At 45.0% G+C, this 71015-nt stretch overlaps 3 protein-coding genes across 5 annotated transcripts in view; all 3 read right to left on the bottom strand.

Annotated features, from left to right (window-relative positions):
- The window catches only part of GNAS (GNAS complex locus), a 132650-nt gene extending 131039 nt beyond the window's left edge, over positions 1-1611 (bottom strand). The window contains exon 1 of the mRNA XM_033074741.2: positions 1317-1611. Coding sequence (XP_032930632.1) covers positions 1317-1560 — 244 coding nt within the window. The 5' untranslated portion in view covers positions 1561-1611. The remainder of the gene's footprint in view (positions 1-1316) is intronic.
- A 21055-nt stretch (positions 1612-22666) lies between these two features.
- On the bottom strand, positions 22667-35430 carry NPEPL1 (aminopeptidase like 1). Its single transcript, XM_033075129.1, has 12 exons — positions 35254-35430; positions 34207-34392; positions 32890-33060; positions 30350-30439; positions 29613-29694; positions 29370-29512; positions 28734-28811; positions 26178-26278; positions 25457-25580; positions 24935-25111; positions 24349-24459; positions 22667-23597 (listed from the first exon to the last, which is right to left on the bottom strand). The coding sequence occupies exons 1-12, from the start codon at positions 35401-35403 to the stop codon at positions 23439-23441; spliced, it is 1572 nt and encodes a 523-aa protein (XP_032931020.1). The 5' UTR covers positions 35404-35430; the 3' UTR covers positions 22667-23438.
- A 2292-nt stretch (positions 35431-37722) lies between these two features.
- On the bottom strand, positions 37723-48088 carry STX16 (syntaxin 16). 3 transcript variants are annotated; one of them, XM_033075099.1, is made up of 9 exons: positions 47761-48058; positions 45399-45410; positions 44282-44389; positions 43214-43354; positions 42535-42697; positions 41560-41651; positions 41263-41406; positions 40666-40746; positions 37723-39679 (listed from the first exon to the last, which is right to left on the bottom strand). In XM_033075099.1, exons 1-9 carry the CDS (start codon positions 47839-47841, stop codon positions 39575-39577), a joined length of 927 nt encoding a protein of 308 aa, XP_032930990.1. In that variant the 5' UTR covers positions 47842-48058; the 3' UTR covers positions 37723-39574. The 3 variants fall into 3 exon arrangements, with proteins under 3 accessions (XP_032930990.1, XP_032930989.1, XP_032930991.1); XM_033075098.1 differs by having other exon boundaries at positions 47707-47879; XM_033075100.1 differs by lacking the exon at positions 45399-45410 and having other exon boundaries at positions 47761-48088.
- Between the last annotated feature and the right edge of the window lie 22927 nt (positions 48089-71015).

Here is a 71015-nt window from a genome sequence, read left to right as displayed (position 1 = left end):
AGTTCTCACGGCTCCTTCTTCACACACTTGTTCACTCCAGAACAAACTAGAAATACATTAAAACCAAACACCAAATGGTAACACACCTACAGGAGCAGTGTGCTTGAAAGGAATGTACGTTGGGTAGAGCTGTGATTCCTTACCAACAGTCACAGCACACGAGCTCTGCTCTTCCCACAAGTGTTGCTCAACCCCCTTCCCATGAGAAGGAGGGACACATTTATGAACAGACTTGCATCACTGTAGCTGCAACCACATCAAAAGAAGCTCTGCTTCTGGAACAGAAACTTTTACCACCAAGATGCAGAAAACTAGGTCCAGTATTGTTTTCTAAAGCCCCTTAAAATTCTGCTCCTCTATTACAGGCTGCAAACACACACCAATAAGATGAAGGCCAAATTTTGCTGCTTATGTCCTGTGGAACCACACTAGCTCCAAGGGGAAGAGGTGCTTAAGTTATTTGTGAAATATTTGAAAACATTCTCTGTTATACCAAGATGCTCAGGGTAACCTGTATTCCACCTGCATTGCACTGGGGGAGGAGGAGGAGAAACATTTCCAGCCTCTGACTTACCTGAAGGCCAATACATGACTTACTAAGCATGTTTGGGTTGGGGTCGTGTGCTACACAAGCTCAGACATCACACAACTGCATAATTAAATGCCTTTACATCGGGCACCCCTCGGGAAGGCAATGCTGTCACCGTGCAGGAGCATCCCTGCGCAGCCCGGGCAGGGACGAGCTGCCCTGCAGGGAACCAGGGACAGCGGCGGATGGAACCGCACAGCCCGAGCGGCTGCATCCCCGCGCTGAGCGTTCGGGAAGGCGGAGCGGACAGCGCCAAATCACCCGGCACACGGAAAACTCGGGTTTCCTTCCCTACGGGAGAGCCGCCCCCGCTGCTGCTGCTGCTGCTGCTGCATGGCTCTGTGTGAGCACAGCGGGGACAGCGTGGGGACAGAGTGGGGACGGGCGGCCGCGGCCCCGTTCTGCGCCGAGCATCACCTTCCCGGGGGTGCGGCTGCTCCTTGCCTGGCCGCCGGCTCCTACCGCACACAGCGGCACGGACCGCACCCGCAGCCCCGGTACCCGCGGCCGGGCACGGCAAACCCCGGGCACGGCAAACCCCGGGCACGGCGAATCCCGGCCCCGCTCCCCGCGCTGCCGCAGCCCCGCCGAGCCCCCGGAGCCCCCGCCCGGCGCCGCCGCCACGTGCGCGCCCGCCCCGCCCCGGTGCCCCCGCGGCCGCCGCCCCCTCCGCCCGCCCGGGCACCGGCAGCGGCCTCGGGCTCCGCACCTGCCGGGCCCCGCTCACCCAGCAGCAGCAGCCGGTGCGTCTGCTTGTACTCGCGCTTCTCCGCCTTCAGCGTCTTGTCGATGCTCTTGCTCCGCTTCTTGTCCGCCCGCTCCTTGGCCACCAGGTCCTGCCGCAGCCGGTGCCGCACCTGCGGGTCCCCGTGCTCGGCCGGCGCGGGGGTGTCCGGCTCGCCGCGGCTGCCGTAGGGCGCGGAGGGGTGCGCGGCGGCCAGGCGGGAGCGCAGGCTGTAGCACAGCCCCATGGTGCCGGAGCCGCCCGCCCTACGGCGCCGCGGGCATCGCTCTCCGCCGGGGCGGGCACGACGAGGCGGCGGAGCCCGGCGGCCTCTTAAAGCGGCCCCGCTCGGCCGGCGGAGCGCGGGTCCCGTCCCGTCCCGCCCTCCCGGCCGGTCCCGCGCCGCGGCCCGCGGGAGCGGCCGCACGTGATGCGGACATGTTTACCGTATTCTCTGGAAAGCGCCGGCCCCGCGGGGGAGCGGCCCCCGCGCCCCCCGCCCGCCTCCCCCCGGCAGCGCCGGCACCCGCGGGATCGCTGCGGGATCGCTGCGGGATCTCCTCCTGCCCTCGGGGACAGCCGGGGGGCAGCGCTTCCCATTCCCCGCACCCCAAACACAGCGCTGCTTTGACGTTTGAGCCCGGGTTTTGCCAGGTCGGGACCTGAGCTGACATCCCATCGTGAGGATGCTGCGGTCCCTGGTCCACGGAGAGCTCGTGTCCGGTTTGGACACTGCGCCTGAGCTCATTGACACAACCCTGAGCCCACTGGAGAGAAGGACACCGAGAACTGTGCCATTTTCATGCCCCATTTTTAATTCACTTCCTGCTACACACAGATTTGTCAGTGACTTCTTGTTATTTTCTACCACTGCCGTCATCCAGTGGAGAAGTTACTGATGAACTTCCCCTGGAGGCACCACATCTGCCTTCTGACAACGGACTTCCCATTCATCTCCTCAGTTCTCTCGATTTGCCTGGCTGGGGTGATGATGCTGATTGTGCTGTACCCCCATCCCTGGCAGCAGGGGCTGTGCACAGCACTGCCAGCCTTGTCATGCTCTATTCTGTACTCATCTCCGGCCAGCTCTGAGCATTCACTTATGAGATGACTAATGCTCTCTGGGGCCTGGCCACACATCCTGCACTCTGGAATTGAAGCTTTCCACAGCTCTCTGTGCTGTAGCCTGTCCTCTGCAAATAGCCCGTGTGGTTCTCACTGAAATCTCCGTTTCTCCTCTCAGTGCTCGCTCACAAGTTAAGTGTCTTCTTGACTCAAATTTCTCTTTCAAAATCTCCTGCAATTGGTACAGCAATTAGTAAGAGTAAGAATGAAACCACTACATGTCAGGGAAGTTCACTTTGCACATCGCTGCTAGCCCAGGACTCCGCAGCAGTTGCTGCCTGTTGCAGGAATAAATCCATCTCACTTCAGGCTCAAGATGCCCACATGACTCATTCTGCTTCCACTGCTGTAATGCCTTTTCCTCTGGGACCCAAAGTTCGTTCTTCTGATGAACACACCCCTGAGAATGTAATATAACAAGAAAATGTAAAGGTCAGCCTAGAAGATTATTAATAGTTTTCTTTCTCTTCCTGTACTTTTTGGAGAGACCCTGAGACAAGACAAATCTTGTACTTACAGACAGGACAGTTCTTTGAAACAGGCAGGTTTGTGGGGATCTGTCCATGTGTCACCTGCCAAAAGGAAAGGGAACTCTCTTGGGGGCTGTGAAGAAAACAAACCCAAAAACTAAAATGACAAACTAGTAGGAACATTCAGCCTATAAATTTGTTCTCCTGGCTCTGGCAGTAGGCAAGCAGAGTTTTCCTGCTGGTGCAATTCACAGCAAGACAAGTTTAAGGTCAGCCTGTCTTGGTTTGGTTACTCTGAAGCTTTGCCAGTGCAGGTGACAAGTTCAGCACAGCACACCAAGCCTACCTTGGCTGTAATGTCCATCCTCTGAAGTAGAAATCTGAAAATGAAGTAGGATTCCAAAGTGGAAAACAGGCTTTCCCTCATCCTATTTTTCCAAACCCTAAAATAACTCATAAAATTTACAAATTACTTGTTTCAGGAAATCAGAAATTTCACATCCTTCTGTGGCCCTGCCCGTGGTTACAGCGTTGATGTAGTTGCTTGAATTCCAACTGTTGACAAGGCCAGGCACAGTTCATCACTTCCTGCTTACACCAGTTTTAGTTAGTGGCAAAAAGTGGCAGCAAGGGTAAAGTCACATTTCACCTGGGTGAGGACTGAATGACACAGACTGACAGCTTTTTGAAATCACACACAGTTTCAAAGATAGAAGAGGAAATTACCTTCAAGATCTGCCTCTCCCCAACTCTCAGGTGGGAGGAAGGGAGTAGAGAGTTGTCTTTTCCTGAGCACTGGGCTGCAGATCTCTGCATTTTTATTCTGTTATTCCTACTATCTGCAACAGGGGGAAAAAGACAGAGAGGTTAAAAAGCAGAATGGGCCATCTGAGAATACAAAAAACATCAAGGAAGAAAAGGAGCAACAACTGTGAGACTGCAACATTAAAAGAAGAGACGTGGACACCTAAGCAAAAAAAACCTTGGATCAACACTAGGAAATATGAGAGCAAGAGAAATGTAGAAGAGTAAAACTTGCATTTATTTGTGTCTTGGGAAGGAAAATAATTGATTGAAGTCAGACTCTCCCTGCTGTTAGAGTAAGGGATCCGTATGTACAAGCCTCACTTGTAGGTGCAAAGCAGCACGTGTCAGCCCTGCTGCTGGCACTGCCCTCCCACAGGCAGCCGCTCTCTGGGCCCAGTTTGCACTCAGCTTTTCCAGTGTAGGTGGCTGTAGCCTGACAGAGTGGTTAAAGACATCTGAGTAAAGGCTTAGCTTTGAAATGAGCCCTGAGAAGGCTGTGCACAGTCTGGCTGGAGCAACAAAGGGGGCTGAGCACCCCTGAAAATAAATCATCCATTTACATAACAAGGCTTTTGGGGTGTAAGGAGGGGAATCTACATTTCTGGGATTTGTTCAGTGTTTATATGACTGAACACCCACCACAGACTGTGACAGTTTTCCATTAATTTTAGCTGAAGCAGATTCTATCTGGTCTTCACTTTTGGTTCTTTCCTTCACTCAATTCTTATTTTGCTGACATTTCTCTGTTTCCTGCTTTGCAGTTTAGGTTGAAAATAGTGACTTGAGTACCTAATTTCAATCATGGATTCCTAAATTATTGTTTAAGTTTCAATCTAAACTGTTAAATTTTTATCTTCTTTCTGAAGAAGTCTGAAAATCAAGAGCTTCTGATACCTGTAACTACAAAGCCACCATCACTGGCTTCATCACATCCCTTAATCTAAAAGGTGGCTCATCTCTAAAGTAAACATCATGATGCACAGATAAGGCACGATAGGTAGAATTAGCTCCATTTGAAATGTATTTCAGATTTAAAATGACATGAGGTATTGATGCTTTCAGCCATGGCAAAGTGACTGCAGACATGGTCAACAAACTGTGTTGCTGTTACTGCACAGCAGCTTTCAGCTTCCACCCGGGCTCACGGGGCATGGGCTGAGCAAAGCCACCTCCATCCAGGGCATTCCAAGTGCAGAAAAGGCAAAGTCTTTATCTGGAGAGACTGGAGTGTGTACATACACCTGGGGAGAGGACAGTATCCTCCAAATGCCAGTTCTGACACCTTTCCAGTCTTGTATCCTGGTTCCCATCACAGGGAGAAGTCCTGGATTCCAGGAGCAAAGCTCTGCACTTCACTGTGTGTGGTGTGGAGCTGAATAAGCACCCAACTTATTAATATCCTGATTAACTTTGTGCAGATGTGAGGTTTCCATGAGATCTTTCATCCTCTGATCCAGCATCTCTCTTCTCTCTGGTCCTGGCACTGCAGAAGATCAGGCACAGAACCATCCACTGCCACCATCCAAGCTCCAAAGTACAAACTTTCCACTCCCAAATACAATAAAACTTGCTACCTTTCCCCTTGGCTATCTTAATGGTTGGTTTTCCCCTGACTATCTCGGTTTGTGGCTTCATGCCCCAGTTTGCCTTCAGGAATATCAAAATACATTCCCTTTTTTCCCCCCAGTAACAGACCATGTGTGAATTTCCCTAGAGAGGCCCTCTCTGTCCTAGAGCTGTCACCTAAAAACATATTAATGGCAAAAAGATTAAATCCCATTCAAATTCCCTCCATTCAGACATCCCTTAACCGGATGACCGAGCCAATTCCACTGATTTTCCTGGGCTTTACACGCATCTCTGACATTCATTTGCACAGAAGAGGTGCCCTGAGCTGGGCTAGAAAGCCACTGGGATTGCACTCGTGAAAACAGCAAAGCAACATTTTGATAAAGCAGCTTATTTCCATTTCTTAACTGCTTTTCTTAGAGCCTGCAGACACTTCCTGCTTCCCCCGTGTCCCTCTCCAGCAGATAAAGGGACACATTTGTTGTTGAGATCATTGCGGCACCCTCAGCGAGCCGAGGTTGTCATGGGACTCCCTGCACAAACACGGCAGGTTTTCAAGGATAATACACAGCATAAAAGAGCAGTCTTGTTCTGTCAACAAAACTCGGTGTGTTTATAAGGACCCTCGAACGTGTTTTTAAAAATACCCGGGCGGTATTTTTAGCTCCCGCACAGCTCCCACCGGGGATGCTCCTGCAGCACCGAGCCCTGCACGGCCCCGTGTTGTTCAGGCTGCACTGACATCTGTTGGCTCTTATCAGCCCGGCTAGGAAGAAAACAAGCCCGTGTGTTTTCTGGCACGGAGATAGCGGCGATGCTGCGATAAGGGACGGGCAGACAGCGGCGGCCGCAGCAAGGGCGAGCGGCGGAAAGCTCGGCTGGCAATGACCGCGTTCCCTGCTCACTGCCCATCCCCTGCCATCGTCCTTCCATCGCTGGCCTCGCATCCCGAAGGAGCAGGGCTTGCCTTGCTGAAGGAGAAGGTTGGAGCCAGCCTATGTTGCTTCACAGCCCGTCTGACTAATGAAAGCAGTGGGACGTGAACACTCATTTCTGAATCAGTGTCTGAAAACACCACACAGCCTTTTGGAAAAGGCAAGCAAGCGTTTCAGTTGGAGTAGCAAACTCTTACTCAGATGTACAATTTGGATAACACAACTGCATGTTTAGTGCAATGAGCAGAGAACAACTGTACGTGCTGGAGTTCAGCCAGCATCCTGCCGGGGTTAAAGCTCCGTGCTGCAAACCCTGGATCGTATGTCAGCGCTCTTATTCACGGAATTAACACCAGGCTGAGCTGCAGTGGGTGACAGGGCTGCTCTGTCAGCCCCAGGCATGCAGCACTTACAGACCTTGGCTTTCAGTGACTAAAACCTGAAGCGTGGCAAGTCCCAAACCTGACTGCAGCCCAAGGGGTTTTCTGAGAAACTCTGCAAACGTGGGGCCCAGCTGATTTGGGCACTGCTGGTCCCCACAGCCCTTTGTGACAAGAGAAAGGGCAAGCAAGCAGCAGGGAGGTGTTGTGGGCATGGGAGGATGTCATGGGGAGGAGGATTTTTAGAGTAGCATGGACTGAAGGCTTGAGAGGAATGGAGACTACCATCAATTTTCTCTTTGAGTGGAAACAATCCCAGAAATCCTTGTCCCTGCTATTCCTCACAAATAGTTGTTAAATGATTGGGTCAACAGCATTTAATTTTGGCCACAATGTATAATCTCATTTTTTAATGTCAAATTTGCCCTTTGATTTTAAAGACAGCTTGTGCTGTTCAGGTTCTGAAATAATTTAAAACAGAATTAGCTGATTTTACAGCTTTATAAATCTCTCCTAGTTGGCTCCAGTGTAAGTAGGTTGTTAAATTCTACCAGCAGAGATTTCATCATTTCTCTGAGCACTGCAGTTTAATATTTGCCATTGAAGAGCTGGGTCAGGCTGACTTTGCCTGCTAGTCTCCACTGTTCTCATGCAGCTTTAAGGGAGAAAATGTCAGAGAAACAAGGGATTTACTTTCTCGGTAAAAAAAGCACAGAACATGAAAGCACCTCTGGCTGTGCAGGACAGGGGATGTGAGGCAGGCTGGTGTCCCCACTGCCAGCACGCCCTGGAGCAGCCTGGCAGCTCTGCCACTGAGCTCTGTGCCAACACACTCCAGAGCCAAGGGACAGCCCGAGCTGCCAGCACCAGGGAGGCTGAGCAAGCCCAGGCTCTCAGGAAGGGACTGCAGTGACATTCCCACAAGAGCTGGAACAGCAGCTCTGCAGAGCACTTGGAGCTCCCTCTTGCACCTTCTCTGTGTATTTTTTCATGTTGCCTGACACCTGCCTCTCATTGGGACTGCAGGAAACAGAGGCATCGATGCACTGTGGCTGCAGCTGTAGTGATAATTGCGATTGTTTGTGCACTGCAAGATACCATCAGTGACTGGGAGGCAGCAGGGGAGATGCTCCAGGGGCACAGCAGCTGCATCTGCTCTGTGTCACACACTGTCACCCCCAGCCTGGGGACAGTGCCAGAGCTTCCCCAGACACAGCTCCCGGTAATCAGTCCCAGCAGGGAAGTGGCAGGTTTTGGTTGATTCCTCGCTTGCAGTAGTGCAGTTTGCACCCCATGTAATGAAATCTGAAACGACAGTGGAGCGTGTCCTCAGGGGCAGTTCGTGCACACGGAGCTCTCTCCGATGTTCCCCTCTGCCACATCGCTGCCAGATGAGCTCAGCTGCAGCAGGAGATGCCCCATGAAGCCCATGCAGCCCATGAAACCCATCCTTCCCCCGAAGCTGTGCTGGTGCCGAGAGCTGGAGTCCTCTAGATGTCACCAGTGCCCCGGGCTGGCTGTGCACCCTGCGGTACCACATCCCTGCAGTGTCCACACAAAAGGGCAGCGCTGCCTTTGGGGTGGCCAGCTCCAGAGCCGTCTGCAGGCTGCTAATGAGGCCCCAGCGTGTTAACACCAGCCTCATTAAAAGTTAAAAAAAGAACGACACTGTTTGGTCTCTTTCTCACCGTTTTTGGCTGTTTTTTCTCTCCATGCTTTCACGCATCTGGTGTCTCATCAATGCAGGGGTCTGCCTTTCCTTCCTCCTTGCTAATGCTGCAGTGCTCAGGGGCAGGCACAAAAGGGAGATCAGGGATTTATCACCTTTCCTCTCCTGGTGCAGCAACAGAAAAACCCCTTGCAAAAACAATGTTCTTTCTCATCCTCCTCCTCGTGTGCTGTATTTTGCTGTTACTCCACTCTCACATTTTTCAGCTTCCCAATGGTTTCTGTAGAGTAAGGATTAACTCTTTGCCTGGACAGAGCCAAAACGCATCAGGTTGGAGTGTCCAAGGAAAAGACTTGTGTTTGTGAGGACAGACAGACAGACAGCTGCCCTTCACCAGGAGGGTCCTGCAGCTTCCACTGAACCAAATGGAAAGATTCAAGTGTTGGAAACAACAGCAGTGCCAAGGAAAAAACACCTTGAAGCCTCTCGTTTATAAAGCCTTCCTGGAAGTGCAAAGCATTTATGATTCCTGTTGCTGTTATTACTACTGAAAAAAGTTACAAGGGAATGGAACAATGAAAGAAATGAAGTCTTTTCATGGTAAGAAGTTCCATGTGGCAAAAATTACATCTTTGCCTACGTGATACAGGATACTTTGATTTCTCTTCCACTTAAAAAGGTTTTTTTCCATATTTCAAGGAGTGTTTCTCGCTGGGCACCAAAGGAAGTTTTGATGACCATTATTAATTTTTGCTGAGGACATTTGTGCTCCCATTATGAAACAGTTCTTCCTGCAGCCAGCACCAGCCAGTCTGCAGTCTTTCCAACAAGATTTGAGGTGCAGAATGCAAAATTGACCGTCACTCAGCCTTCACATGGGCTGAATTAAATTCCACTGAGAGCAGCAATAACCTGGAGTTGGAATAGAGAAACAGATGAGTGTGTGGAGCCTGCAGAGTGTCGCTCCTTGACTGCCTCGCTCACACTGGGGATTTCAGAAGGGCAGCACTGACACTCCACAGAGACAGACTCCCTCTGGACAGGCTGTAATTAAGGCACAGACCCTGGACTAATTCCCATTCCTGTGTGGGAGCTGCCAGGGCTGGGGAAGCCCTGGGAATTGGTGAGATCCAGGGCATGGTCTGACCACCTGCAATGCTTCAACTGAACATTTCCATCCGTGTGCTGAGGGGTGCAAACATATTCCAGCATTCTGACTGAGCTCTGGATGGGAGCTCTGCTTCAGCCTCTGATTAATTCCCTTTAAGCTAACAATAACATAAAAGGAGACTGCACACAAGTACCAGCCTCCAAACAGCTTGTAATTGCTTTTTTGGCAAATAATCCTAGAGGGCTCTGTGTTTTCAGGGCTGCTAAATTCATTCACAGATACATTTGGCAACAAAAATCACAGACCCTGCTGGATTATCTACTACAAAATCCTTAGCCAAAGATTAAAAGGAAAAATCACAGATGCATTTCAGCTTTCACAGCTTAAGTAGCAAATGGCTTCAGTAAATAATTGATATGACAAAAAGAGGATTTGCTGAGTAGGCAACATTACCAATATTACTGAATCAACTTAATTGTGTTCTGCCTTGCTAGTTAATCCTGCCCTGAGAGTTACTAAGGATATAAACCACAAGTCTCGTGCTGTTGTACCTCTGCTGTCCCCAGTCTCCAGCCTGGTTTGCTCCCTGCTGGGTTGGTACAGGATGAACAGGTGGAAATTTGGAATATTTAACACTGCAGCCATTCCTCAAAAGCATTTGAGTTGATTTAGGTGGATCATGCAGGCCCCTGTGATGCTTGGGTTGCTACTCAGAATGTTCTTTGAAGTGTCTTCACTCGGCCCATTAAGCATTTAAGGATACATTGCATAGAGACTCTGTGCATTCATCTTATACTCAAGAACTAATTTAAAAAATGAGGTTCGTTTTTTGTTTGTTTTCAATGTGAAGAACACTTCTGCTCTGACTAGTTAATTGTGTGGGGAAAGAAACCAAGCAGAGAATCTCTAATTTAGAAAGAATGATCCCACAGCCACATTTCAAAGTACTTGTTCAGCAATAAAGAGTCTGGATTAAAGTGAAACCTAAGGGATCAATAGTTCCCATTTCAGAGAAAATGAGGATTATTGGACAGAAAACAAATCCCAGCCTTTGGTTTGATGATTGGAAATGTATACAGCAAATGGACCTGCAAAGCAATCGATGGACACAGTTTGTGCTTTCCATCTGAGAGCTGAAGGGCAGGGGAGCAGGAGCAGCTCCCCGTGAGCCTGTTCCCCCTTTTGAAGCAATGAGAACAATTGCTGTTGGCACAGGGACTCCTTGCACCTCACCCTCACCAGCTGTTGGATTTCTGCTTTCAGAAATGGTTTCTCCTTACTCATAAAATATGCATGGTTTAAATTGTAGTCTATCATGTATAACTTCATTTATCCTGCTGAAACTGTAGCATTTTTACAGCCCTTGTACGTGAGTGCAATTCAGCTCTCCTGGAAAAGGAGAGCTCTTCTATTATGAAAAAAATTTACTTTACTTACTTTAAATTCTATTAGCTGAGTTTTTAATAACTGATATGAACTTGCTTTCCTGTGTTTATTATTTTTGGAAACTTGTTTTGAAGAATAGTCTGTACAATATACCCTTCATTATTCTTTACCCTTAAAGAAAATAACTGAGTAAACTTGGTACATGAAACAACTGGACAACATGAATATATGACCTAATTTATGAGTGTTGCTTTTTTTGGCACAACTTACCCCTCATTGAGAGCAGCACCCTGTAACTGCATTATTAGCTTGGCAATACCCACTGCAATGAAGAGGTAGCTGAAATCTGTGCTTCTCCATCCCATTAACAATCCAAATTTTACAGCCCCACACCTTGAGGAAATAAATTGGCAATAAAAAATTGTTGACTTACAAAACATGACAGTTCTTCTTTTATTTTAAACTGGCATTTGATCAGTTTTGTGTCTGAAGAAACAAAATCAGTATTTCAGGGTTTTTCCATGTGCTATTGATTAATTTAAAATAGAGATTTCGTTCATCAAAGGTTATTAACTCAATTCTGCTTTCATTGGTTATGCAATAACCAGTCTGATTTCAATAAGATATTTTATATTTGGGGCAGAAATCAGGAAAATGTGCTTCTCTGTACTTTAAAAGACAAACCATTCCCTCTCTAATTATCTAAAAGTCAAAGTTTGCCCAGAGTTTCTTGAACAGATTTTATTTGCATTCATATCAACCTCTTGCTACCCCCAAACCTTTCACCTCTTGTTGTCAGAGCATTTCCCTTCAAAATGCACCAACAATCCGCATTCCCAGTTTGCCTTCAAACTGCAGGGAAAGGGTCTAGGACACTCTGATTACACCAATTTTCACAAAGAGATAAAATGCTACAGCCACAACCAAAACCAAGCACAGAGAACTCAAGTTCACACTCAAGGCTGTCTCACAGCAGCCCAGCACAGCTCATGGAATGATGGAGAGGTGCCTTTGAATTAAAAAAAAACTCCTTCCCAATTTCAACAGCACTGCCAAACGCATGTGGGACTTGTTCTAATTGCACCATGGTTGTCAGTGAGAGGCAGCTCCTGTTTCAGATCCATCACCCACACAATGCTCTGTTTCCTCTCCGTCTCCCCGTTTGGAGCCTCGTGACCAGAGGCGTTCATGCCTTGCGTAGTTCCCCATTCCTTCCTGCTCACAGGAACATCCTGCTTGGCCCAAGTTTCTTTGCAGGGCTGAGTACCTCCCCAGAGGAATTCTTCCCTCGAATCACACAATCACTTCTCATCAGCTTTGGCTTCAAACCACAGTGACTGCCCAGCACGCCTCTTGGCACAAGAGAGGAATTCCACGTTTTCTCATTCCCTGCTCAGGTGAGCCAGCCTCTCAGAGAAAAGCAAAATTGTGTTTTCATTCTGGTGCTGTATTGTACTCTCCCTCCACCTGAAACATGTGAGGGACAGACCAGAGTTACTTGGCAAAGGCACTCATGGAATCCCTGCAGTTTGGCGTGTTCACGTCAGCCTCTGAGGGCAGGCACAAGCAAAGCCCAACTCTCTTATTAAATCCTGGGAGCTTGTTCCAGCCCTGCCAGTTTATCACAGCCCAAGAATTTGGCTTTTTAAGAGAGCCTGGAGCAGTGAGTGGCCAGTGCTGGAGGCTGCACAGGAGAGCAGGGGTGTTGGGAACACTTGTCATTTGGTTTGTCCACGGCACTTCAGCGCGGGGCATGGAATCCAGAGGGGAGGGCTCTTTATGGCCAAGTGAAACTTTCTACTTCCTCTACTGACTTAATTAACTGCTGGGGAAAAGAGCCATTTGCTGATACTGAAGGAAAGTGCAGCAATTAGACTTCACCTCCATTTTCTGATAGTGCTCAGACCTCACAGTGTGCTGTGCAATGCCCCGCAAAGCCCCCACACTCCCTGATTTACACCTATAAAACACATGGCCACTGGGACAGACATCCTCTCCAAACTACACAGCCTTTTTCACTTGTGCAGCTTGTAATGTTCTAAATCTCTCTCAATGCCACACCAGGAGAGGTGTTGCTTGTGTACCTCTACAAATTCTGTAGGGAAAATAAAGTGCAAATGTGGTTTAATTGCAGCTCCTCTATGCATTCACAGTCTGACTGTTGCTAAGGCAACTTTTGATTGAGAGACATGAGACAAACAAGAATCTCTCCAAAAAGTGACAGGGAATAGGCACAAAAAGGAAACAACACAAATTCCTCCTGGTGGGGTGCTCAGACCTCTTTAGCAGCACAGTTAACCATTGTGCTAGAATAAGGCTGTGACCTGTTACCAAAATGTCCTTAGGACAGTTTCACTAAATGTCAGTTGTGCAAACACGAGCATTTATCAGTGGGCAGGTACCCAGCTTGGCTGGGAAGCTCCACGTGTGCTCCTGCAAACCCCTCAGCCCTGCTTTGCTTTGGGGCTGGAATGGGAGCAGCTTTTGGGAATCACAAAACAGCACATGGAATAGAGATGGGGAAGGTTTATGCTCACAGACCTTCCAGCCTATCTGGGAGCAGCACAGAGCATTGCAAGGACCACACCTGGCTCCTCAAGCAGAAGTTTCTGCTGCCAAGAATGTCCCTTGGTTTTTACCAGTCGTTCAGCTTTCCCTGGTTGCTGTTCAAGTACTCAAGAAATTCAAGTGATGCCATGGAGGATAGAAGAGAACACATTACATGTGCTCAGGAGCAGCAGCTGCTGTTCAGGACACCAATCTCTGCATTTTCGACCTCAGTTGCTAAGTGACAATGTTCAAGGCGAGACAAGTCACCTACTCAGGGGCGTTTGCAGCCGTACGTGGGGATAATGACAGAAAAGGTGTCAAACCAGTATGCTGAGAGCATCACACCAAACAGATTTGTTTTCTTCTTATTACAGGAGGGGACAAACCACACCTTCTTTTGGAAATCCTTGGCCTGCTGCTCAAGGGAACATTAGTGAAATACTGGAGATATTTCTGTGCTGCCACTTTGTCGGTTCTCAGCTTCAATGGCAGCATTTGGAATAAATACACTCTGCTCTTTTGGTCCTGTGTCGTCACCACCAGGGAAGCAGGAAAACCAGGAGTGTCCATTAGCACAGATTTTCAGAGGGAGGAAAAACTGTCATTTATATATTGAATTTTGTTGGGGAAAAGAGGAAAGAAAGGTTTTGTGAGCTGCAATTCCATTTACACCACTGTGGCAGCCTGCTCTGCTGCTGATCCCCAGGCTGATGCTGGGGCCTCCAGGAGCAGCAGGGCTGTTTGACCCTGCCTGGAGTAGGAGCCTTATTTTAACCACTGAGAGGTTGCTGGAACAATGTCACAGGAGGGCCAAGCACTACCAGGCTCTGCTGTGTATCAGGCTGTGGTGTTCACCAGGAGAAGAAAAGCCCTTTGGTACAAGCAGGGTTTGCACTGAGTGGTTTTAGGGTTTTTCTTTTGCACCAACTTTCATCCTTCTATTTTTGTTTGGCTTTCTCTGTTAAAGAGAGTTGGAATGTATTTGCCAGTTGGCCAGAAATAATTTCTATGACTTCTGCTTCTAGCTTAACTAATCCATTAACCTACATGGGATAAACTGGGTGTAAAAGGTTCTTTAAAACAAAAATCCTGTTGGGATATTTGTGACAGCCAATGGAGAGGAGATGGATGAAGGAAATGGTGAGAGGACCTCCAGCAAGGGGATGCAAAGAGCCCTGCAAGCCTCAGGTCACCCAGGCTGTCCCAGCATGGGGCACATTTTGATTCTGCAGTGGAGCCTTTCCCAGAGCCTCTCTAGGTGAACAAGGATTGATCAAACACTCTGTGTTATCTGCAGCAGAATCTCACAGATGTTTCCTGGCAGAAACCTTAAGCAGAACACCAAATGTTTCAACATCACATACAAAGCTGGGCCAGGGCCAGCCCTTTACGGGGCTGCTTTGTGCTTGCCTATAGTGCTGCATGTGCCTGTCAAATCCGCTTCCTGTTTTGGATATCAGATCTGGGGATGGAGAGCTTCCAAATGCTGGCCAGGTCCAAAGTAAGCTGTGCTCCACAAAAATAAAAACAATAATATCAGAAGAAGTATTAATACTCGGATGAATAATTGTCTCTCTATTATTTCCTGCCTTGCAAGCTTACATGTGTTCTAGGAGGGGGGCAATTTTAAAAGGCATATGCTGAATTCCTGCTGGCCCAAGAGATTAAAGCCTCTTGCTCTCACAGTCTTTACATCTCACATGTCAAAGTGGAATCCAACAAAATACACGTCAAGAACCATCCTCACCCTTCTGATATTCATACAAAGGGCCCTGGGTTAGGTTTGTGGGCTTGACCACTGCTGAGTCTGCTGAAGACAAAGAGAATGATATTTTCCCATCATGGAAGGATTTCAGACAGATGGGAAAAGTGGTGAAGTTCTGTGAAATTTCTTGTGAAGGATGATTCAGGAAGAAAAATGTTGGTGGGCTACCCAGCCTTGGGAGAAAGGATGTGACAGCCAGATGGAACAGAAAATTGTGTGTGAGTGTGGGTGCCCATAACAAACAAATGGCTGGTGTTTTAAACACCAGGCCAACAGCCAGGGTCTCCTTGGCTTGGGTTTAACCTTACGTCTTCAGGAAAAATATTTCCCAATTTGCAATCTGGATTTATTCATTAGGGTTGGTCTGACAGGAAATTAAAAAAAATACAATAGAATAAAATAAAAGTATGTGGCTAGTTGGAAAAAAGTTTAGACTAAAAGAAAAATAAATTAACAATTCTCATTTCATAAGTACTTCCTAAATCAAATCTGGGTTTTCTGGTGGTTTCTGTACCACTGAAGTCACAGGTTTATGTCATGAGGACAGTGTTTGTAAGGCACTGAGTTCAGATAAAGTGCACACCTAATTTAGAGCAGCCATTGCCTTAACCTTGTTTTCAACCAGTTGGATGAAACGAATCGAAAAAAGACAGGGGGAATGTGAGAATTTGAAGCAAACCAAAAACACGTTGGAGGAAGAGCAGCATCTCCAGGATGCAGGTGAAGCAGCAGCGTCACTTTGTGTCTCTGTGCAGAAAAATGCCAGCAAGGGGAGTCAGTGGCAGCCCTGGCTGAGCCACAGCTTGGGGCAGGGGGAAGCCAAGGAGCCATTTCCAGCAGGAAAGGGGATGTGGGGAGGTGAAACTTCAGGAATTAAAATCCCTGCCTTCCAGGAGCTGCACCCAGAGCTGCCCTTGCCCAAAGGGACTGAGTGTATTTCAGCCAGACATGTACAGTTTTCCACTCTGTCCCTCCCAAACACTGCTGTTGCCCAGTACACTTCAATGTACATGGAAAATTATTTTCTTCCAGATGTTCCTACTTAGAGCTCAATAACTGCCTTCAACTACATGAACATCACGTTAGAAACAGTAATAAAGGGTCTAAACCCATGAACTCGTGTTCCATTATGCTATGGTTAACTGGTGCTAAAAATGTGAACATGCGCCAGACCAGCACACACAGCAATTACAGGCACAGTTCCCTCGGATTTTGTCTTTCTAAATCACCCACAGAACTCTGGACCCCACTGGTTTTTAGATTGTTTCAGTGATTTGAACTGGTGGTTACCCCTCTTCGAGGCTGAGCATGAGGAGGAGACCCTGGGCACACAGGGGAAAAATTTGCCACTGGGAAAGAAGCTCAAAATGATCATTGCTATCCATTTTTATTTTCTTTCTTCAATTCTTTCCTTTCTGATAGGCTCAGAGATGTTCAAACCCACACATTTGCACATTTGCTCCCCCTGCTCTGGTTCTCAGCCTGAGCAATCACTCATCAGTGGCAGAGCACATCCCTTCCCCACCAGCCCAGGAGTGAAGCAGGTAGGGTATTAAATGGAGTTCTCACTATGATCACTGCCCAGTGATCTCTTCCTGAACAGGCAATAAAAACCCAAGAGCCAACCCGTCAGTGATCAGAGTGAAAAAAATCGAAAAAATTTAAACATGGTGATACTCCATAGTTTTTTGGTTTTTAAGGATGAGACAGAACGGGTGCAATTTAGGTGATTCAACTCACATCATCCTTTTAGTGCCAATAAATCAGGCTGAGTATCCCAGACTGGGACTGTCAGAAAAGCTTCTGGGAAAGACTTGGTTGATATTCTGTTACCACCTCACACCTGGTTAAAAATTCCATTATCCCATACCCTGCTCTGATTTATTTATTCATCTGAGCTTAAAATGCTCTTTAGCAATCTTACCCTCTTGTTCCTAGAAAACAGAAATGATTCATTTGAACTCTTTTTTTCCTACCACCCCTGTGGTTCAGGGTATTTCATGACAATGAACTGGAGCAGTCAGAGGTGTTTTATCTGTCTGCCTTTGCTTTGCTTTGTGGTGTCCAAGCCAGAAACACTTTTTATTTCGTGATCATTCTGAATCACAGGAATTTCTGCTTCAATTCTTGCTTTGGCTCTGCCCTTTATTCTTTTTTTTGTGTGTCATTTTATCGGTTCCAAGGCCAACAAAATCCTTCTGGATGACAGATTATTTATTCACAGGTAGGTTTTTCTTACTACAGATGAAGTTTTTCTTAGTATTGAAGTGAGTAACTTTACAAATGAGACATTTTTAAAGTACAAAGAACGTCCTTCAGTGCATAGAGTGAATTAGCAAGGATATAAGACTCGAAACATTTAGTTCATGAACTGCACACAATTCATGGACTTGAAAATGAGAACTAAATTGAGTAAAAAGAAAAAAAATATTTATTCATCCTAAAGTTTCACTGGCTTTCAAAGTAAGATTTGCTTCCAGAGTTTCAAGCCATTAAGAATGTCTGTTGGAACCATCCCCTATACTTAAAGATCTGTAGATTCCTCTGGGAATAATTATAGACCAAAATTCCAGCTAATTTGGTTTCTTCCTCCCCTCTAGATAACAGTAGCTGTCAAATATTTTCACAGTTTGGATTTTTTCCCTGGACCACTAAATTACTTTGTGCCTTCAATGCAGGAGAATCATTTGTTCTGCCAAATATTGTTGGGATTGAGGGTGGTTGGCTCTGTGCACTTTGATCTCATCCAGTTGCTGCTTTGTTCCTGCGCAGGTCAATCCTGAAGGTAAAATTCCATTTATGCAGAGAGGAATGCCTTTCCCTCCAACTGTGATGTATGTTTGCAGTTAATTTAAGTGATGCTGAATCTATTTTGTCTTAATTTTTGTTACAAATCCTAAATTTGCTGGTTTGGTTTTTTTTTGTTTTTGTTTTGTTTTTTTTTTTTTTTTTCGCATTAAGGGATATGACCTCAGCATCCAAACTCTGATTTGAAGGTTTCTCTCAGCTCTGTAAAAGGCACAGTCACACAGCTCAGGGCCATTGTCCTGCTTCTCCTGCCACACCACACAGAGACCAGAGTGAGAGAGATTGCCTTAATTCCAAATAATATCATATCATATCATATCATATCATATCATATCATATCATATCATATCATATCAATCATATCATATCAATCATATGGAATTCCCTTCATTCCCTTCAGCTGAGGGCTTTGCCCCACCTCTGCAGACATGAAGGAATTCCCTCTGGTGCACAGACAGGGATCAGCTGGACAAAGTCTAGAGGAGGCCACAGGGATGCTCAGAGGGCTGGGGCTCCTCTCCTGGGGAGGCTGAAAGACCTGGGGCTGTTCAGCCAGGAGAAGAAAAGGCTCCAGAGAGCTCTGAGAGACTCTCCCAGTGCCTAAAGGGGTTCCAAGAGAGCTGGAGAGGGACTGGGGATGAGAGTGTGGAATGACAACACACAGGGAATGGCTTCAAGTTGAAAAAGGACAGATTTGATAAGATTTGGGGAAGAAATTTGGTTGCTCAGAGCAGCTGTGGCTGCCCCATTCTTGGAGTGTCCAAGGCCAGGTTGGACAGGGCTGGAGCAGCCTGGGATAGTGGATTTGTCCCTGCCCATGGCAGGAGGTTTGGAATTAGACAGTCTTTAAAGTCCCTTCCAACCCAAACCATTCCATGATTCCCCCTTCCTGCATGGAGGACTAGTCCAATCCTAAATAATTCCTCCACGAGTATTTCAGACTCATGGTCTCACTGCTGGCAGTCTCCCCTACACTAAATCCTCTCTGGTGCCTGGAACAGCTGCTTATTCCTCCAACTTGGGCCTTTGAGATGTAAATAGTGTAATCCGACTTCAAGAGGCAAGGAAATATTAGCAGAATTTAATGTAAATATTGTATAAATCATCCCAAAATAGCACGGCCACGGGATCAGCCAAAGACACTAACTGAAAGTTAAACAGACTAAGTAAATATAGACTAAATATATTCCCCTCCTGGAATTGCCACTGGAATGGATCCAGACAGGAAATAGGTTAAAACACAGTCTTGTGGCAGTGATATTAAAAAGCCATTGGCCCGTTTGGTGACATTTATAATGAATTTTATGTACTCCATACATTTTTAATACATGCCGAGTTAAATATTATCAAATCTATAAAAAGATTGTGGAAAAAAATGTCTGGTTTCATATGGGTGGATGCTGCCTGGAACTCTCTCTGTGGGTTTTGTGTAAGAGAAGTGTTTGAAAGAAAACATGAAAGGGAAAAATAAAAATCCCTGCACAGCAGTTCTGGAAAACTATTGCTTTCCCATCCAGAGCCCAGAAGACATCACATACCAAGGCAACAGAATTTCCAAGACACAAACCACAATGGGGACAGAGGAGGGAGATGTTCTAATTCCAACCCTTACACATGCAAAATGGAGAAAAATCAATTTAATTGCTTAGTGTGCCTTTTGTGCAGCTCCAGGGTCAGTGCAGTGTAATCCCAAAGGGCCCTTTGCCTCCATGGATGCTTTTCCAGCTGCAGCAAACATGGTTTAGTAGCAGCTTTGTGCACAGGTAGCTAGAAAATAAAACATGCCCTGACTCACCTGGAAGAGCCTTGGTGTTTGTCTTCATGTCCCAAAGATTGTTTTCCAAAAAAACTACTTTGCCCAAAAGTTTGTCCACATTACAAACAGGCTGGGGTTTCTGTGCCTCCCTCTCACACTGCTCCCAAGGAGAGCAGGGGGTGTTGGTCTCTCCACACCCAGCTCCAAACCAGAGGCTACAGGTAAAGTCCAACACACCCAGAGGGAACCCAAATCTCTACTGCACCTCCCCAGGGTCAGAACTGCCCAAGAAGTTAATTCCTAAATATTGTTTTGCCCAATTCCATCTTTCTGGAGCATCAGGTAAAACTCTGGTGGCACATCTGTGGCCAGTTCCCCGTTCAGACAGCACATGGCAGTGCCAAAATGGGATAAAACACACTGTTGGCTGAATTTCCTCAGGCAAAACACAGCTAAGCCAGAAAAGGCCTTTCCTGCAGCAAGGTTTACAAGTGAACGCATCACAGACAGGATTTTCCCTGACTGAGCACCAAGTTCATTTTAACAAGCAAACCAGCAGATCAGCCTTGTCCTCCCAAGTCTGCCACACATTTCCCAGCAAACTGCTGCCCAGAGGGTGGTGCTGCCACAAGATAAAGAGCAAGGATGGTCTGGACCATGGCAGGGGCACTTCTTAACTCACCTGCTGCTGTGTCACAGCAGCACAACCCCAGGGAGGGAATGAGATCTGAAGATGTGAGATCCTGCAGAGGTGCATTAGCTCGTGGTTGCCAACTTTCTCTATAAAGTGTTGGGCTCCCAGCTGCAGAAATTTAAGCTCTAAGACCTGCTCTGGCTCCTGTCCTTGTTCAGGAGGCAGCTGAGGAGGGGGAGACATCAGAGAACCTGGAGTTTGGGGGTCCCTGAGCTGAGATCTTTCCTTTGACACTGAGGTGACCTCAGTACCTTGGAGGATGGTCAGGGCTGAAGACCCAGGGCCAGCGGGTTTGCAAAGCTCTGCAGGTGCTCCCTGCCCAGCGTGGGAGTGTTTGTGTTTAAAGTTGCTTAAGTGGTGCCAGAACACACTTCAAGTGCAGACCTAAACCCAGAGGTCAGAGCTCTGGTGTCTGGAAGTGTTTCCTGTCAACAGCTGCTGCTCAGTCCCACGGAAGGGCCTGGGGAGCTCTTGGTGTCACTGATGCTGGGACACATGGCCAGGGTGGCTTCTGGAACCAATCACCCCAGGGCCTGGCAGTGGGGGCAGCTGCAGGGACAAATTCCAGCTCTGCTGCTCAACATGGGCTTATTTCTTATGTTGGTAATGACCCCACATATTAATTTCTATGTATTTGCTATTTGCAAAGTAGTTTTGGGATCTCCCCTTTTGAAGTTTGTTTCCATCTCACACCAGGACACTTCAGGGCAAAAACAGGAGTTAAAATTGCTCAGCACCCAGAAACAAATGAAAAAACTAAAGGAACTGAAATTCTACTCATTAGAGCTTAAGAAATACTGTGAGCTTAATGGGAATGATCCCAGAGCAAGCTCTGTGAAACACAGAGGAAAGAGAACCATTTATTTGGCAAACACAACTCACAAATCACTGTCTTGTGTAGGTCCAAAGCTTGTGCTCTGGAGAATAGATCTTTTACCAAAACAGAAGGAAATAATAATGTACATGAGGAATAGTAAGAGATTTGAAAGAAAGAGCCTTGATTTTTATTTTGTATCTCTGATACAGAGGACACATCTGACCTTTTTATTATTAGGTGTTGAATTCATTTATTTTACTGTCCTTTAGCAAATTTCAACTGGTTTTTGGGTTTTCATTTCCCAAATATCTCATTTGCTTTTCAGGTTTTTATTAATAGATTTCTTTAATATGAGGTACTTAGTTTTAAAAAATGGCTTCTATTAAGTGCCTTCCAAATTAAATCCAGCAGAATTATATGCCTTGAGACACAGCAAAATTGAAGAATATGATAATCTGGCATCAAAATCAAACTTCTCTGTTATGATTCAGTGAATAACATCAGAATTGAGCTTTGTGCCACAAAGCCACAGGCTACTTTTTATGTAAAAATCTGGCAAACCACTACATTTTAAAATTAGGATTAATTGAAGAATACCTCTACAAAATGGAGATTGAAGATGATCTCAGAGCACTGAAATTAGAACATATTGTTATTTGCTTCAATGCTGAGTCTGTAATAAAAATAACTTCATCAACACATTCTCACAGCAGTTTTTGGTACCAGGTAGTGCTTTATACCAAGTGTTAAGAATGAGCAAAAGGCAGAACTCATTCAGATACAAATTTCTTAAAACTCAAGCGGACAAGGGAACCAGAACAGCAAGGAAGAAACAAATACAGGAAGTATTGAAGTTCTGGGATTGAGGGGTTTTTTTAAGTTAGATTTTGTCTATCAAATAGGGCCACACAATCAGAATGAAACATGTTCCTCTCCCTTCTGCACTGTGCTTTCCAAGAAGCCTGCAATCAAAAAGACTCTTGGTGTCCCTCAGTGCTGGAACTCCAGCTAAAACCAGCAGCAGTTCTCTAGAGATCCCCTCAGCAGAGAAAGGGACAATCCCTCACAGCTCAGCTTGACTTGATCTGCAAAGCAGCCAAGGGGGTGCTGGGGGGGATTTCTCACCACTGACACTGCTGGAGCCAGGAAATGCTTCCAGAGGCTGATGCTGGAGCCCCAGGACAGGGACTTGGTCTCTCTGTTCCCAGCCCTGTCACTGCCATGACATCAGCTGGGACCAGTCACATCCCGTGGGTGTCCCAGCCAAAGCAGCGCCTGGAAGCTCCTGTGGCTTGTACAGAAACTCACCCTGAGCATCCCTGACTGCTGCTGAATCAAATGAGGTGAATCACAAAGTTCTGCACAACAGCCCCAGAGCACTCGCTGCAAGCTGTTCCTCTCTGAGCTCTGAGTGCTGGGAAAAGGAATGTGAACAGGGTAATGATGTTGTACACAAAGTTTTGGAGCACTCAGCGTTCTCAGAAATGTAAATAACACCACAAAACACCACATGGGATATGTAAGCTTCTTTAATAATAATAAATTTATCAAGTGGCAAGAAGCCACTCTGCTTTGTAAACCGATTTTACTCAATCACAGTCCCTATATTGTTTTCCTCATTTAACATGAATACATTCTGCAATTTGTATGTGAAACAATTACACAGAGATATGTTCTGAACCCCTCTTGCTGATTTTACTGGTCAGAAGAACATTAAAACATGCGGAAACAGCACCTTATTAAAACTATAGGCCTCTTCTCATTACATCTCCTTTGCTGCTAAGCTAAATTGTCTCTGAATAAGCCAAGTCTACAGAGTTTTTTTTTCTTTGTCCTGTGTTCTGAGATGTAGTGGGGCCTGCAGAAATGTCTGATAAAACCTCACATATAATTAAGTAATTCAGAAGGCTTTGTAAGCAATAGCTGCAGTTGTTTCTTCAGACTAGAGAGAGCTTCTCATGCATTAATGCACTTAGTTAGGTTTTGTGAGGAGCTCAGAGGAGGACGTGGCCTCTTCCTGATATAGTTAGTTGAGCCTGGACTCTGCACCACTGATATCATTCAGCAACTGTGTGCACCAATAATTTAAAAAAAAAAAACAAACTAAACAATACATCAGGCTGTTTTTATCAGAAACAAGTAATAAATCTTATCATGATAGTAAAAAAAAAAAAAAAAAGAAAACCAACAAACAATGGCAATTTCTGACGTGTGACATTTCATTGCTTGAGGACAGATCAGTGCAAAGTGAGGTAACCCCACACCCCAGCAGGGCTGGGGGTGTCAAACCAGGCGCCGTCTCTTGGAGTCCCTCTCCATCTCTTCAGGGGGAGAGTCCCCATTGCACCCCAGGGGAGACACCAGGTTTAGCAAAGGGTCTTCAGAGGCCCCTCCAAACAAGGACAGCAACAAAGCCACGCCGTAGCCAGTAGCTCGCTCACCCTAGAACAAAACCAAAACCACACAGTTCACACTTGTAGGATTTGGATTAGTTTTAATTTGGCTTCTCATCCAACAAGAGCTGTGGTGGTCAGCAGCCACAGCCAAGCCTGCTCTGTGCTGCTGTATCCTCACTGCCACTGGAATCTGTCCCAGCTGGATTAAACCAACACATGAGAACAGAGCTCCCACTGACTTGTGGGTGGAGAGAGGCCAGCATTGTTCAGGGTAAGGGATCTCCCACCCAGCCTGAGCATGGGTTTGGAATATGAGCTGAATAAACTGGGTTTAAAAAGAAGAAGAAGCAAGTGGAGTGAACTGGCTTGGTTTTTAGGAAAAAAAAATTATATATACAAGTTCCATCAAAGAGAGGAGAGAAAATCTCCAAGAGGGAACATATTTTTGGAAGGATGATCAATTCTGGTCAATCATCTTAAAACAACACAGTTGAAAATGCAAGGCTGGGATTATTGCCATGAACAGAGACCAGGCAAGTTGTCAGTGCTCACAATGATAAAGATGTCACTGATTAAAGTGGCTGTTAAAATATTTTAAAACAAAACTGAAAAATACGAACAGATGAAACTACCAAACCAAGAAACTCGCAACAGAGACCAGTCAGTGCTTTTTTGAAGGACCCTTCAGCACCTCTCTGTGTCCCTCTGAACTGGATGCACACACTGCAGAGCTCCTGCAGGCAGCAGCAGAGCTGTTTCCCCAGCCTGTGTGCCCAGGGAGGGGCAGGAACACTCACGGCATGCACGGGAGCAGCGATGTCGATGTGCACCCACACCCCAGGCCAGTCGAAGCCAATGTGAGAGGCAATGAAGAGCCCAGCACAGGAGCTTGGGGTATTGTCTCTGTCCTGTGGGAGCAATAAAAATAGAGTTGGTCTTGCAAGCAAAGAAAATGTAAACGGTTCATCCTGCCTAGAGGAAAGATAGTTACACAAATCTTGTTCAAAGCTTAAAGAATGGCCCTACAACAGTCCTACAAACCAACTTTACTGAAAATCCTTGGCTTAGTCCCTAGCAGCAGTGTGGCTCTGCTCAATTCCTCTCTGCCCACAGTCCTTTCTGCAGTGCTTTTGGAACCTCACTGCACACTGGAACTCTTAAATGCAGCAAAAGCAGCTGCAGCAATTCCAAGCTCTCCATCCTCAGTTTCCTGGTTTCTGCACTCCCAGCTACTTTCCCTGCTGGTGATGCAGGATCTGAGGAATGCCCATCCTGATTTTCTAAAAGGTGCCCCCACAAAGAGCTTTTAGCAGGCCAGCTCATTGTCTAGAAAACACACAGTTTTATGTAAGAGAGACATATAAAAGAAAAAATAAATCTTACTGCTACAGAGTTCTTCATATCGGCTACAGCAGAGGTAAATTCACTGAAGTGGAGCTCAGGGCAGTACACCAGAGGATGGACCAAGTCTCCACAGTTCCTGCCAGCTTTAACACAAGCCTTTTCCCACTCCTCATTATTTGTAAGGACAGCAGCATGGTATTTTCCTGTAGCAATTCCCTGGTGAGGTAAAGGACAAGATCAGGAAGAAGTCCCCTTCCACCACTGCTCATCAATATAACCTTGTATAAAACAGGAACAGGTGATAGAAAACAATGGTGTTAAATTTGTACCCTTGTACCACTCTGTATGACTTGAAATGGAAGCCATTTCATGGACAAGAAAATCCTGATCACTATTAACAAATCAGTTCTGGTAATTATAAATTGAATTGCAAACATGGAGTACTGTCCCACTTACATCAGTTGCTGATGTCATCAGAACACCACTTTTAATTTAATTATGCAAAAGCAAAAAAAGTTGCATAAAGAACAGAAAAGAAACTGAGTTATAAATGTGTTGTACCTGAGCTCCAGTAAGAGTGGCCATATCCAGAATGATATCAGCTCCAAGGTCTTTGCAGGCGTAAGCGACTCCATCAGCCAGGATCAGGCGACCTTCTGCATCAGTGTTATTGATTTCCACAGTTCTGGGAGCAAGAGAGGCCATGTCAGACTGGAGTGCCTCAGCCCTGAAGTCAGGACTCACCTGTCTGCACTAGAGTACTTCAGAAAGCAGCCTCAGAGCTCATGTGCTTCTCTTATGTGACTCTGCAAGTCTGCAGGGCTGCTACTCCCCAGCTCCAAGCATCCAGACAGAGCACACAGGGAAAAGGGAAATGACAGCACTGCCCTCGTGGCAGGCTCTACTTGTTGCTGGGATTCTACAAATTACTGCCAAAGAATTAACTTCTGTCCTTAAAAGAGATTCTGATCCATTGGTGGCCTGCCTCTGCTGCTTTGCCACACACTGCAGCTGCAGATGCTGGTTCTACTACAAAAACCACCTAAATCTGAGGGCTTTAAGGGAAGTGCAGCTCATGATACACACCTATTTTGATGTATATTTACACACCCCACAGGAAAATCTAAGCACACTTAAAACTCACTACTATGGATGTCTGAAATGCAATTATCAACATTTAGGGAAGCTGATTTAGAGACAGCTTCACAATCTGCATGGCTCTCAGATTAACAGAAAAATGCCCATTGTTCTGTTTCTGGGAAAGGGATAGATACAATCTTACTTTCCAGAGTAAAGAACATGAATGTCATCAGGTCTCGTTGCACGTGGTCCCACTGCATTCTCAGCCAGACAAAAAACAGCATGAAGATTGTCCTTAAACCCCTGTAAGAACCAGAGAGGAGAAATGCCTTTAAATTCACATCAAGCTCATTTATTGGGACTGAAATCAGTGAGGGATTAAGACTTCTTGACAGCAATGCTACAGTTTTCAAATGAAGTCTGGTGGGGTTTTTGGACAGGTGGGTGGATGTTAGTTGGGTTTTTTAAAATGTGTCATTCTTGCTGGGAGGCACACAGTATTTTTAAACTGTTTTGTTGTTTTTCTTTGCCCTCAGCCTCCTCTCTTCTGCTTTATCTCATAATATTTTAATTTTTGTTTAAAGTCAAGTGCTTATGTGGTTATGGATGGTATTTTAAAATGGATGATGATTCTGTTATTTATACAGCAGTTGTATTGTGTGGAGGGATTCTAGGAACAGACAGGGAGTCAGCAGCATTTAACAAATGAAAACATTGTTCCTCCTTAACAATAAGTAACCTTAACAACATCAAATTCTGGGGAGAAACCTAGGCCAGTTTTACTCTTCATCTCTCAATAAAAGTCTGTGGCTGAAGAAATCTGGGCTTGCTGAATCAGCTCATGTTCTGAAGTCTAAAGGGCAAAGGCATCAATCAAAACCTTTCAAAATAACAGGCAGCATTTAGAAGCAGAAAGTAGTTCCAGTTTCTAGTCCAGACCTTCCCTCCATGACCCAACTATTCACAGAGTCTCACTGCACTGCACTGGATCTTTCTCCTCCAAGAGAGACATGCTGTTAATCGACTGTCAAAAAGTGAAAATCTATTTCCAGTATCAATTCCCTTTTCCTGAACCTCATTCTGCCTGCAGCTCTTCAAAAGCAGGATTCACTGTGCTAACATGCAGGATCATGTTAACAAGACAGAAATCAAAATTTAAGTCCATGTTTTTCTCTTCTCCCTTGTGTTGGAAAGCTCACAATGGAGGAAATGTATCTTTCTAGGAAAAATCACTTGGTTAATTTTGTTATCCAAAGCCCTTTAAAATCATGTTGTGTAACTGTTGAACACCATGTAGGCAGATCTTTTATGAAGATGGAAAATAACCTCTGCCTCTCTTCCACTGAGCTTTCTATCCAACACACATTTCCCACTTCAGTCTCTGTGACAAAGCATAGCTCAGTGAAACCTCTTCCACCTTTCTTTTATTCCTAAAAGCATTTTTAAAAAAGCCTTGAAACAGTAACAACAAATTCTTCCCACCGCCTCTCTGAACACATTTTCTGCAGGGATGTCATTTACAGGTCCCCTTACACAAGACTGTAAAATTAAGCAGTGAGTTAATTCTTTTGTTTTTACATATAAAGGCATATAAAGATTTCTCCAGGCTCAGTTTGTCCAAACACATCACTGGCAGTTTATTCACTGCTGCAGTAATTGTGTATGAACTGACAGACCACTTGTGCTCACATCCACTGTGACTGTGAATGGAACTGCTCTCAGTGCAGACAATCACACACAAAACTACTCTGGAAACAAGGACAGAGCCACTGAAAGGATGTCCCCCAAAGTCCCCCAAAGCTCTGCATTCCAGCTCCTGTCCCTTGCAGACCTCTGACATAACTTCCTGAAGGATTTAGTTATGCAAGGTAGTTATTCTGCCTGAGATGCAGCTCACAAATCTGTTTTCAATTTTAATTCTCAGCAGATAACTGTGAAGTTTACAATCTTTCCACATCAAATATGCTGTTAGGGCCAAGGCACAGAGCTAGACTATTGAGAAATGGGAATTTGGCACTGATCAGTCCCTGGACAAAGCATCCATCAGATCTATGCATTAAAAATGCAGTAAATATTTTTTGAACTTTGGATACTCCTTGGAGGCAATAGCTGCTCTGTCAGCAAGACTCAGTCACTGGATTTGTGGAGAGGGCAGAGTTTTATTGGCAGCAGCCACTTTCCCCCAGTTTGCATTGTTAAAGTGCAACAGGAATATTTGTAATTCTTCATATTTCAATACCTGGCTTCTTCTCAGCTCTCCCACTACTTTCTGACCACAGAAGCAAACCAACAAGCAGCTCCTGATGACACTAGAGCTGCTATTTCCCCACTAGGTTAATATTAGACCTGGCACAGGATTTGGAATATAGAAAGATTTCATATCCCAGAGTCACTCATCCCTTTCTCTGCTAAGGTGACAACAGCTGCCCCAAATCCCACAGCTTAAACAAAATCAGCACTGGATAACTCAAGTATAGACCTGATTCAAGGAACTAGAAACCACTCAGCCCACAGAACAAACCCTGCAATTCAAGGAAGACCCTTCAAAAAAAAAATCAGCACTCAAGGAATTTCTCACAATTCTCAAGATCCCAGTAAAGATGTGAAATATTTTCCTGAAAGAGCAGAGTGGTTCAAGCTCACTAAGAGCAGTGGCAGGGCAGAACTGCAGGATTAGACAGGCCTCTGTCTCTGGGAATATATCCAAGCTCCTTGGCAGGGCTGGGATACACGATATCAATTAACACATTTTACTTACTTGCTTTACAGTGGCTTTGAAGGCACCCAAAATAGCAGCTGCTCCACCACAGTCTCGTTTCATTCCAGGCATAGTAGTCTGTTTAAACAGAACCATAGGATATTTTTTGTCTTTGAAAGAGAATTTCACAGCAACGCCTGCTAGAACCAGTGTTTCTGATGCTGCTGAGACTCTGGTTTTGACAGTGCTCAGCTGTCAACAACACTAACAAGGAACATGTGCCTCTGCTTATTGGTGGATCTGGTTTTGGAACTGAAAAATACTAAACCTGGGCTGCTAAACTATAAGGAAAATAAAAAGAAAAATGTTGTTTATAAGTTTCACACTGAGGCCAACTCCAGTGGGTTTTGGTTCTATCTTTGAAACCAGAAATTAAACATCTTTGTTCCTACTTTCTGCCTTTCAGCAGGCAATATGTAAAGGGCAAAATATCATGTTGCTATTGAATTGTTCTGCAGTGGTCCTTGAATCCCATTTGGTCTTCTCCCATGATAGTCTGTGTCCATATGGATGACAACAGATCAAGTATTTAACTCAATAAAAAGGTACTTTTGTTTCCTACAGACATTATCTGAACTGCTTTCATCAGAAACAACAGTGTAAGCAAAGGCAGCAGCAGAACAAATGTTTCTGTACCTTTCCCTTGATGCTGAGTCCTCCAGTGTCATACACAATACCTTTGCCCACCCAGGCAATGGTCTGTGTGGCACCATCTGGAGTGTGACTGAGAACTGCCAGGGCTGGGGGATGCAGAGCTGCCTTTCCAACTCCATAGATACCTGGAAAACAGAGGAATGTGCAAAAGAAACATTACAATGGAGATGGCAAAACATTCCAGTCATCAGCTAGGAAAAAAGTGGAATACTCAACAAGATGTACCTCCAAAGCCTCTCTCCTTCAGCTCCTCATCTCGGATGATGGTAGGAGTAATCCCAAGATCCTTGCCAACTTTTTTGATTTCCTTAATAATTCAGAAAAAAGGACATTGTCACATTGTCAGTCAATCATCAGGACACACTTGTACCTTTCCACACAAATGGGTACCCAGCTAAGAGGCTTTGTGATTTTTGTATGCATACACAAACAAACATTCATAATTTTGGGAGTGGTGCTGCTTTTCCAATGGCCTAATTCCACTGACACGTCCTTGACTTACTATGGCATGAAATATAAATTTGACCTTTAGGCTCTGCCAGTAAAAGAAATCTTCTGAGGTAAAGGACAACTGTTCACTCTACTGGATCATGATGTAATAGGACAGGAATAATTTCATTCTCAACAGCTTTCCAGATCTTTATGATAAAGCTCATTTGGAAATACGTCAACTGTCCCATAATTTCAGTAGCTCTGGTCATCATCAGGTTTAAGATAAGAATCCAGTGCCATGACCATTTTTTCAGCTTTCCAGTGCCCTACTCCAAGCTGTAAACTCTGCCTCTTCTACCTCTGCACAGTTCTACAAAACGTGAATGGCCAAAGGAACAGCCTGAGCACCCCTGGTTTGATTTTCTTCCCACTGCTGACACACAGCTTTCACTGAGAGACAGCACTTGGGCTTGATTACTGCAGTCTAGACTTCCAATTAGCAACTCTCACTCATCAGGTGCACCACCAACCTCCAGGAAGTTGTCAGTGTTCATCTCGTTGCACGGGGTGTCCACGATGCGCGCGGCCAGCCGGACGCCTTCGGTGGCACTGGCCAGGCACTGCCAACACAAGGGGGGACACCTGAGAAGGGGCTGGGCTTTGGCACAGCTTTGCATCCATCTCTCTGCAGCCAACACCACGTGTGTGGTTCCTCTGGAGCATGTTAATGCTTAACTGCCACGGTTAAACAATGTCAGCCAACATAACCATTATTTTTTGTATGTGTCCAACTTATTTCTCTATGTGCTTTAATTTCTAAGCAACTGTATTCCTTCCTCCTGCAAACTGGTGTTGCAAAATTAGTATCTTTCTCCATTATCAAAGGCAATGTGAGGTGGAGGAAAGAAAGATAAGAGGCAGCTAATTCAGGAAGTCACAATGAGCTTATGGGCTGCTGGGGTTGGAAACCTGCAGAGATTGTGTAATCTGCGACACGGGAAACTGCAGAGCTTGTACAGGGCAGGCAGAGTGGCTGAGGGCAATAAAGATTACTGCTGTGAGATGTTCTATATGGCAGGCCCATGGGGAAGCTGGAATATTTCATGTTTGTGTAAAACATGCACTGTTTCCTGATTTCTGTGGCAAAATGGACTGACCCTCACCTGGACTGAGCAAAAACTTATCTAAGCAAGAGTGGACAGAATCAAAACGGTCAAGCAGCCAAGGCTGTTTCCTTACAGAAGGATCCTCCTGGCATGAAGCTTTTAACTACCATGAACTAACAACTTGAAGCTCTAAGACCTGGGGGAAGGAAACTGTGCAAGCTTTCCAGTAGCCACACTACACTGAGGACCACACACAGCACAAGGGTGAGTCAAGATGGGTTTCACAGGAATCCGAGGTGTTGGACACTCACTGGTGCTGAGGTATCTGAAGTTTGGCTTGGACAGACCAGGCTAAGGATACATTTGTATCCCAGCACACTCCTAAACCTTGGCTTGCTTTGGAATGGTGCCCAATTCCTGCAATTACTTCTGATTGCTTTACTGTCCCTGAAGGGGTAAGGACCTCCTCAGGAGCCAAGCTCTGTCTGGAGTGACTCCCTGTTAGGGCCATGCAGATAAAAGGAGGTGCTCTAACCCCAAGGCCAAGCCCTAGGGGAGCAGCATGACTTCCAGAAATAAGCTGTGCCTGTGTTTGTGTTTCCAGAGTGCTCCACAGAGCCTGGATAATGGCAGCCTTTAATAAGTGCCTTGCAAAGCTCTGACAATCCCTGCTAGTCCTCACCATAAAATACCCTGTACAACACAGTAGGTGTAAAATACAACATGCCAAGGGAGAGGTTTAGATAAAAATGTCCAACCACATGCCTCTTCCATGCTCTGCATTAGCTGTCTGGTGCTGGTTGAATTTAAGGGGTGCAAACTCAGCTAAGAGGAAGCCAGTAATATTTTTGGCATTGACATCAAGGGGAAAATCAGGAGGTAGAAATAATTGCAGCTTTGTTTTTAAGTTAAAAATAACCCAAGTGGTTTGGAATCTACCTATCTGAAGGAACTATTTTCAACACCAGCTATGCTTTTTCGGATTTGGGGCATGGAAAAACGGAGTGATCAAGAGTTGCACTCTCAGCATGCCTGTCTTTGCCACTCTGCTGAAAACTGGGCTGGCACTATTTTCTGGGGCCAAATCAGTTCACAGAGTAAGGATCAAACACAGAGGAAAAATATTGGAATAAAATACCCTAAAACTGTAATGCTGTGAATTTCAAATGCAGCAGCACCATATCCTTTGTCAAATCCACTGCCAAAACTTTTAAGGGATTTCTGTAACCTCACTGACTGATCAGATAAGGAAGTATCCATCTGTACTGAAGCACAGAACCTGGAGCACTGAACAGGGAGTTCCCTAACAGATTAACTGCAAACCTTGCAATAGCTTTTAAGTTTATGGATCTTGAAGAGGAATGACCTGGCATGCCAACAGTTACCTGATTTGGAGTTTCCTCTCTGTAACAGACAAACATGAGAAAGTCTTTGATTTTCTGCCCTTGAAAGATGACTTGGACCTATTTCACGTACAGCTCATCTCCAAGCTGCTTTGTTCCTTAGGGTCTTGCTTCTGGCCACAGTTCTGCCAGAAAAACTCAGCCAAAGAGGTACATCAGACAGAAATAGCAGAAGCCATATGTGATCCCTGTCAGGCAACTTTTAGTGACTTCACTGTGATATTCACCTGCACAGTCACACACAGCTTTTGCTTGGGTAGGAAAAAAGAAGCCCACACACTAAAAGCTGAGTAAACAGAGATTGCATCTGTGATACACGTGAGAGAGGAGACATTTTCTTTGTGTTGTTTGGTGTTTTCCACCCCTGAAATCTAAATTCTGAATAACATTCTCAGCATCTACTGCAGTAGTATGGTCAGTATTTCCACTCACAGATGCTGTGAACTGATCAACTTCAAGGAACCCTGAGCCAACACCTATTCCAGAGGCAGCCTGAGACAGATGCATTTGCGCATGCAACAAACTGAAGGAAGAGATGACAGAAAACCCCCAAAATCTTACTTTCAGTGTTGCCAGTTCCATTGGTCCGTTGTTTTGGCCAACCAGGAAGAACTCCACCGTCACAGTTTTCTTCTCAGTACGTCTGGAGGCGCTGGAGCGATGTGTGAACAGGGGGAAGGCCCTGGCCAGGGCACAAGCGGAGGCGAAGACTTCGGAGCGCTCACACACCATCTGCAACAGCAGCCAGCAGCAAAATACATCACACACCACCAGGTGAGGAGGGATGCACTCAAAAGGATCTGTTACCTGGGGTGTTTATGGGGAAGGGGGGAAAAGAGGAGGTGGGGGGAAATAACCAAGCCCTGAGTCAAGACAAGCTCATTCACCATGGACAGAGAAAGCACCCCAGTGAACTGGTCCAGTTCATTTCCCATATGGAAACCAATTACACTGCTGGAATTAGTTCATCCTTAAAGGGAGCTGGGCTGCTGTAATTATACCAGTGCAATTAACACAGGTTAGCCTACAGATCAGGACCAAAAAGGCAGAGGAATCACCAACATGTGCTCAAAACAAATGTAACAAAGACAAAAATAATATGAGAATGTGAAGGCAGAAATTGTATGAGAATGTGGCTAATATTAACCCAAAAGTTTGTTAACAGGTAGATTATTTTTCTGAAGTTCATTATAGAAATAAGCAGTGGAAAGTAGTTTTAGTTAAACATTTTCAAAGGGTAAAAATTAAGCAGAGTTATTACTCTTGCAAAGAAGCTTTCCAAGTGAAGAGTACTATTAAATTTTGTCACTGACACTGACTGTATGAGTCTTCTCCAACAACCCACAAATCTGATACTAATCAGAGAACCCACAGAAACAAATAAATTCATCAGGCTTGTAAAGAAGATGACCAAAGAAGTCCAAGAGCTAGTGCTGCAAAGGACTCACACTGCAGGGTTATTTGCACCAAGAATTTAAATCTCACTGAGTTTGAACAACACAAGCAAGGCACTTCTCATGGGTTCTGTGATACAGACATAATACCCTTCACTCAGGCTACATCAGTCTCCTGAAGCATGTGCTGACATCCCAAATCCAGTTTAGAAAAAGCCACTAATGGTTCATTTTGCATGGGCATTCCTGGTTGAAGATGTTCCATATGAATCCAGCCTTAATTTCCTCCTCCTAATGTGCTCGAGCATGCACAAGCCACTACAGTCAGGTCTTGCCTACAAGTCAGTGCAAAACCACTCATGTCAGTGTAATTATAACAATCAAACTTGTCCACCTCCAGTCTCCTTGGAGACAGCTACAACCCGGAAAAGTCGAGAAAACACTCGCCAGACGTTTCACCAGAAGCATTCCAGGAGCCACTTACAACAATGCATCTGTTGACCCCTCCTGGCAGGCAGTTCCTGACCAGGCGGGTGATGAACTGCGCTGCGGACGGGCTGTTGTGCCGGCTGACCCGGGACGGCAGCGCGGCCACCGTGGCATAGTTCAGGTACAGGGGACAGCTGTCCGTGGGGTTGGGGTTCAGGGTGCTCAGAGCAGACTGCCAGACCTGCGGAGAAATGAAGGATTTAGAGACAAAGAACTGTGCCAGACTTTCCTTCCCACCTCACTCCTGCTGTTTTTAGGCACTTTTTAATGACAGGGGTTTAGGTGTTGGGAACAAAGAAATTGTGCACAACAACCTCTGGAGTGAAAAGAAACAGGAAATTTGACAAACCTGTTCATGAACCAGAAAATACAAACGCACTTTCCATTACAAGAATCTCCTTAAAGCCATATAAATTACAATCCAAACCCACACTGTTCAGTGCACAGGCTGGTTCAGAGCTCTCTGAACTTGAGACAGTTTTCCTAGTGATAAATAGGAGAACTGATTTACTAGCTCCGAATTATTATTTCACATAGCAATTTAATTAAAAACAAATAAAACCAAGTAGGGTAAATATTGTCTTAAGAGACTGGGGAGCCCTGTATAAAAACCCCTGCCAAACATCCAGCGACCTAAAAGCCGCAATGCAAAACGTTTATCATTCTACCACAAGCCATCACCACCACTAAACAAACAGGTCCGCAGCTCCCACCGCAGCGGCTGCGGGCGGGGAGGGGGCTCTCAGCGCTCCGTGAAGCCATCCCCCGTCCCCTCAGAGAGGGCAAAGCGGCGTTTCCCTTCCCGGGGTGGGCACAAGGGCTGCGGGAGCGGCCCCGCCGCAGCAACAGGCTCGGCCCGGCCCGGCCCGGCGGTGCCCGGGGCACGGCGGCGCTGAGGGCCGGGCCCAGGCCGGGGGCTGCGGGCCGGGGCGCCGCCGCCGCTGCAGCCACGAGGCCGCTGGGCCGGGCGGACACGCGGCGCGGGGGCCCCGCGGGCGCTGCCGGGCTCTGAGGGGGGCGCGGACCCGCGGCGCGGCCTCACCTCCTCGGTGACCCGCGGCTGCAGCTTCCCCCGCAGCTGCGCCCAGGGCAGGCGGTGCAGGTTGTGCAGCTGCCCCAGCACGAGCAGCGGGCGGTTCTGCGGGTCCGCCTCGCCCGCGCTGGCCTGGAACTCCAGCTGCACGTTCGCCATCTTCCTGCCCGGCCCGGCCGCGCCGCCCCGCCCCGGGCCCGGCTCCGCGGGGCGGGGACGCGCCGGTGTCGCGGCAGCGCCGGGCACGGCCGGGGCAGGCTGCGGGCACCGGGCCTTGCCCAGTGCCTGTGTGCACAGTGCGCTCACATGGTGGGCTGGAATACAGGAACGTGTTTATTCGGATCTTCTCGTGCTTGCAAAGCGCCTCCTGCTAATGTTTGGTTAGCGGGTAATTATCAGGATATGCTGATTTGGAAGTGCTGCCCTGCACAGACAGCCCGGCCGTCCCAGCCCGTCCCTGGGAGCGTGGTGCGAACGCTCCTGGAGCTGGACAGGTTTGGTGCTGTGAGCATTCCGTGAGGATGCTGATGCTCGCTGACCTGCAGCCAGGAGAGCCGGGATGCTCTGTGCCATCTTCCCCTACGCGAAAAGTGAATTCTGATAATTATAATGGAAATACACCTAAAAAGAGCCACCCCAAAAACCAGGCTGAATTCTAGAAAGGAAAAACTTCCTTAGAGTAAGGTCTTTGAAGGGACATCACAGAAACTTTATTGAGAACGAAAGTTTTGGGAACATCTGTTGCAGAGGTTGGTCGTGCATCCTCACACACGGGACAGTAACTCGATATACAGACTCCAACTTTAATGAGTCTCTTTACTGAGCCACAGAAAATACACTGCTCAGGGGTCTGCTCTTATTCCAACACATAAGATCAGTGTGGAAGTGAGAGGAGTCACAGCAATTACTTCAGGATTGAGACATTCCAAAGATTCCTCCAGGCAGTAAGCTCCCAATCATTGAGTTCAAAATCGGCTGTTCCCGTTGCTCTAAGAGTTAAAAACCAGGATATTCCGTGAATCCACAGCATCTGAAAAGCAAATAAAACAGTAGGAAACACACTCACCTACCCCACGATCCTTTTGTTGTGGTTAAGGGCAGCAGAGGGGGGTCCTCGTGAAGGGAATGGACTGAGGAAATCAATTTTATCTACAGAAACTCCCTGTGAATGTCTCACCACCTTTCTGCCTGCAGCAAGCACCTGTCTTCCAGTTATTGATCCTCTACAAGTATTCATGGAATTAAGCCAGTAAAATATAATCTTACACAATCTCATAATTAATATGCAAAATGATAACGAATTCCCTGTTTTAATGAGTTTTAAGGTGGTGTTTGGTTTGGGTTTTTTAAATAGTTTTTTAAACAGTAAGCGTATTTTTTTCCCCACAGAATCAGTTTCACTGTCACCTATCCAAGAACTTCAGTTTTGCAAGGCTGTACCAAAAGCAGAGTTTCCAAACACTCAAGCAAAAGAGTTAAGACTCCTTTGTGTTGTGGTTCATAAAAGCAAACCTTAAATCAATGTAATCTAGGCAGTGAACACAGCATTAAGTATAGATATTCCAATTTTTAGCACATTCCAAAAATCAGCATGCGAAAAACCAATTCTTCCACATTACTTTTCAGTTTCTGGAGAAATTTTGCAGCAAAAATAAATTTGCTATTACAGTATTTTTAATACTGTCCTTTTGGAATAGAATTAATTTCTGTTAACAAGTTGCAGCTCATTTTTTTGCATGTTTACATGCATTTTAATGGAGAAACTGTGTAAAAGCCAACAGCTTTACAGGCCATTCCCACCAGGTGAGGAGACACAAATCCTTGGGAGATGCTTTAGCAATGCTGTTCTGTTCTTTTGTAAGGAATTTGAGCTTCTCTACAGGCTGAGAAGAATCCAGCACCCATGAAGAAGCAAGCTCCAGGCTGAGAGAGGGTCCCAGCTTTACCTGCAGCAGCACACAGAGATTTCCAGGCAGCTCCTGGAATACCTGAGGAGGCAGCACTGCTGTGGCTTTTCTGGACTTTTACTGCCCAAAGGCACAGACAGATCCCTTTTGTGGGGATACTCCCACAAAACACAGCATCAGGTTTGATGGAACTGCTGAGAGTTATTCAAACTGACTCAGAATAATCCTCACACCAGCAATGATTTAGAATCCAGCCTGCCCTGAATTTTCTTCCTCAGTGGAATCAAGCTTCAATAAATTCCTGCTTGAGTTACATAGGACGCTTGACATCTGAGTTTAACCTCATTAAAAATGCAGAATTTGGGTAGAAAATAGGTAACCAGTGAACATAACTCATGGGAAATAACTCTTGACAATGCAAATGACATTGTGCTACAGAAAGTCACTTTTTTTAGAAAAAGATATTTTACATCACTGCCACTTTCATTTATTATGAAGAACAGAAACATGTTAACATCACAAAAGTATGTTTCAGTTTATAATTTAAATTAAAAAAGGAATAATTGCCCAATTAGGTTGGAAGTGTTTTATTACTTCTTTGAAACCATCTGCCATGATAAAATGTCAAAAGCACCGGTCAAGACAGAAATAAATAACACGATCTCATGTTAGAGAGAAAGTTGCAAATACAGTATATTAAATTATAGCAATTTGCTGCTTCACACCCAGTGATGCAGCCAGCACGAGGGAGACAGTAGTTTTACTCACGATCATTGAAAGATCTATCACCAGAACAGGGGAGCTGCACACCCAACACAAGCCTCATTCTTCCTTTCACCAATTTGCTTCATGAATTCCATGAAGAGTTTGAACTGGCAGTTTTGGTGGTTCAACATCCCCTTTCTCTAGAGGTAACCAGAGTGGTACAAAGCTTTTCATAAGCCCCACAAAAAGCCAAGGCTTTCATGTTTTTGCAGTCTTTGCTTTCAGGTCCATCCCCTGAAAATGGTCAGTTTAAAGCCACCTCTCGAGTCCTCTTTAGCACAAAGTAAAGAAACTCGGGGCAGGCAACAGATGCAACTTCAGTATCACAGTGTTTTGAAACTGCACTTCTGGGGCTTGGAGCAGAGCAAGTCTATGGGGAGCACTTAGTCAAAAAATGAAGTTACAGTCCCTTTGCGAAAAAAAAAAGAACCCCAAAAATATATAAAAGCAATATTAAAAATATTAAGACAAGGCCTCTACAATTGCACACCACTTCAGGCCTGAATTAAATTAAGAGTACTCTATTACTTATATGTTGCCTTAATTCCTCTTGTATGGCCTGCAGCAAAGTTTTCCACTGAAAAAAGCAGTGAAAGCTCCAAATTCTCCACTGAAGGCCTTGTAACATGTCACTTGCATGACATCTCCCATGGTCAGTAAAAGACCACAAACACATCCTCTCCTAGGCAAACATTTGAAAGAGAATTTTCTGTCAGGGAAAATTGATGTATCTACTGTAGTGAAGCCACTTTTTATACAAAAAACATAACCCATATAGACAAATGCAATGTAAAATAAACAACTTATACAGCAGCTACAGTTTGAAAGATCCAAGACCCACTGCAGCAGACCAGAGAGATTCTCTTTTTGGGTTTCCACTCCATTGTTTTCACTGCTTTAATGTGATGTCTGTACTTTAAACTACGAAAATATTGCATGAAAAAAAAAATTATCATCCCAATGAAGGAAAATCATTCCCATGATTACTCAAGCTCAGAAAATTTTTTAATTAACTAAACATGTTAAATTATGCCTGTGATTACATCTTGCTATTTACAAGATCAAGTACCACTGATTCTTAGTAATGGTGCAGTATCTAAATTAAGATCACAGGGGTTGGATTACGTTTTGGTTGCTAAAAGCTTTCCTTTTTAGCTGTCTGTCCAGTTCTGTGGAGTTATTGAGTCTGGAAGAAAGGGCATTCAGTTAAAAAATTTTGTGTCTCAACAAATTTTACATCAAGATCAATTTTTGATATCCAGTCCCATGGTTTAAATTTGAAGCCTGCAACAATTATGGCATAAGAATATAGAAGACAACACATTTTTGTTCACAGTAACACACTAATTACTGTAGTCACTGGTAAACTTCAATTTTTAATTATTCTTAAGTACTGTGTTTCAAAATACCTCTGCATAGAGCACCAATTTTTTTTTGTGTGTGGGAGCATCAAATTTCCTGACATTTTCCATATAATCCTTACAAACACCTCACAGATCACCAAACTTGTACTCTGAAGAATTCTACAGAAACATTGCACAGACGTTGTACCACAAGGGCTCGTACATTCAAAGGCAGCTTTCTGGAGTGCAGGTCCATCCATTCACATTGGGAAAAAAGTTCACAGAAACTCCAAAAATGAGAAAATGAAGCGAAACTTAGTGTGACTTTACACCAATAAGAACAACAATAAGGACAATTACTATAACAAACAAAATTAAAATAACGAGCATCTTCCGATTCTTCTTTTGATATTGCTCTGCCTATAAAACAGAGAGGGAAGAGTTAATAATTAGATTTCTGCAAGGCTGCAGTACAGACTCTTGTTTAGTTTAAGAAGGCAATTCCCACACAATAACTCTGATCTGCACCAGAAGCTCCAGGGAAGGTAAATGTGCACTGAAGTCACATACTTGAAGGACATTAAAATTCACAACAAACTTCCTTTTTTAATAGGCACATTTGTTGTAGTTGGTCAGCTGTTCCATTTAATTTCAGTTAGAACTGAAAGCTTGATTTTTGACTTGGTTCTCAAGATTTCTGCTTCACTCCTAACCATATTTTGTCATCCCTCTGTTCCTTTTCCCAGAGGAATTAATAAGGTACAACACAGAGAAAACTCTCCAAAAGCCAAATGAAAGTCTACTAATAGAAGCTAAACAAAACAAAGCTTGTATTTTGTTTTTAATTAATAAAGCCTTCAAAATAAAACCAAAACAAAACAACCACAAAACTCTGATGTGCTGAGATCAATGCTTTAAAAACTTTTCAGGTGTTCATAGCAAAAGCTTCACCTTAAAGCAAGAGGTCAGACCTGACATCTAACAAGTGTCAGATATTAAGAGAAAACATTAATAATTATTCTTTCTGCTCACATGATTGAGATAATGTTTTCAAACTAAAATCTGCAGTGAGGTAGCCACTAACCAGCCTTATTCCCAAGTTCCTGGCTTTTCAAACAGAGAAGGAACTGCAGGCAGGTCCCACCAGGTCAGCAATATAAATATCAAAGAACATTGGTTGGATGCCCAGAAAGTAATTTAAGAAATTAACTGGAGGCATCAAGCATGACATTAACAGAAGTTATATGGAAAGCTCCTCTGCAGTACAGCTGGACATTTCATACTGTACAGAAGGAATTTCTAAAAGGGACAATTTCCAATTGAAAACTGACTGAATAACTTAATAGCTATTAAATTATAAAAGCTTATTAGACATGCAAAATGGCTTAAGTATTGCATCAGCTTACCTTATGCAGTTGTTTTAGACCCTCTTCAGTTTTCATACATGACTGTTCAATATTATAGTCAATTCTATCTAGAACTGTTCCCTAAATAAAATGGAGAAAACAAGCACCAAATTGAACCTAAATGAACTTTGTAAAGCAAATGTTATCATAAGCAGCAGAGTAATTAACGACACTCACAGCAAACAGCTATGAACTATGTAAACAATGAACTTTTATAGAACCAGTTGGGCCTTTATTAAACAACTTCCTTGCTCAGTTCCTAATAGCAGCTCTGTCACCATCTCACATCACATCTCTAAAAATCACCTTGATTCCAGACCAGGTGCTTTTGGCTGACATATTTACCATAAACTGAATCTGTGGGAGAAATAACCAAGAGAACTTTGGCTTTCTATGGTATATTCTTTTTTTTTTTTTAAAGTCTAACCCACATTATCAGTTGAATTTTTATTCACTTATTTTCATTAATTCAACTTGCGGCCGATTTCAAGCAGAGGAAACCTTAGCATGAAGAAGTAAACTAGAAAAAGTGAGTCTGGAAGCCTTCACACTACATGGAATGTGCCATTTCTTACTGACACTGTGCTGTCAATGTACCTGTTCTACTATCATTGCTCCCAGGTCCCTAAATATTTCGTTGAGATCGGAGATTGACTGCACAATCTGACGGATCTCTCGCTCCCTCTCTTCCACCATCAGTGTGTTCTGCTCCACCAATGCCAGCTGGTCATCTGTAAATCCCTGTTGAAATACAAGATTTACACATTGAACTAATATTAACAGTATGAAAATATTAGAAATAATTAAAAGGATAACAAAATTTCATAACTCAGACATCTATAATCTGAGAAAATGCAATTAATATTGAATGTGTGTAATAACATCTTAACTTACTCTATCATAAAGTGTATCATCCTCCCCATCATCCATCAGTGGGACTGAGGTGTCAAAGAAGTGTTTGGACCTTTCTTCTCTATTCTTCATACCTGTAAAAGACAAACTGTGTCTGAGTGTGATATTTAAGCACACTATAATCAGGGTAAGGTCTGAAACACCAGACAGAAGAGCACAGAAAAGAAAATCTGGGTAGTAAATGACATAAATCACAATATTTAAATTTTAACTGTCAGGCTCACTATTTAACACAAGCATAACAAATTCAACCAGATTTGCAAGACTGATTAAATCAGTGATTTTTAAGTTTTTATGCTCCATGAAGTTAAAAAATTAGGAAAGTTAAGAGCCCTAAAGTGTGATAACTCCAGGCTATTTTGTAACAAATTTTCTTATGAACACTCCTTGTCTGAACTGTGATCTTCAGTTCCACCTTTGCCATTTACACCACAGGAGGAAGAAATATCAATATTAAATTTGAAAATAAATGTTTGTGCGTTTCTTTCAAGATTAAAATAATCTGACTCATGCTAAAACAGAATCTAACAAAATTTTACTTTTAAACAGAAATGGTTCCATTTCCAATTTATCACAGACTAGCTCTTAAGCTTTATCCATCACAGCCTGCCATCTGCAGCAGGTATCAGTGGATGCTTTACCAGTGTAACAGATGCAGCTTTGCAAACAACAATTTGAGAAGCAAAATGCATTAAAAATATGGATGGATGAAATATGGTTTTGTTGATACACTCAATATGACATTTCTTCTTTAGCAACAAGAAAAAGAAGTAGAACAAAGCAGTTTGAACATGGGTTGTGAACCAGAAACTCTCCAGTTCTAACCTCCAGTTAGTCCTGTGTGCATCATTTAACCCTTCTGTGCTTCAGTTTTCCCAACCAAGACAATAAGCACACCTCAGTGAGTGCTTTCCAGAGAAGGGGCCCATGCATTACTATTCCATCTCTTATGCTTACGTTTGAGATAGTCAGACTGTGCATGCCTAAAGTTGGTGGAGAGGTCCTGAAGGGACTGTGCTAAGGAAGACACTACATTCCTGAGAACACGTGCTTCTTGTTCTGTACAAGTACGTGACCTGCTCTGCAACACCTGGACTGCTCTCTGACATCTGTGGAATAACTGAGAAAACAACTCCATTAGTGGAAAAACATACAGCAGCACACACCTTAAATAGCACATGGCAGAAGTGCCACATTGAAGACTAATATTTTGATTTCTACATTTTTAAAAGTAATTGTAAAACTTGCCCTGTGTCGTGTTTAAAAAGATATGGAACCAGAACATGAATGAAGAAATAACTTCAAGCTAACAAGGTAGCAGATTAACACAACTCCCTCTGATCATTTGTTTCGTTATAATTAGCAGGACTGCAAGCCTCAGAATAGACATCTGCAGATACAGATTTCTCTGAGATAACTGTAAATTTGAATAATCTGCCAATCCTGTTCCAAGCAGAAAATCAAACAGGTAAGGGGAAGAACAGGGAAGTTTAAATGACTTGTTGGGAAGTTCAGAGCTGAGCCCACAACTTCTGGATTGCTCCAACACAGATCACAAAACAGAGCAAACCACTGCCTCATCCTAATGCATGGAAGATGTGCAGACTGGAGCTTTAGGACACAAAGCACTCTGTACCTGTGTGATCTCCTGGGTTGTTATTTCTATTGCCCGTTCCTCTTCACTGCTGTCATCCAGTGTGGGTCTGTTTAGATGTTTATCATGAAGACTGGCTAATTCTTTCATCTTCTGTTTAACCCTGGCAATATCATATTGAATCTAAAACAGAAAGTCCAACAGGAAGAAAGGGAATTAATTCAAGCTTCAGGGGAAAAGGTTCTGATAAATGTTAGACAAAAATCACTGAGAGAAATCTGTAACATTAAAGGCAGACCAAATATTATTAAAAGCCACATAAAAAGCTGACTAAGAAACTGAATACTCTTAAAAGACTTTGAGTTTGCTACTTTTTTACACCTACTCATTAATCTTAGACAAGACTGCTGCTTTCAAATATGCTTCATTAAGTAGGAATAATATTTTTATAATTACACAGCATCAGAGCATGAAGATTTAGTCAATTTCCAAAAAAAAAAAAAAAATTCAGCTCACACCTTCAACTCTGTCAGAAATTGAACAGTGTCAACTCAGCAGCAGAAGTTAAATGCCATGTTTTCAATCAAGTAATTAAAAATAAATCTGTAAGGATGATTATGATAGCAGTAAAAAGGAGACTAAGCATCTTTCTGCAACAATGGGTTCTGTCCACACAAACTGATGAGCCAACATGTGTTCTGAGTGTACATTTTAAAAAAAAGGATTTTCTGAAAGTCAGAAATAGTTTCACACTCCAAATACTGGAAAAGGTTTTTAATTGGATGCTTCCAGAATCATTCCCTTGTGTTTGTCCAAATATTTCCATAACTTCCAAGGCATTCAGACTGCAGAGGTAGGAAAGTTCTCCTGCTAGAGGACACTAATGTTTCCTGTTTTCAAAGACTGAACTGCTCATCTCCACCATTTTACAGTCTATTCAACTGGACTCCTCAGCAGCTTCAAACAAAAATTCAAACTAAAATTCTTATTTGAATCTTTCTTCCAATGCCATTTCTGCTACAAAACTGATGGAATGTGAGTGCCAGCACTATCAAACCCCTCTGTGGGAAGTGCAGCTGTGTGCTGGATGTGCCAGAGCCCAGCACTCACCTCGTCTGCCCCATCCACCCATTTGGGAGGCAAGCGCTTGGTCACTCCGATGGCAGCCTCGGGATCCAGGCTGATCCCCGACACCAGGGCCATGCGGTCATCAGCCAGCTGCACAGGACAGAAAACACATTAGCTGCCTTCTCATTACATCCAAATCCTTGAGCAGCAGACAAAGTGAGTGTATGCCTCCTGTGGAAATGAACCTCAGAGATGTGTTTGATCAAGTATCTCATCTACTGGTTTGTCCCTCTGTGCTAATGACCTACACCCTCCCCTTCCTACAGCATCTGAAAGCTTAGAGTCACTCTTACAATAAATTCTTAGCAGATTTTCCAGGAGGAAAGATGGTATTGCAGTGAGAATTCAAGTAACTCTCATGTTAGTACATTTCTATCAGACAACAATTCACAGCCAGTGCTGTAGCACAGTTTGGCAAGTTTGAAAAGAGCACACGGGAAAATCTCAGAAAAAACATTTATGATAACTGTTTGTTCTCAATGTTATTTTGAAGAACAAACACTCTGGCAAACTGCCATGCAACTCAAATGGTTAAATTACTTAGTGATAATTAAATTGTGCTAAACACAACTAGCCAAGGCAGTACTGGAGATGATCAGCAATGATACTCTTACAATATTAACTGATTACTTGGGAAAGCTTTCATACAAACACTTCCCTTCCTAGTTTCTCCCAAATTTGTAATTTTCCTTTATCAGGCCTGGAAAGTTCTGTGGTTCCCTACCCCATCTCTTTTTAAAAAACAATTCCCCTTCCTTCTAAGCAACTCTTTCTTGAAAGCAATTTGTTTATCCCTGACCTTATTTCCTGATCAATAAAGTTTGCATAATTTATGCACATGAAGAATAGTTAATGCCTTCACTGTGCAAAGTCACTCCGCCCCACGTGTACACAGTAAGTCAGATTGGTTCATACATTTATCTATTCACAATATAACATCACAAAATGCTTCATTTCTCTGTGCAGACTGTCCTACTGTGCACTGACACTTCATCCTTTACAATGAAATTCTATAAACTAGAAGAATAAAGAAAAAATATTTTAGCTCAGTAATGCAGGTTTGATGCACCATGACAGAATAAAATGTGAAAAACAATACCTCATCCAGCTCCTGAAGTGATTTGTGGATCCCATCAGCCCCATCCAGTTAGAGACAGCAAAAGATAAAAGGGAAAAAAGAGACATAGGACAGATATAGGGCATGGTCAGTTGAGAAAATACTGATTTATTTTTAAAGTATGATGGTTTACCAAGAACAAACAAACTGGCTTTTAAGACAGGGTTAATCAATAAATACATCATGATATTGCATTTTAAGTCAGCATTTTGCTTAGTGCACCAACTTTTGAAAGAAATATTTCAGTTCCTTGGTAAACAGCAAGAACATAAGTAATCAAGTGCAAAGCTTGGTTTGTTTTACAAAGTAATTGTACATGAACTTTCTAAATACTGAAATGTCAGGCAGAAAATCTGCAATAGAATACAGTGAAGAATGACAGCAAGGGCAGTCTGACTGCAGCACTCAGCATCCACTGGGTTTCATTATGATTGGAGGGGGCACAGAGAAGCTTTTGTAGGACATTTATTGACAAGCACCCCAGTTCTCAATCAGACAGCAAAAGACAAAATGCAAAAGCAAATGGTCAGTCACTTCTGTACACACTTGAGCTGTACTCTGCTTTCAGGGAACATTAATCCTGCAGGGATCTGAAAAAATACACAAGGACACAAATCTGCACCTTCCCTGTTCACCAGTCCTTGCACTGGGGAGGGCATGTATGAGCAAAAGGAAATTTCACTCCAAGATTCACAAAGTCAGACCTAAAACTGGACAAAATACCTGTGGTTTAACAAAGCAGCATCAGGTGATCATCTCTTATGAGATTGCCCAAGCTTTTGGAAGAGGACTCTGCTGTTCAAGATGCTGCTTTGATTGTCTGACTTTAGGAATGCAATTCTTGACAGAGAGTCAAAGCAAAGGATTTCTCAAGGAGAAAGCTGGAGATGAAATAAGGGAAGCTGAAGTACTGAGGGCTGGAATTTGCCACCCTGCCCTGCTGGCACACAGCAGCTCTGCCTGGGGGCACCACCCAAGGGAAACCTGCAACTCTGACAGTGACAGGCACCTGAAACAAGAAACACATGCAGCTCACACTGACAACTCCACACCTCTTGCTGAAACAGTTCACTTGTAGTGACTGTGGGACTCTGAAATGCCCACCAGGGTCAAAAGTTACTCCTTTCACCCATCTGCACAGATGGACAGTTCCCAGTCTCTGAGAGCCTTCAGTGCATTTGAGTGAGCAGTCCAGCAAAAACCTTCAATTAATGTTAACAAACACTGCAATAAATATTTGATGCAGGTGCTAAACGTTATTGTACTGGCTGCTGAGTAAAGTGCAGCTTCATTGCTCAGAAGTAGTGAGTTCAAAATATCACTACTTTTTCTAGGTACTATTTTAAAAAACCCAAGGATCTACAGAAGTGACTTAAAAAAAAATGAACAAGGACTAAATGCAGAGCCAAAGTACACATGTAAAATACAAGTTACTATTGACATTTCCTGTTCTGCAAATGCAATTTGATACACAGCTTTTATTAGACACAGGTATAATAAAGTTAGCAAGGAACAAAGACCATTGACAGCAACAGGAAGCACTGCTTTTCATAACAAAAATGTGTTAATGTAAAGCTATTTAGAGTGATGAGACTGCCAGCAGATATTTTCTGGTGGCTATGACAAATAAATGATGAGTTTAAACAGAAAGTGGAAAACCTGAGTAGAGTTGAGCTGCCAAGGAGCCCATCATAGTCTGACTAGCTCAAAACCTACAAAAAGTCACAGAAACTGCCTCTGAACCAGTAACTCTTCGTAGTTTTTGTAAGGAGGAGTTACACTAGAATGTACTGACTCCCCTCTCTCACAGAGAGAGTATGATTCGTATTTAGGGATAAATAAAAAGGGCAATGAACATCAGAGCAAGTTATGGAGAAATATAAGCAATGGTAATAAACTACACTAGTGTATTTAACAGTGCCCACAGTGAGGTGAATAGAAGAGTTCTGCTTTATGAATTTATTTCTTTTTGGAGGTAAGGAGGCATCACTGACCTCCTGTCAATGCTAACACGAAGCTGTCAGAACAGTGACTGATTTATTATGCACGCAGCAAACAGAGATGCGAACAGCACAGGCAGATCTCTTCTATTCCTTTAACGTGAAGGAGTGGGAAAATAGGAATCAACAGGGTGGGGAAGGAGAGGCAGAGGGAGGAAGGTCGGGAGACGGGGGGTTTGAGGAGAGGGTTCAGGGGAAGGGGAACCGGGGCGGGTGAGGCCGGGGCGGGGCACGGCCGCCCGGCAGCCCGGGGCGCGGCGAGTACAGAAGGATGAAGGGAGGAGACTCACCGCAGCAGCCATGCTACGTGAATTCAGAGGGCTGGAGGAGCCGAAACTACTCACTTGCTCGGCCAGCAGCTGCCGGCTCTGCACCGCGTTGTTCCGCAACAACAAGAACGCGTCCGTGAGACGCCGGGTGGCCATGGCCCCCCGCCCCGCCGGGCCCGAGCCCGGCCCGGGGCCCGCGGCACACGCGGCGGCCGCCCCTCGGAGGGTCGGGGCGGAGACCCGTCAGAGGGCCGTGAGCGGGACCGCTCAGAGGGCCGGGGCCGGGACTGCCCTGGGCGGGACCGGGACCCCCCAGCCCGGGTCCCCGCGGCCGCCGGGCGCCGCCATCGCCCCGGCCCGCACCGGCACTTCCGCGTTGTGCAGCACCCGCCGCCTTCCGGCCGCCCGCCCGCCCGCTCCGCCCGGCACCGCGACCGCGACAACAGAGTTCCGGTGCTCCGGGGGCCGGGCAGCGACACCCGCGTCCGTGTCCGTGTCCCTGTCCGTGTCCGTGTCCCTGTCCGTGTCCGTGTCCCTGTCCGTGTCCGTGTCCCTGTCCATCCACACGGCCATGCCCATGTCCATGCCTGTGTCCATCCACATACCCATGCCCATGTCCATCCACACGGCCATCCCTTTGTTCATCCACATGGCCATCCCCATGTTCATTCACACTGCCATGCCCATGTCCGCGTCCATCCACACAGCCATCCCTGTGTCCTTCTCCATCCACATGGCCGTCCCCATGTCCATGTCCATCCCCATGTCCATCTTCAGGTTCTTCTCCAGTCCATCCCTACATCCATCCCGTCCAACCTCATGTCCATCCCCACATCCATTTCCATGTCCAGTCCTACATCAGCCCCACGTTCATTCCCCGTGTCCATGCCCCATCCATCCCACATCCATTCCCACACCTATCCCCAGTCCAACCCTTCATCCATCCCACATCCATTCCCACACCTATCCCCAGTCCAACCCTTCATCCATCCCCACATCCGTGCCCACATTCCAATTGGTTTCTTTCTTCTGAATCCCTCCCACCCTCTCCTTGCCATTTCCTTTACTTCCATTCAATTTTGTTTTTGAAACAACCACACGTGGCTTTGTTTTTTTCTTTTTTTGATCCCAACCATTCAAATCCCAGGGTGTTCCCTGAAAATGAATAAACCATCAAAAACAACGACAAGGGGTTTGACTTTTCAGAAGAGACTTTTCAGCATGGTGACTAAGATAACTTTTTGCAACTGCTTTATCAGTCCCAGTGAGGGACAGATGTGACACGAGGCTGGGCTCCCTCCAGTGCATCCCATGCCTTTATTCCAAGGGATATCTGACAAATCCCCCATGGAATCAGCATGGTCACTGCCCAGCACAACCAGGGGAGCTGCTGCCCATGGATCATCAGGAGAATCCCTTGCTTAAGCCCTCCAAACACCCTCCCAAACCAGCCAGTATTTACACATGTGGTAGAACAGGGACTGTAATCACAACCACATTTTCTGGAAATGTTATCTCGTTTTATTTAACCGCCTGGGCAAACTTGTACTGTGAAAAATAGGGGGGAAAAAAATTCCCTCTGCTATTATAAGATATTTGGGGAGTTTTCTTGAGCAGCTCTTCTGCCTCAGTGGGAGAGACCTGAAACTTGGAATTTAGCAAGGAAATAAGCTTGAGCCATACAAGGCCTAGCACACGCATTTCATTCTTCGTGGTCTGGTGAAATCTGCTTTCACTTTGGCTGCCTGACAAAGGCTTTTAAAATATATGTGTGTGCTTCATTTCTTCATGCTAATTTTTAATCTACTGTAACAATTTTTATACTATGAGAACAGCTAATGACCTTCCTGCCTTCTCTTGGCACTGCTGCTGTGGCTGGAGGTCAAGAGAAATTTCTCCTGCCATTGGTGGTCTTGCCATGATCTTTTAGAAAAAAACCCTTTTGGAATATCTCATTTGGATGGAGAACATGAACCCAGTAGGAAGCCCAATGTGCTGGAAGTTGGTACACAGCAGCAATTAACATATTTTGCTTTCTCATTTTTGCCAACTTAAAAAGTTTTGGATGTTGGGCAGGCTTGGAATTTATGCAAGGGCTATAAAAAGTATTTGGGGCTTGTACACAAAGGGATAAAGCTCTGGAAGGAATGGGCCCAGACTTAGTGAATAACCACTTCAAAGTGGATATTAGGAATAAGCAAAGGGAGTGGAAGGAATGGAAAAACGGATTAATCAAAGAAAACTACATCTCATCTAGGCATAAAGGGAAATGTGCCAGAAGTAAAGCTAAGGTAGATCTTGCAAAGGAAATTAAAACAAATAGCAAAATGTTCTTCAGGCATACATAGGAGGAGAGGAAGGAGAGGAGGGGGAGAGGTGGTGAAAGGGGCAGAGGCAGGACACAAATGAATGTGTAATATGTAGTGGAAATGTACACAGAGGAAATGAATGCATGGAGACAGAAATTACCTCATCCAAATGGAACAAATCATCAGGATCGTAACGCGACAATGATTTGGGCTAAATGATTGTTATAGACACCTTTCAGCTGGAATATTCCAATTTCTGACTCAGACATCCAAGAGCATTTTATATCTGGTTGGGTAACAGCATCCCTGCATGAGCAACACAACACATTTTGAGAGCAGGAAAAATTCTTCCAGCTTTTAAGAAGAGGAAAAACTATTGAAGTCTGATCCAAATAAAATACAAGACTTTGGGATAGATTTAGCAAGAAAGAATAATAGCAGACATGATGGCAGAGAGAAATGGATTTATTTACTGAAGGGGGACAGTGCTGGAATAACCTGATGACTTTGTAAGGTAGTTGGTTTTCATAACAGATAAGAGCTGATAGCTCTATTCTGCCTGGTAATGAATAAATGTAGGCTGGAAATGAGAAGAATATGTTCAGCCATCAGAGGATTGGGTGCTGGTGTGTCCTCCCTACAGGCATGGCAAGGGCAAATGACCACATTAGAATGTTGCACTTGGGCTGATCATAAAAAAACAGATCATATTTTCCCTTCCAGAGACAGTGCATATCCCTAAATACATCTTCTGAGCATGTGCTGCTAATATTCAGGGCTGTTGCCTGTGTCTTCCTTTGCCTTTTATCTGCTTTTTAAAGCCTGTTCTCTCCTGCTGCTCCCAGTGAGCCATGAGATAGCAATGCTGCCTGCACTGGCACATTCCTGCACCCACCTCCTCCCACAGCCAGGGCCTGGTGGGGAACTTTCCAGTTACTACTGTGGCATTTGGATCTGGCTTCTGGTGGAAAAAACCACTCCATATTCAGAAGAACATTCTATTTTGAGGTGAATAGATAAGCATAGTTCTTTTTTTTTTTTTTTTTTTAATGTAGAGTTAATCAGAGACATATTTCAAACTCCAGCTTTTAAACTTCAAACTCCTTTGCTTGTGCTCAAAAACTCTTTCATTGTGGTCCTGCCCTTGTATCAGTGTTTGGGTACCCAGGCCATGTGAAGGGCAAGCAGACCTTATGCTCCAGTGATCAGATGAAGAGTAATCCCCATGATGTTTTATCTTGTGTAATTGAGAAGATGCACGGAGGAGGTGAAATATTGCACTCCTTTGAAGCCTGAGCAATCAGCTTGTGCCAAATTCAGGATTAATGGACCATGAAGTGCGTTTTGCCCTGAAAAATCCCACCATCCTTTTGCAGATGGAACACTTCTCTGCCAGACAAGTTCTTCTGCAGGAAAGTTTCCAGAGAAAAAAAAACAGCAAAGTATCTTGGTTACCTCTGTCATTGCTAGAGGTGTGTTCTCTGCTTCTTGGGAAAATTGATCATATTCTTGCCTTTATCTTGCTGCAGAAGGATATCAGGTTTCAGGGCTGTCACCCTCGCAGTTTCCTGAGCAGGGCAATCTCTGAGCCAGGGTTTGTTTGTCCAGGGAGCTGGAGCTTCCCGAGGTTTGCAGTGGGTGTGATTCTGGCAGCGTCTCTGTAGATGGTGCTGCAAGGCAGGGAGATGGGAAAAAGAACTGCCTGTGCTGCTTTTAAAATTCAGTCCCTTGGTTTCTCAACCAGCTCTTGGTATTCCAGCTTCCTTATAAAAAAATGAGACATAGTTGCCCATAATGTCTTCATTTTGATGAGCTATAATCTGAATGCACCCATTGGAAACATAAACAGAGCAGAAGTGTTATTTTCTTTGGGTTCAAACAGCTGACATTCTGTAACTCTGCCTGGAAAACTACTGTTGAACAAACTGGCTTTTCATATTGATCTAACTGTACCAGCATTTCACCAGCAGATTGTGGAATCTGAAAAAGAATAATAATTTGGTCACACAGAGACACTAAATAATGAATGTTTAGATAATAAAGAGAAAGAAATGCACGTCTCTAAAGGAGCTCTCTTCTTTTTTGCTCAATGTCAAGTGTTGCCTTGAGTTCAGCTGCTCTTTTGCACACTGAAAAATGGTAGAATGGATCCTGCAAATGTGTCTGTACTCCTCCTCTGCCACTGAAATGCAATCAATCCAGGTGGAATCAAGTCTTACTTTAAGCTGGGTAGGCAGTGAAGACTGATGTGTCTGCTTGGAGGGCTGGGAGGAATTTTTAATCAAAATTCAGCTGCATGAATTTGGTGTTTACAGGCAGACATACTTCACATACATAATTACACAGGCAACCTTGTTCAAAGGCAGATGTGAGGCACAGTCTTTGAGTTTGTACCCCAGTCTTGTGACAGACTAATAATGCCTGTGGTACTTAAACAATGGAACAACTCTGTCATCTAATATTGTGCAAAATTCCTTCCCTCAGCTGGGCACTATATTAAATCTTCTGTGTCACCACAGTGTAGGTCACCTCTGCAGCAAAGATAAAAGGTTGCTCATTGTAGACATTTATATCTCTGCTTACCCTAATTCTCTCTCCAGTAGTCACGTGAAGATATTCTGGTTTTAAATTGAGCTATCAAATATAAAAATGTGTTAGTGGTCTCTTCCTTGTGAGGTGTGTATAATTGTAGATCCAGATGGGACTCCCAAACATCGTGGATGTGGTTCTTAACTGAGCAAAAGCTGTGGGGCTGGAGGCATGGCAGTAATTAGATGTTGATATGTAGAGATGGTGTGAATTCAAGATGTTCTGTCCCCTGAATGTTTGCTACTGACCATAGTGATGATGTTACCCTGCAATTTATCTACCACAGCACACTGTGAGTGCTTCCCTCGTGCTTCAGTGCAAGTCAGGCAGCTCAGCCTCTGACAGAGCAGCTCTCCCTGAGAGGTCAAACCACCACAGACAACACAGCAGACATTCAAGGGTCAAACAGAACCATGCCTGCAGTAGGAAAGAAGAGAAATGTGTTGTTTGCATCCTGGGGCAGACTCCCACAGTACTTCAAGTACATCCAAACATGAGCAAAGTGTAGTCAAAATAAGTAGACAAGGGAAGTATTATTATTCCCTTTTTAGAGATGAGGCGCCAAGGCATGAGGAGATTCAGTGAGCAGTTCTCCTGCAGATATGTGTAATGCAAGAGCTGGCAATAAAACACAGGATTCATCGTTGCTGCCATTTTACAGATGGAAAAACTAAGTCACAGAACAACAGTGGCTTGCTCAAGGTCGTACAGGGTATTTATAGCAAACCCAGAACCTGAATCTGGAGCTGCTGAATCCTGGTCAGCATTTTTCCTAAGGGAACCATGGATAAAGAGATTAATGTCAATAATTTCCTTCAAAGCAGCAGAACTTCAGCAACAGAAGAAAGACTGTTCCAGAAAAATATGCCTCTTCTTGTGTTAGAAAAGAAGCTTAGGCTCCTGTATCCCCAGCAACTCATACCTATGTTCTTGTTATCCTAATTAGTGGCAATGTTCCACTTCCAGAAGGTTTTATCTCTTTGAATTAGGTGATTTTTTTTCCCTTTAACTAACAAAATTAGAGAAGGCAATTCAGAAAGATGTATTACAGTAGATCATGGTCTGACATTCATTCCAGCAATAACAACTGTTATCAAAGAAAGATCTTTTCCATAAATGTAGGAAACAAGTCAGGCTAATAAAGACATGAATAGGTTTTTGCACATTACAATGTAAAAATAATCAATGAAACAGCAAAAAAAACCTAGTCAGAAAGTCTGCCTAATGAGTGTTACCTTGCACAGAAGTAGTCTGGTTCTGCTTTATAATGATAGCATTTCGCCATAAATCATTCTGAAACGAGGGAATTTCAATGCCAGTTGGGAGCAGCAGAGGGCACGTAAGAGTGGGGTCCTACTTCACAAATCTTCACTTTTTTTTGTCCTAGATCTTCCTGTGGGGTAAGGAACTGTAAATACTGATTTTCTTAATGAACTGATGCCCAGTTATTACCAAATGGCAGTCCTGTGGTGAAGAAATCTTAGATTTCCAGGCTGGTTTTCTGGCACTTAGAACTGCTGCCTGCAGCTGATGTGTTGTGCCAAGATACTGCTGGTATTTGTACGTGGTGTTTATTGCTATTCTCAGCGGTGCTTGGAAAGAGGAAATGATAGAACCTGAGATAAGTGCAGAGATGATGTAAGAGATGATGTGCAAGGAAGGAAACTGGACCAAGCAAAGAAAGTTTATTAGAGCAAGGGGAGCAAAGCAGGGAGGGGGCAAGAGTGGCTGCTGAGAATGGCCATGGGGAGATGATGAAATCCCCTTTCTGCCATAAATAGCATCATGTAGGGGAAAAGACCAGAAAACCCAGAGCAGACCATACATCTGAAATCACAACAGAGGGATTGCAAGGAACATCAGAACAGTGGCTCCAAGAAATGAACTGGTTTTATTTCTTCCTCTTTTCTTCCTGCTGCCCAGATAAAAGAATTACAGTGTCTCCACCATCTGAGAACTTCCACTCCTCAGAGCCTCGTGGGAACATATCCTATTGTCCTCAGTTTGAAGAAACTGAGGCAAGGGATTGTGATGCTGATTTGACAATGTCCTGGTTTAATCTGGAAAAAGGTTATTTTCTTCTGCCTAGTAGCTGGTACAGTGCTGTGTTTTGGATTTGGGATGAGAATAATTGATGTTTGATGTTTTAGTTGTTGCTGAGCTGTGGCCAAGAACTTTTCATCCTCTCATGCTGCCCTGCCAGCAAGGAGGCTGGAGGGGGGCACAAAAAACTGGGAGGGGACACAGCCAGGGCAGCTGGTCCCACAGACCGAGGGGATATTCCAGACTATGTGGCAGCATGCTGGACAACAAAAAAAAAAGGGAGAGTTAGCCAGGGGGTGGTGAGTGCTGCTTGGGGACTGACTGGACATCACTCAGTGAGTGGTAAGCAATTGCTTTGTGCATCACTTGCTTTGTCTATTCTTTCATCATCATTATTATTATTGTTGTTTTCCTTTTCTGTCCTACTAAACTGTCATTGTCCTGACCTATGGGCTTTGCCTTTTTGCCAATTATCTTCCCCATCCCACCATGGGGCATCGAGTGAGGGCTGGATGGTGTTTTGCTGCCTGCTGAGTTTAAACACAACAATTGTTTTTTCTCCAAGCTACCCTCATTTCATCCCTCTGGAGTCATGGATGCCTGATCTTGGATGACTCACGCAGCCCAGACTCCTCTGGTTCACCTCCCACTGATGTCCCCATGCCTGGCTTTAGGCCAGGACCCCTCAGCTGTTATGGGCTCCAGCTGCTGTGCAGTGACAGTGAATATCTCCTTCAATGACCCGTGCCCTGAGCTCCCCAGTCATCCCATTGCTGGGAGAGGTCAGGCTGTGAATGATGTCAGGATGTGAGTGATGTCAGCAGTGGGCAGAGTGGGCAGAGGGCTGTTTTGACCTCACACCTCCTTGCTGCTGTGAGTAGGCTGCTCTGGGAGGCTCTGAGCTCTCCAGGGTGTGCAGCCCCATCGCTGTGCTGTGCTGCCCTCCTTGTATCCCTGCTGGGAAAGGTGTCCAGGTCTTTTGGCTGAGCTTTTTGGGCGTGACCACATCTTCCCATGCTTGGAGTACATCCACCATTGACCACAGAGGGCTCAGGGTTCTTGAAACCCTGAGCTGAGCTGCAGGGAAATACCAGAGACCCGTGGCTGAATTGTTGCACCCAAGGGAGGGCTGGATCCAGTCTGTGCCAGTTGCTCTGACACAGCCACCTCATTTTCTTTGCATGGGAATGTTCACCCTGGCTTCTCTCCACTGTGTCCCTCTTAAAATCCATAGAAGAGGCTGTCAGAATCACTCAGCAGCAGGAAACACTGGGCACAAGGATTGTGGAATCCAGGATCTGCCTGATTTGCTATTCTTGGTGCTTCAGGGTCCCAGCTCACAGCAGTGACTTTCCCCATCACTGGGAACCAGAGCATGTGAGAGCCCAGGAGCTGTTCCAGAGGAAAAGGTCCCAGTGCTGCCCTGCCTTCCCTGCAGCACAGTGTGGAAGGTGTTGGGCCAGGAGAAGTTAGAGAGACATAATTTGGCTCTGCATGTTTTCTTGAGGTATTCTGTCTAAGTAGGCTCAGCAGCTTTGCCTATCCCCATCTCAGTTTCCTGACCAAAGATGAGGTGCGAGGAACTGAACCACATTCCCTGGGAAGAGCTGATAGAGCCTCCCCCGCTTCTCCCCCTCCTCTGGTGCTTCAAACCAAAACAGCTGGAAACTTCTTGTGGCTGGAGATGTGCTGAGTGGCCTGGCTGGAGTTCAGGGAGAGGTAAAGCAATCCCACCCACCAGTAGCGAGGGCTCTGTGCCACCACCAGCCCTTGCGTGCCCCAAATCCTGGCTTCCTGGTAATTGCTATCTCCATAAATACCAGCCATGGGGCAAGAGAAGGGACTGCCATCACTGGGCTGCGTTCTGTCCTGTGAAATATGAGGTGTGACACAACACACTGGCATGAGGCGAAGCAGTTGTGCGCTGATGTGGTGACACACTTGAGGCAAAACTGGAAAATTTGATCCCTTCCTGCCCGCGGTCTCCCAGGCGCTGTGGTGAGCCCTGATTCGCTTTGCTCTGGGTGTGGAGGGAAAATGGGACCTGGGACCAGCACCAGCTGCAGTTCACGAACTCAGACGTGTCAGGTTGGCAAGTGCCCTCCAGGCAGAAGGGTTTGCTGGGCTTGGGTTATCCAGGCTGAGCACAACCCGGCCAGGTTTGTCCCTGCCGGGGCTCCGGGGAGGGGAGGAATGCTGAGCTGGTTTTGGCACTGTTCTATCAGAAATTGCTTTGGCCAGTTGTTAATCTGGCTTCAGATCCAGCTCAGAAGGTCTCCCTGCTGCACCAGTTACCCTGTTCTCCTCTTTGTGGGACCAGGATTCACTCCTATGGAATTGAAAACAACAGAGATGCTGAAGAGCAGCAGAGCAACAGTTGTGTTTGATTCTCCTGAACGTGCAGTCTGAGTGACGGGGACCCGTGAACACATTTCTGTGCTCCCTGAATTTGCTTCTTCACCTTTCTCTCTCTCATTTCTGTTTCTGGATAACTTTTCTCCCATTATGAGCATGATGGCATCTGCATTACAGAGATCAAACCCCTGCACAAGGAGGATTTTCCCTCTTCTGCAGCACAGTTGTTGGTCTCTTCCTGTTTTCACGGCCCAGGGATAGAAGGATGCTGTCCATTAATGATCAAGAAACCACATCACAGTGGTCAGTGCAGTTGTAGAGGCAGAACTGCATATCTAATCTCCATGTGGTCTGACAGCAGAGCAAACACAGGGGAATGACAGCAGCCACAAAATGTTGGGGAGTGAGAGGAGGAATCTCCTCAGTGAGATGTAGCTCCAAGCAGTCCTGCAGACACCCACCCATCAACCTCCAAGTGCCACTGCCGAGTGTTCCAGGCAATTACCTTGGGGTTCCCATGTGGATTTTGTAAAACTGATGTCAAAACCAGCTCGACAAAGTCACACAATGGATCCTAATTTCTGTCAGTTCTAGCACAGAACTGGCACAGGGAAATGAGGAGTCCCTTGGGTGAATGGGTACATACACACTCATCCTCAAGGGTTTCTGGATTTTTATGTAATACAAGTGTCTTGAAACAGATCTGTTTGCTCAGAAGAGCAAAGGATTAATGAATAATGTGCAATTAAAGCCTGTACAGGAGGTAGCAAGTAAGAACAGCTCCAGCTTTGCTCCCTTCCCAGGATTTGTTTCATGTGCACATTGAGGAGTGCTTGTTTAAACTAATACCTCTCTTTCTATTCTTTGGGACAGATTTCTGGTGTTGACTGCAGAGAGGAGCAAACCCCAGGAAGTTCAGAGCCTGTTTTTCCAGGTCAAGTTATTTCCCAAATGCTGAGCACATGGACGTGAACTCTGTTTCTATTTTGCTGTTGGGAAAATCGGGGCACAGGGTTTTCCATGCACAGAAAGGCAAACCTTTGGCTGAGAGTGACTCAAATAACACTCTGAGCCCTCACCAGCAGATCAAGACCTCCATATCACTAGAAAAATGTGCTGAAGTATTCACTGCACATACTGTTCTCCCTCAAAGGAGCAGAAGTGTGCACATCATTAAAAGGAAATATTTTATGCTGATCATTCCCACATGCCTGCCCTGTATCTATCTGGGTTCTTAAGCAGCACCCATTCTGCACATAATGTCATGCATTTACATCTCACAAAGAAGATCAGACCTCCTCAGGCTAAGGAATTGTGTTCTGGGTCCTGATAAAACCATTTTATGGAGATGAATAACTTGTGTGGTTTCATGCTTCCCTTCCCTGAAATGCCATTAGATGAACATCAAGTGCTTTTGTATTTATTTGAGGGAATTTCCTTTCAGACTCTGCAGGCAGAGAAAAAATGGACATGGGAAGGGAGCTGGGACTGAATTATGCCTCTGACTGGCAGTGCCTCAGTGAGAGCCCAGGAGCTCGGCTCGCTGCCTCATTTATATCCATCAGAGGTGCCATGAGCAGACTGGGATAAGTTACCTCATCTGAAGGACTGAAATACCACATCAAAGCACCACGTGGATCAAAGGTGAAAGCAACAGGCATTCCCTTCTGGCTCATCTTTCAGGCCTTTCTCTCTCTTTAGTTTCCACTTTGAATCTGATAATGCATCCTGAACTCAGCCTTTCATGCGCCTCCATTCCTCAGGGCACAGGTGGCATGGAGCGTGTATTTCCTTGTCAGGGGGCTCTGTGGGGCTGGCATTTCCAGGGCTTAGCTCTCAGGCAGCACTGATGGAAAAGATCTATCATTTTGAACAAGGCAGAGCAAGACTGATGGAGTCAGAGCAGCAGAGCAGAGCTCTCCTGCCCCAGGTGCACAGTGGGGTGCAGATCTACAGTGAAGCACCAAAATTCATCTGCAGCACATGCCCTCCCAGGAAATCCACCCCATCATTCAAAACTTTACCTGAAGAGACACTGAAGCATCCTGGAGGCTTGGAGAGGACATGCTCAGACATACAAGGTAAAACTGAGAAGGTCACATCCACTGACACACAGATCCCAGTGGCACTTGGGAACACCATGAAAACTTTTATGCTAAATGAAGTAATTGTGGAAGTAAATGGCTTCAGAAACTCAGAAAGGAGCCTTTTACCCCACTGCACTGCTGTGTGAGTTCTGTCACAGGAGGCAGATGAAGCTCTGTTGCTCAGTCTCTCTGAAAATCTGGATGTTAACTCTTCCATTCTGTAGGTTTATCCTGCAGGGTTTCTTGTCAGAGGGAATGGGAGTTATCACAGCATGAAGGAAAGGCCTCATGACCTGAAAAAAATCTTGATTCTGACATTTTCCATCATTCAGACCCTTTCACTCATGTCACCTAGCTTTTATTGAGTCCCTGGTGGCTGTCTCTGGGTGGAAGCCTCTCTTTGATGGATGTTCTCAGCTGTGTATTCCTGCTGCAGTTTGGTGTCAGAATCAATAGATGTGCTTAAGTAGGATTTGTGGAGATGCCTCCTGGATTCAGAGCTCAATGCTACTGTGTGTAGGGCCTTAGCAAGTAGCTTTTGAATTCTAGACCCTCCTATAAATATATGGGTTCATGTAAAATGAAATATCTCATTATGTTAAAGCTGAGCTGGATTCCTACATGTCAGGGTTGATCCCCAAGGTTTATAAAGCTGTTCAGACTGGCAGCAAGATGAACAAGGCAATTGTATGCTTCTTTCCCCTGCTCCAATCTGCAAAAGGAAAACACTGTGACTCACCAGCCAGAGAAGTTGTACTTTCTTCAGCAGGAAGCTTTGCAGATTCTCTGCTCCCAGATCTCGTTACACTCTTCCATCCCACCACTCTGGAAAAACTCCCACGGAAAGACAGGCAGATATTTTAATCAAGAAATGGCCCTTATTTCCATTAGCAACAGCTGTTTTCCTTTTAATTCAATTCTCCATTCTGCAGTCTGTTTATGAAAGCTGCCATTAATTACGTTTTTCATCAGTCAATGTTCAGAGATGGCTAATGGCCCAGCACACCTAATTAGTCCTTCATGTATGATAATGTTTCATCAAGTCTATAGTTGGTGTGCAGGGCAGATATGTGCTGTGCAGTGGAGCTGGGAGTGGGGCTGGGACAGATCCAGTTACAGCCACGTTCCTGCTGCTGCCAGCGCGGGGAGCTGGGGCTGTGACAGCAGCCACTGCCAGCAGTGCCTTCCAATGTCACTCCCAGCATGCCAGCACCAGGGTGAAGAATTTAAGCTGCCTTTGGAGCTTTGAAGACAGGGAGTGCAGAGACTGGAATTACAGCCACCTTTGGGTTTTTTCCTAATGATGCACTCGGTAAGTGTTAGTGATGGCTAAATTCACTGTGTTAGAGTGCCTTCCTTCAGCTTCTTCTGTGCAGAAGCCTTCTGGTCATCCTTGCCTGATCCATCTCAAGCCACTGGCTGCTTGTGATGGAGAGTGCTGCCTTCTTTAATGTCACTGTGGAGACACTTCATTACTTCAGCTTACCCAGTGATGCACCTGGGTTTAGGCAGGTTTTTGGTTAGGTATAGCCAAAGGTTTGACACAACTATGGGCACAAAAACAACTCATCTTTGTTCAACAAGGTGCAGGAGTGGGTTGAATGAATGCTTCACATACCTTAAGGCCAGAGCTGGAGTCTGAACATCACACTCAGCTGGAACTTTGCCTTTATTTTGAAGGTGTTTGCAGCTGCAAAGAATAGCAGTAGTTATTGGCAGGTAGCCTCAGGTAAGAAACATTTCAAATCCTCTGGTACAGAGACAGTTTTGAAAAATATCCCCACCTGTCACAACTGAGTATTGCAATCCCATCAGCGTGTGTGCAGAGCTGTCTGTGTTCCCTCGCCCAGGCTGTCACCTGCAGAGTTCAGACCATTGTGGAAAATTGCACGAACTGAGTAGGGACATGTTTTGTTTATCTTGGTAGGAAAGGGGCAAGCGACCAGAGCAGGATTTGCAGTCATGTATTGCATAAGGCAGTCACTCACCTCCAGCCCTCCCTGTGCCTGAGGCAGTCTGGACCCACCATCCCTCTCTGCTCTCTCCGTTTGCCTTTGCTGTGAGCCCCACGGGAGGCTCCAGGAAAGTCAAACAGATGCAGCAGCATTTGCTGTGTGTAATAATAACAACGTTCAGCAGTGAGACCACCTTGCTGTGTGTGAGCAATGAGAGATGCTCTAATATTCTACCTGATGCTGCAGGTACTTCTCTGTCCTGTAAAATCACATCAGGCTTATGTGGAGGTTCTCTGGTGAGTATTCAATTGGCCAATTTCTGACTGTGTGACCTCACTAAATTAAAGCCTTTTGACTGTTGGAGGAATGAATCTGCTGTGCTGCTAAACAGACAGAAGCTTTTTCACAAGACATCTGCTTCCAAAGCAAATGAAATCTGCTTTGATTTCCATGGCCTGTCGAGGGATGAGAGCAGCACTGCAAGGAATCATACAGAATTGGCTCAGAAACAGTTTAAAGCAGGATACAATAGCTGCCAAGGTGCTGGCATTTGAGAGGAGAAAGAGAAAATGCAAGTGACCTGTTAAAGAATATGTCCTGCTCACAAAGCCTCATGCTGCAAAGGGGTATAATTGCAGACAAAATAGGTTTAGACACAGAATAACTCTGCATTTAGTAGTACTCTGACCTAACAGGATTTTTTGGCAGGGGAAGGAAGGCAAGTGTCCTACTGCTGTTCATTGTTCGGTCACCTCTGTGCTGGCTGTTTGATCACCTCAACTTTGAGCTCTCCTCTGAAATGTCTCAGCTGGAAAGTGCTGGATTTATGGAGCTCTCGCAATGGTGATATACAAAATGTTCTAGCAGGGTGTTATGCTCCTGCTGTCAAGTCTTTCACTGGAATCCCAGAGTAATTCCAGTGCAGCTGATGGGTTACTGTCATGTAAGTGAAGGCAGCATTCATCTCTTGGACATCACCTTTTGGCCTCTTCTGTTGGCAAATGAACCTGATGTAATATTGCAAAAACACATCCTTTGAGTGAAAGTGATAAGGAAGACAAATGTTTGACTTTAGCCAGGGAATTTAAAACTCAGAGTCCTTTGAAGATTGCTGAGTTCTGCGCTGTGTTAGTCGTCCATATCTATCTAAGAAAACACTCATTTCATCACAACTGGTGACACAAATTCAGACTTGGGAGCAAATGGCTAGGTTGAGTTAAATCACCTCTCTATCTGCTAATGGCATTTTTGCTTTTGCTTCATGATGAAGGTTATCTCCCTGTTTGGAAATTATAACCTACAACTGTTAGACAGCATTATCTGCAGACTTGGGTGAGATAATTTGTATGAAAAATCCAGGGAATCTGGAGCTTACTGACTTCCATTCACATGAAACACTTCAGGTCTCCAACTGCCCTCACATATTCCTGCTGCTATACAGTGGGGAAGGAATAGCAGCTGGCAGATGATGGATAGCAATGCTGCAGCCCAAAGTAAGGTTAGCAGTGACATCACTGATAGAAAGGGAAGCAGCTTGAGCTGTTTATAAAATTCCAGTTGGGAAGTTTGCCCCAGACTGCATTAGCCTCTGTGCGCTGCCTACCCTGCTTTTCCCCACTCAAATTCCAAGCTCCTTCAAGGGAAACAAACATCTGCAGAGACACAATGTTAATTGTTCTACTTAGGGCTGCTGTTTACATTTTTGGTGCAAGCAAGTCAAAGCATGTCAAGGCTATCCTGATGGCTAAAACAAGCCAGAAATCTTATTCCGGCTGAAATAACATAGGGCTGGATTCTGATCTCGCCTACCAAACCTTTTGGGATTGACCATGGAGGGTGGAAATCAGAACCTGTACAAATCAGAGGGTGCAAAAAAAGGTAGCACAGAGGCTGGTAAGAGGGGGGATGTGCTGGAGCCACCAGGGAAACATCACAAGGTTAATGCAGTTTTCCATTATCTGAAAACAGGGGGATTACTCTGCATTTGTAAGCTTAAAATTGCCACTTCCCTGGGTTCTGCTCCCATCACAGTCCAGCCTAATGGCTCCTTATCAGGAATGATGAATCGCTCTTGAGCCTACACTTTGGTCCCTAATTTCCACTTTCCTTGCATCTGCTTAAAGTCCTTTTTAATTTTAACACATCCAGCAGCCTCTGAGCCAAGCGTGGCCCTGGTGCTCGCAGTCATCCTGGTAATTACCGTGCTCACCAGGTCCCTTTAGGATGCAATTTCAATGGGGTGTGACTTTCACAATATTTTTTTTCTTGTTGTTGCTCGAGCCACTCCAGGAAGGAACTGTTAAACACGAGTCTCAGCAGGATCCATCATGACTGAGGACAGAACAGAATGTAATGAAACAGGGTGAATACGTGTCTCACTGAGCAGGATATGTTCTCTTATTTATATGGTTGATAAAGCTTTGGCTGAGGTTCAAAAAGGTGTTCAGCTTTCATCTCTCTGTCTTCCTTCCTCCACTCCCCTAAATATTAATGCTGCACTCATACCTCCCATATTCGTGGCTACTTTAATTGTTTGCAGGTTTTTTTAATAAAATCTTTGACCTTTTGCCTGTGCAGTTGCACAAGCCCTGCTCTGTCCTCACGCCCTTGCTCTCTCCGTCGCAGTTTGTCCTTGGCTTCCCTGCGGCTCGGTCCGAGGCAGTGCAAGGGAACAGACACTAAATCACTGCAGTTGGGAATTCTGGGGAGCAGTTTCCTTGCTGAGGACAAGGAGGGACTGCAGTGGCTCTGCTCAGACTGTGACCCTGCTGGCACAGGGCTGTGTGTGAATGGTGGTGTGTTGGTGTCCCCTGTGCCAGGGCGTTTGGCACCCTGGGCTTGTTTGAAATCATGCTTGCTGCTCTGATCCTCCCCTTTGGCCTTGGGGGGATGTGACAAGGCTGTGTGGGAAGCTGAGGCTGTGCAGGAAATGTGTGGCAGCACTGGGAACTGAAGTCACATCTCCTGAGTCCCACCTGGTCCATTAACCATAAACACATTTCCCTCAGTAACTGAGTACAAGAACAGTCTTTTTCACATTGTTTGCGTGCTGGGAGAGCAGGGCAGCTCTGTGAGGATGTAATGTGGCAAAGAACGGGCAGCAGGATTGTGAAGAGCCAGGTGACAGTGGGAGGAAGGCTTTGTGGGGTCGGGGTGTGCCTGTTGAACCCCGAGATTTTCAGGAAGCACCGTTTAACGGCTGGGCTCCCAGGGGATGGGGAGAGGACAGGGCATCCAGAGAATGTCTGTCCACATGGATACCTGTGCCAGGACAGTGGAAGGATGTGTAGCTCCTGCAATGCTGACTGTTTCCTCCTGGCACCAATTGCTTCCTTCATGGTATCCCATGTCTTGAGACACATTTCACAAAAATTGCAGCAGCTGGGAATAAATCAATCACACTGCTCTGCTTTGATCCTGTGCACTGCTGTTTCTGTGTCAGCCAACGTACAGATCATGAAATTCTCCTTTATCACCTTTTTGGCTAGGTTTGCAGTGCAAAATTATGGTATTTGAATTAGGGCCTGTGTTTATGAAAAGAGACAGGAATGATTGATATTTATGTGAGCATGAATTAAACCAGTATTTTTAATTCTATGGCAATTAATTAAATCAGGGCAGTGACAAATAAGAGCACAGACATCCAATTAGGTGCTGTTGCACAGGCGTATGAAGAAAATAAAGAAATTTTTCTGACATAATGTGATTTGGATCAGGCCCTTAAGAAGGAATAGACTTTCTGCTCCAAATAATTATTCATTTGATTGCTATCAGAACAGGAATTTACTACAGTGTCTCTGGCCAGCCTGTCCTCTCCCTCTCAAGAGGCTTGGGTTCCCATTCTCCCAGAAAAGACTCCGTGTATACAACAGCAAAAAGCTGTGAATGAAAAACTGTTACAACATCATTAATAGTTGGTAGCTGGGAAGCAGTTTGTAAGTGATGCAATATAATGTTTATTTGCCCTCAGAGTTAAGCACTTTTGGGGACATCCCCAATGTGCAGGGAGAGGAGCTGGCTGGTGATCTGACCCTGCTTCTGCACAAACAGAGGGTTTGTGAGCAGCCCCTGCTCCTGATCCCACAGCTCAGCTCAGAAGGGATGGGATTATTTTGCTTTCCCTTTACTCATCTCAGAGCACCCCGCGGCTGCAGAGGCAGGAGGGCAGGGATGGGGCTGGGGCAGTAGGGGTGATGGGACCCGAGCTGGGGCTCAGACACCGGGATGGGGCTGGAACCGGGATGGGGCTGGAGTGCAAACACCGGGATGGGGCTGGAGCTCCAATACCGGGATGGGGCTGGAGTGCAAACACCGGGATGGGGCTGGAGCTCACACACCGGGATGGGGCTGGAGTGCAAACACCGGGATGGGGCTGGAGCTCAAACACCGGGATGGGGCTGGAGCTCAAACACCGGGATGGGGCTGGAGCTCAGACACCGGGATGGGGCTGGAATGCAAACACCGGGATGGGGCTGGAATGCAAACACCGGGATGGGGCTGGAGCTCAGACACCGGAATGGGGCTGGAATGCAAACACCAGGATGGGGCTCAAACACCGGGATGGGGTTGGAGCTCAAACACCGGGATGGGGCTGGAGGTCAAACACCGGGACGGGGCTGGAGCCCACTGGGAAGCGGCAGCGCAGGGGCCCCGCGGGGGAGCCGCTGGCACAGCCCCGGAGCCGGGCAGAGCTCCGTGCTCCGCATCCCTGCCCGCCCCGAGCAGCCCATGAGCACTGACTGTACCCACAAAGTATGCAGGAAAATAAAAGGAAACCATGCTTACGTTTGGGTTTTCATGGCTGGCTTTTTATGGCTGGCTTTTTACATCTCTCTTTCTTTTTCTTGGTCATGAAAGCAGTCGGGCTGCCCAGCAAATCCAGATCTGAATTCCTTAACCTGGGAGGCATTTTGTGCAGTCTAACCAGCCTAAGACCAAGTCAAGCATCGTGAACCAATGATCTTCATTTTCCAGGCTGGTAATTCTGGCTTTCCTGGAATGAAGGACAAAGGCACTGAATAAGTTAAAGAAACGGGGAAAAAATCCATGTGGAATGGACACATTGGTTGAAACATCCCATTTCCTGAAAAATTGATTTTGAGGTATCTGTCAAAGCAATCCCTGTATTTCTTATGATTATTATATCACATGGCCTTGGCGTGGATTTTGGGTATTTCGGGAGGACCACCCAGAAGTGGGCCAGGTTTGGTTATTGGATTTACTAAACAGAACAAGAAGCACAGAGCTCCTGCCTGCTGTTCAAAAATAATATCGCAAGGGAAGCAAACCGCAGGGAGACCACAGGGAGGTGAAGCCCATTTTCCACTTGCTGAGGGAGCTGCCCTTGCTTGCTGCAGAATGCAGTCTCCATATGCTGGGAATGATTCCCAAAAGTACTCCATCCCTGCCGGCTCTGCTTCCTTTCAGAACCTGCATCCACTGGGATGTAGGGCGAGGAAGTGGCTCTGAACAGGATACTCTGGGGTGTTTTCTCTGTGCAGTGAGGTGGAGAGAACAGCCTGTAAGAGAAAACACCAAATGGTGTTGGAGTGGAACAGAGAAAGCCTGTTTCTCCGTCAGTGTTTCTCAGTTTATGGATCCTGGACCACCTGATGGCCAGGGAGAGCTTTCTGGGCACAGCACACAGCAGAAAGGGCTGCTCCCGTGCCAAACATGCCCCAGGGCTCACTTTGCTCTTGGTGCCCCTTCCTGCCCCAGCCAGTGGGATGAGGAAGAGGAAGATGATGTGCTGATGGAGAGAAGGAAGAGAATTTGCCCCTTTTTAAGAAGCCGTTGAAATGGAACAGAAAATAGGGGAGGGATAGGTGACCTGCAAGGACTGGGAATTTAGGATAGCTGTGTAAGCAAGGATTCTTCTTGTGGTCTGCAGGATATTGTCAGAAGGATAAGCAGTGGTGAATATGGCAGATTGCTTCAGAAAGAGATAACTCACTGTTCTGAGGCATTTGGATGTGAAAAGAGAGGCACTGGCTGTGCATGGAGCTGTGACTAAGCTGTGGCACACAGGTGGATGAGTGTGTTGGTGGAACAAACCCCAAGGGATCTGGAGGCACCAGTGGGATCTGGAGGATCTGCTGACCGTGTCATGGGTGGGCAAGGTTTCACCACTCATCTGTGTGGGTCATTACTGAAAGCATCACCTGAATTAAATCATGCATGGTCTGATAGAGGTGCAATGGAGGGGCAGGAGCCAAAACTGTGACCAACAGGCCAGAATGTGCCAGAATCTGTGGGCACTGACCACAGTCATTCTCACCTGCACAAAATCACAACATGTTTTGCAATCTCAGCATTGTTAGGTGCTGGTATGGAAGGGAAGGAAAGAGGTAATGGAGATCTTTAGCTCTCTGCATTGACTGACTATTCTTTTAATCTTCTTAGAAGTTAAAGGGTTAATGGGAAAAGCTCTCTCTCCTGACCTCTCTTCCCCAATGTGCTTGTTGATTTCTCCTTCTCCCAGGCATGATTTTTGTTTGGGAATGAAATGTGCTTACTCATTCATATGCATTGATTTCATGGAGATGGTGTTTGGGTACATCATCCATCAGTGCAAATGTCACCCTGTGCAAAAGCCCTGTGTCCAGAGTGACAGCTGAGTTAGTGCCTGTGCTCTGGAGCAGCCCCCTTGCCAAGATTCTGCAGCTGGATGGTTTTAAACAGAACTCAGTTATGAAAAGATCCACCAGAAAGACAATCTGTGCTCACATGCTGCTCCTGGGGAAGCTGCTGGCTCCTGTGGGTCACTGGGCTCCCCACGGGGCCACTGAGGTGGCCGTGGAAGGGCCACAGGGGGGATGTGATCACAAGTGCTCTCAACTGATCAGTTTTGGACTTCTGCAAAATGACTCATCCCTCTCCTCTCTGCTGAATTGGTTTGAAAGGCGCTGGTGCCAACTCTGCTGCCGAGCTCAGGGCTGAGGATGGAATGGCACAAAACCTCATCACTGTCACTTCTCCTGCTGGCTGCAGCCCAGTTTGGAGGAGCAGCCCTTGGTGCACAGCAGATTCATTTCTCAGTGTGCTGCTTGCTCCTTCTGCCTTTATCCTGCTGCACAGGCATCTCTCTTTTTTTTTTTTTTTTTTTTTTACAATGATTTGGAGTTTTCATGGCAACAGCTGTGAAAGCCAATGGCACTCATACAAGTCAAACTTCAAGCAACACTCTGCAGAGTACACAGCAATCTATTTTAGTGCACCACATCATTAATTAGGAGAGACAGACTGGGCAGGTTTGGAAAATATGATCTCTAGTGTTCAATTTTTAAATAGGATTTTGAAGTGGCCACTGAGATTCTCTGCAGTTTCTGCACATAGAGGAAAATACAGCTAGAAAAATTAGGTCATATATTGATTAATCTCAGAACTGAAATAAATTATTTATATTACTTAGCAGCTGACTCTGTTTGTGATGGTTCTCCTGGCTATGGCCTTATTAACTTAATGTGGTAATAACAGGAGGAGAGAGAGGGATTGATGGCATAGGAACCCTGAAAATCTGAAGAGTTGCTAAATTTATCCCAGTAATTTTGAGCTTAGAGCAATCAGGAATTTCAATTTTCATCCATGTAATTTATAAAATGCAGGTATTGTGCATGACAGGAATAATTTCCTTAACTCATGTGGTGAGACATTCACACCTGAGAACCCCAGTGTGTCACCAGGCAGTGTCACCAATGATGGAGCTGCAGTTCTGCAGGTGACAACATGATGGGCTCCCACATTTAAAGGCTGATGTCTATTTAAAATCTCTGCTTTTATAAATAAAACTTAATCCTATAATTATTAATTCTGAAGCTTATTTTTCTCCAGTCATGCTCTTTTTTCTATTTTTTTTTGTGTTCTTTTCCTTCTGAAATTTTTAATGTAACCTTTTCTGCTTACATATTTTTTCAGTTGAAATGTTTGGTGGGTGATTTCTAAAGATAACCAAATGTCAGCATTATCTCTGCTTTAGGTGAAAATGCAATTATACAAAAATCTAGAGATTACTAATATATTTTTTAATATTAAAACCCCAGCATTTTCCTAAAATTGTGTTGGATCCAGCTCCCATTTTTGGTTTGGAAATGCTTTCAGTGAAAAGATTCTAACCAGCCTGATTTATTTTTACAGCAGCAATGATGGTTGCAGTAGGGTGTAATTATCTTTAGTTCCAACATCTTTGATCACAGTGTGTTCACATCTAAATCTGAGTTGGGATCTAGATCTCTCTTTTTTATGCCTCAGGCTATAATTTGTGGGGCTTCTTTGGCAAAAGAATTTCTTTTATGAGATACACATGCACCAGAGCAGCACCACGTTTGCCCTGGCTGTGTGGGAGTATACAAACTTATAAAATATGGATTGTGATGCCCTTTAGTGGGAAGGGAGAAGGGAGAAATCTTGTATTCCAGTCCTGAAATTTTGATAATTTTGGAAGCAGTATCAGGTGAGCATCAGATATTTGAGGTTAATGATTGCCTTGTGGAAATTGGTGTGCTATGGGATTTGATTCTTGTATAAAAGAATAATATAGACATAAAACTGGGAGTTTAGAGATAGGAGTGGTCTGAGAGCAATGCTCAGGCTGACCAGGTGGGATGGATGCCTCATGTATTTGTTTAACCACACTGCAAAACAAATGAGGCTCTACAAGATCTGACAGAAAAATAGGCAGAAATAATTGCAGAAATGGTCCAGTTGTTCAGCCACTCTTTTGCAAGAAATTTCTGTGTCTGTGGGAGTGTTCTCTCCTGTTTAGCTTTAATTTGAGTCCCTAAAATAGACAGCTCATCTTGCCAGACTCCCACGGAGGGAGGCTGGGGCTCCTCCACAGGCTGAGTCAGGAGGACAGAGCAGTCCCTGCCTGCTGGATCCAGAGCATCCTCAGCGTGTCAGGAACAGCCCCCATCCCTTCTGCACAGCCCCTCACAAATGGAAATAAATCTTTTCTCATTTCCACTGGCAAACCCATAAGATTCCCAGTGAAAACTGTAGAGTTTGACTGGGATTGCTGGTCCCAGTAAGAATCCCAGATTTCTCTGAACTATCAGGAACATCTGTACTGCCACACACCATCTACAGAGTCTAACATGGAAACCTTTATTTATGTGTTCCCAAATTTGCTTACAGAACTTCCATATTAAAGCATCCTTTTCCAAATAAATAACTTAATCATGGCTAATATGTCTTTTCCTGATCACCATTATTGTGATAATGGATAATGAAAACAACTGTGTTCCTGAATTGCTAAATTTTGGGAAAATAAGGAAGCAAGTTTTAGCTGTATGTGTATTTTCATGTTAAATCTGTATAATCAAGATTGCACAGCCTCAAAGCTTACCATCCTCTACCAGGCAAAATCCTTTAATTTCTGCTGAAATCTTAAATCATTGTCTGTTTATAGAAAAATGCCAGATGACAGGAGCAGCGAGAGGTAAATGGGAGGATGCTGGATGCTATCAGTTTTGACTGAGAAGGCACAATAAATCTATTTCTAGCAAGAAGAGATCTGTGCTGCTGCTGAAATGCTATTATCCTGCCTCTTTCAATATGTTTTCACCTGATGGATCAGAGAAGAAAGTATCAGTATTAGCACCCAACAGATTTCCCCTGTGAGTGAAAGTGACTTTATATCAGAAACACGTGCTAAAGATGTCTTTTGCATTCCTGCTAATTTTTCAGATCCAGCCTTGGGCATATGCTCCTTATCTAATCTTGACTGCTGCATTAAACCAATGTCTGCTATTCTACTTTATCCTTTGTGGCAGACATGGTTTCTATTTTCTCAGCACTTCACCAAGGTAACATGTTACTGCTTGGAAAATGTTAACATCTGCGAAGGAAAAAAAGAATCAAAGGAAAGGAATTAATCAAAGCCTTGAGATTTATGGGCTAAATCATTGGACTTTGGGCCAGGTAGTAGATTTGTTTCTCTGCTGAGGCAGCTTATATGCAGATGCCTGTGCTACTTCTGGAGGGGTAAAAGGAGA

Source organism: Catharus ustulatus, chromosome 17 (genome assembly GCF_009819885.2).
Source record: "Catharus ustulatus isolate bCatUst1 chromosome 17, bCatUst1.pri.v2, whole genome shotgun sequence".
Lineage (NCBI taxonomy): Eukaryota > Metazoa > Chordata > Aves > Passeriformes > Turdidae > Catharus > Catharus ustulatus.
This window is presented reverse-complemented; position numbering and strand designations above follow the sequence as displayed.

Coding starts and splice junctions, on each gene's coding strand:
- STX16 (XM_033075098.1), bottom strand. CDS start 47,841: ATGGCCACCCGGCGTCTCACGGACGCGTTCTTGTTGTTGCGGAACAAC. Junction 43,355..44,281: donor GGGTGGATGGGGCAGACGAG/GTGAGTGCTGGG, acceptor TTTCTGTTTTAG/ATTCAATATGATATTGCCAG. Junction 39,680..40,665: donor GTCTAAAACAACTGCATAAG/GTAAGCTGATGC, acceptor TCTGTTTTATAG/GCAGAGCAATATCAAAAGAA.
- NPEPL1 (XM_033075129.1), bottom strand. CDS start 35,403: ATGGCGAACGTGCAGCTGGAGTTCCAGGCCAGCGCGGGCGAGGCGGAC. Junction 30,440..32,889: donor TGGAACTGGCAACACTGAAA/GTAAGATTTTGG, acceptor TTGTGTTGGCAG/TGCCTGGCCAGTGCCACCGA. Junction 26,279..28,733: donor TCAAAGCCACTGTAAAGCAA/GTAAGTAAAATG, acceptor TGGTTCTTACAG/GGGTTTAAGGACAATCTTCA.